Source organism: Carcharodon carcharias, chromosome 29 (genome assembly GCF_017639515.1).
Source record: "Carcharodon carcharias isolate sCarCar2 chromosome 29, sCarCar2.pri, whole genome shotgun sequence".
In the NCBI taxonomy this organism is placed as follows: Eukaryota; Metazoa; Chordata; class Chondrichthyes; order Lamniformes; family Lamnidae; genus Carcharodon; species Carcharodon carcharias.
Window position 1 is genome coordinate 4,072,271 of NC_054495.1, and position 72,089 is coordinate 4,144,359.

General features: G+C 46.4%; 1 protein-coding gene and 2 long non-coding RNA genes across 3 annotated transcripts in view; 1 reads left to right on the forward strand and 2 right to left on the reverse strand.

Moving 5' to 3' along the window:
* Window positions 1-4,562, reverse strand: part of LOC121271115 (interferon-induced protein 44-like) — a 15,143-nt gene extending 10,581 nt beyond the window's left edge. The window contains exons 1-4 of the mRNA XM_041176881.1: window positions 4,450-4,562; window positions 4,279-4,369; window positions 3,967-4,168; window positions 3,379-3,516 (exon numbers count right to left, since the gene is read on the reverse strand). Of these exons, the coding sequence (XP_041032815.1) occupies window positions 3,379-3,516; window positions 3,967-4,168; window positions 4,279-4,369; window positions 4,450-4,459 (441 nt within the window). The 5' untranslated portion in view covers window positions 4,460-4,562. The remainder of the gene's footprint in view (window positions 1-3,378; window positions 3,517-3,966; window positions 4,169-4,278; window positions 4,370-4,449) is intronic.
* A 24,173-nt stretch (window positions 4,563-28,735) lies between these two features.
* LOC121271121 lies at window positions 28,736-47,293 on the reverse strand. The gene is made up of 3 exons (XR_005941673.1): window positions 47,143-47,293; window positions 39,606-39,843; window positions 28,736-29,026 (listed from the first exon to the last, which is right to left on the reverse strand). It is a non-coding gene; the product is annotated as an uncharacterized LOC121271121 (long non-coding RNA).
* Window positions 47,294-70,282: 22,989 nt separating this feature from the next.
* Window positions 70,283-72,089, forward strand: part of LOC121271119 — a 12,983-nt gene continuing 11,176 nt past the window's right edge. The window contains exons 1-2 of the long non-coding RNA XR_005941670.1: window positions 70,283-70,363; window positions 70,449-70,494. This is a non-coding gene — a long non-coding RNA (uncharacterized LOC121271119). The remainder of the gene's footprint in view (window positions 70,364-70,448; window positions 70,495-72,089) is intronic.

Below are 72,089 nucleotides of genomic sequence, written 5' to 3' on the forward strand. Positions count from 1 at the left end.
TTCACAGCCCATCTTTTCTAGGGTGGAACTGGTGGCCAATCCAGGAGAACTTGTGGACCCAGCGGTGCTGTAGCGTCTGGTGGCCAATATCTCAGTTTCCATGGCAGCACAAACAGAATTCATCCATCATCTCAGTATTGCACTGGAAGCTCAGACTGAAGTGATGAGATCTTTACTTCTTGCCAGGTAAACCCAGCCTGCTGCCGTCATGGCTGTAGATCCCAGTGCTCAAAGGGGGTTGCAAGGTCTCACAGCAATCCGACAAACTGTGCTCCAGCTGATCACTGCTACTGATGTGGCATCATCCCTTGAGAGTGGCAGTAGCTCCGTGGTACACAGGCCTGCTGTCCTCTCAAAAGATGGCAGCATTCATCCTCCCACCACTGCCATGCTACCACTGTCCTTGCTGCTGCCTGTCACCCATCAAGTCTAGACTGTTGCCGCCTATGTCGAGATGGTGCAGTCCTAAGCCAAGCCCTCAAGGCCCAGAGTTGTTCAAGGACATCCTGCAAGACCATCTGCAAACTACCACATTGAAAGTCAGCCACCTTCCACCAGACATACTGCAGCTACTAGTTAGCACTGCACAGGGACACTAGACCAGGCAAAGGCACCTGCATAGTGAGGTTTAACTGCTGGCCCGTGATAGTTCATGGTTATCTGAAAGTATAAATGCACAAGATAGATATTAAGAGAAAACATAAGGATAACTAGTTGAGCACTGTATGTATCAATGGAAGTGTTGTTGAATAAAGTTGGTATGGAATGGGTTTTTCGTGGTGTCTTTTATTTCAGGATTTTAGTCACAAGGACCCTCTGATGATCCATAGCAGATGGATGGAAAGATGGGAATTATGAAGTAATGGTGATGTAGGGATGCTTCTTGGAGAACTGGAGTCTGATTAGCCACTCAAGGTTAGCCATTCCAGAGCGATGGTAACCCAGATCCCTCCTCCCTTACTCCTCCTCTTCCTCCTCCTGAGGTGCTAGTCAAAAGTCTGGTGGCATAGACTGCTCCCTCATAAAAATCAAGTTGTGTCATGTACAGCAAATCATCACAAATTTAGTGACACACTCTGGTGACTATTGTCGGGCTCCACACAAGCAGTCCAGGGAGTGGAACATTTGTTCAGAGCGTTGATGAGCTTTTGCCCACAATGTTCCTGGTGACAACATGGCTGTCATTGTAAACATGTTGTCCATCTATGTTTGGGTGGTGGAGGGAAGTCATGAGGCCTGTGTCGAGTGAGTAACCCTCATCACCAAGTGCTGCCACCTTCTGGCTGATCATGGTGCTTTGACGATAGAGGAAATGGCTGACTAATGCAGGATAAAAGCTTCATGGCTGCTGCCAGGAGAGCAGCAATTCACCAATATAATGCTCTGTGCATGGTCACACAGCAGCTCAAATTAAGGGACCAGTACTCTTTGCCACTTCAGTACATCAACTCATTGAAATGCAAAAGCTGCAGAGCCATGAGTGTGTACTTGATGGCTCCCTGCACCAATGGGAGCCCTGCTACCCTGGAAAGGTCACATGCTTGCTCCTCCTGCTACAAGACACTGAAATCTCTTCTCCCGGTGTCCTGAGCCTCTGTGCCCTACTTCACATGGCGATGCACTGCAAAGGGTGAGATATTGGTGATGGCACTGGCTCCAGCCTGGAAGGATCATGAGGTGTGGAAATTGAGGGCAATGGTGACCTTCCTGGGCACTGGCAGAGCCATCCACTGGAACCAGGTTCAGGTAGAGGAGGTGACATAGTGCATTGATCACCTGATCAGTGAATTGTAACCACCTCAGACACTGCACCAGGTTAAAGTGAAGGTAAGAGAAATGTTCCCTGGATACCTTGGGTGGATGAGACATTCGATTGAGAGCTCCCCTTCCTCCTCACTCTGCACAATCTTCCCCTCTCTGCTACCTGTGCTCCTTGTCCCTGTTGTGCTGGAGCCTAAGCGAGACTATCTGTAACCCCCATGTGTGATACGAGGCATTCTGCTCACAGGCCATCAAACAGCACTGAACTCCATGGAAATCTCCAGTACCGTTCTCTTCTGAGAGCGGCTCTAACAATACTGAACACACTAACTCTACAGCAGCAAAAGCAAGTCAAAAAAAATCACCTGTAAGTCCCATACTGATTCCTTTAAATAGCACTGGTTGGGGCCGGGGCCGGGCAGGTGGAGGGGGGCGGTGGCGGAGAAGGTTGGCGGGTGGGGGGGGGGAGGGTGTGTGTGGTGGGTAGATGGTGGTTGGTGGGTGAGTCCCTTGTGAAGTTGGGTGCGTGTTCATTTGAAAGTGTTCAACACAAAACATTAACAGGAACTGTGAGGCCCCAAATGGCAGGGCAGGTCAGCATTAGGTGCTGACTGATGTCACAACCTCCCCACCCTACATACTTCTGGTATGATACACTCACACTAGTGCCTTTCCAAGCTTGGTGTGCCACGCCGTAAGTGACCAGAGGTGGATCATCTGCCATTTTCTGCAAACCCATTGTGCTGAACCAGTGGCATTAGAAAGCCCAATTTTGTAGCCTTGGACTTTTTTCTCTGTTTCTTTATTACTCTATGTGCAATTCTTGGACTTTTCACTGTTTCTTTATTACTCTGCACCCTGTAAGTTGCTCTTGGATTTTTCACTTTGTTTCTTGATGACTTTGTTATTTTGTGTTACACTTGATGTTTCTCTATGATTCCCATTTACTCTGTTCTCATGGGTTTTTCTCAGTGTTTTGATTAATCTGTTTCTGTGTTACTACTGGATTTTTTTCATCTTTCTATTGCTCTGTGTTGGTCATCAACATTTCACCCTATACCTGTATGCTACTGCTGCAGCCATTTCTATATGTTCTTAGTCGCTCCACTCTCATGTGTTACTCTTGAACATTCTTCTATTTCTCAGTTACTCTGTCCCTGTGTTTCTTTTGGCTTTTTCTCAGTTACTGTGCCGCTGGGTATAATTAGGACTTTTCTCTGTGTTTCCTTGTTACTCTGCTCTTGAGTGTTATTCCTGTGTTTTTATTTATGCTACTCCGTACCTGTGGACTCTGTCCATCTTCTGCCCCTGTGGTTTACTTTACATCTCCCTGAGAGGACAGACAGAGTCATTGGTGTCTCATCTGAAAGACAGCCTCCCAACAAGGCAGCAATCCCTCAGTACTGCGCTGGGAACATCAGCCTAGATTATGTGCTCGAGTCCGTAGAGTAGGGACTCTAAGAGGTGAGAGTACTACCCCTTGACTCACGGCTGAAGTATAGGAAAATAAATTTCATGCAAATATTGTTCCTTTTACACTCCGAGTGGTTTTGTGAGTTTAATGAGAACCTGAAAAATGATGCACCTTAAATGTGTAAAATAGTTGAGGAAACTCACATTGGTTTTTTCTGGCACCCTTCCTTCCAGGATCATCTTTAAAATTTTCTTTGCCTTAACTGCATCATTCACTGTGTTCCAACCGGCTGTGTCCCAAAGCTGTAGTGACTTAGCAAAATATAGCCTGTAGGATCTGAGCTGTTCAGGGGTTAAAAAACATAAGTAGATTTAGGGATATGGTAGTTTAGTGGTTATGTTACGGGATTAATAATTCAGAACACAGCAGTTCAAATCCCACCATGGCCAATTAAGCTTAAATGCAAACTGGAAATAATAAGATGACATTATGTGAAACTGTCATTAAAACACAACCGATTCACAAATGCCCTTTAGAGAAAGGAAGCACTTGTCCTCACTCTGAGTCTATGTGATTCTGGTCCCACACTGATGTTGTTAATCTTTAACTGCCTTCTGAAATGGTCTAGCACGCCACTTAACCGTATCACGCCTGCTGCCAATGAATCAAGAAGGTCAACCCCCACCTTATCGAGGCAACTATAGGAAGAGATGGTCAATTAATAGCAGCCTTGTCAGTGATGTTAATAGCGATACACTTGATTGTGGAAAAAAAACCGAACGAGAGATTACCTGGGCTGTGAGAGAGCTGGGATTCAGTCCAGTTGGGACACTGGTTATCGTTTCACATTCTGGATCCAGAGCTGAGAGGATTGTATTAATGGTGGCTGATTTACCAGCCCCCACCAAGCCGAAGAGTAAGATGTTTATACCGTCCCCACACCCGTTGGGAGGTTTGTAGTCCCGCAACTTCCTCCGAAGAAATACCAGGGACCTTGCAGAGAGAAAAGAGTAAGATCTCAAGGTGAAATTGTTTTCAAAAAGATAATAATTTACGTGAGGTTGTGACCGGCCTGGAAATGTTTCGTGATCAAAGCAACTTACCTTGCATCGATAGTGAGACGATGAACGTCACCCTCCTCCGAGTAAGCGGGGTTAACCGAGGAAGCGGAGCCAGAGGAGAAAGGAGAAAATACTGAAATGAGAATTGAATGTATTAAATACCTTTAAATATGAAAATGAAGTCACAATAACAGTGTAAAGTCGCTAACTTACAGCCTCCCATCTCTAAATTCACAGCGCAATTCTAAACTGCGACTGTGTCCGGGTATGACATTTCAAGCCGATTTCTTAGTTTCACTTTCTGTTTTCCAGTGTTAGGATTGGTCACTGCACAAACGCTTTGAACAGAGAAGCAACTGCTAAAACATGTCGTTCTCTTTTATAACAAATCCTTCCTCCCCTGCTCAAAGGGTGGGATTTTTCACTGGAGTTGGGCACAGAGTGGGCAGAGGTGGGAATGGGCTCTTCAACTCCCCACTCTGCCCTACCACTCCCAGGATCCCTACCTTAAAGGTGATTCCATAGCAATTATATTTATTAGGAAATCTTTGGAATAGGTCATTCAATATGCTTTTTCATTTTCACTAGGGCAATTATTGAATCTTAGAACACAGAATGAGACCATTCAGCCCATCATGTCTGTGCCGGCTCTTTGAATGAGTGGACTAATTTAGACACACACATTCCCTTATAACCTGGCAAATTAGTTCTCTTCAAGTACATGTCCATTTGCCTTTTGAAAGTACCAATGAATTCTGGTTCCACCATTATTTAAGGAAGTGTGTTCCAGACCCTAACCACCCACCTCCCACAACCATGTTAAGAATGGCTCCTCATTTCCCAGATAGTTTGTTTCCTGATTATTGTAAATTTATGATCTCTGGTTAAGGATCCAGTTGTCAGGGAACAATGGATGGAATCTTCCCTTCCCGACATCAGTGAGATTCGTGGCAGACGAGGGTGGAAAATATGGTGGGGAATGAAAACTTGGTTTCCCGACATCAGGAAACCAGGTCGGGATCGCCCTCCCCTGACGTTCATGGCCAGCTGATGGTGGGTCGAGTCTCCCACTGAAGCTCGGCAGGAATCCACTTTGCATCTCATGCATGCTCATTAAAACCCAACAGACCTGAATTGTGCACCTCCACCACATCTTCCACCCCACCAGTGGGAAACTGCGCCATTCAATAACCCAACTGGACCCTCGTGGCGAAGGAGAATGTTAAAGCACTTACCTCAGTCTCCATGCTGTCTGTACCACTAGAGCTGGCTGCGGGTTTGGTGTGCACAGAAGACACAAGAGGGGAGGTCCAGAGGAGACAAAGTGGGGAGGTGATGGGTGCAAGGGGTATGGACCTGCCTGACACAGGCTCATGTGGTTAGTCTTTCCATTGTGACAAGGTCTATTCCCAGAACCTTGAGGATTGTGGACACCAGCTGATTATTTTGTGAGTGGGATGCTTCTCGCATATGGCAGCCATCACTCCTGTCAAAGAGCAATGTCTCCATGAGCAGCCATGCATTAGGGGGAGGAAGACCCATCCTTGGTCCAGCCCTGGAAGGGGTGCAGTGTACACAACCATTAAAACTAGCAGCAAGAATGAATCCACCAGACTTCCAATTGGTGCAAAATAACATAATTGAAAGTGTAAAAACTCCTTACAATCATTGAACAGCCATGCTGCCTGTGCTCATTCAATACTTTTTAATTTTCCTTACTCGACCGCTACGTCTAAGTGCAGCCCTGACATCCACAGCAGAGGTGGAGGCAGCCTGCTGACTACTGTGCCCTGTTGTCTGTGATGACCTTGGTGGGCGTCCTCTGGAGGGCCAAGGTGAGGAGAGCTCCAGCCTGATTTGGGTCTCCTGCTCAGGGACAGGGGCACCTTCCTCAGCCTGAGCAGCTGGAGCTGATGGGGTCACAGGAGGGGGGGGGGGGGGGGCGGTTGGGAATGGCTGGACAACGTTGGAGATCTGTAGGTGGATGCCCCTGGGCTGTCTGCGTGATGCTCCACCTCCCTTTGGGTGCCCAAGGGCCCCACCCTGACTCCTTGAGGAGAAGGGGCACCTGGAGAGAGATCGAGGTGCCCTGCCCCCCCTCTCATGTAGCCACTGCGAAAGATCACCTATGTCTACAGGGACAGAGTGCAGGTCCGAGCGCATCTTTGGCAGAAATTGGGCATTCTGCTGGACCAGGTTCTCCATGGCATCTGCCGTCTTCCCCATAGAGACTTTGATGTGCTCACAGGTCAGAGCCACTACATCAGAGAGCATGTAGATGGACTCCTCCTTCTCTTGTGCCACTCTATTGAGGGCGTCTAGCAGCTCTTCCTGATGTTTCCCCTGCATCTCGCTGATACTCCAGCTTCCTCTCCATGGCCCCTTCCAGAGGCTCATCATCTGTCTCAGACTTAGCAGGGGCCTTTTCCCCAGCAGTCCTCCGAGTGCCTGAGGCCTTGGCTGTCACTGCCCCCTCCTGCTATGGACATGTGTCTCTAAGGTGATCACCAGAGTTTGAGCCTGAGCCTAAACTGGATATATGACCCACCGAGATGTGTGTCTCTGGGCTGGTGGGGGTGCAGGCGAATGGTATGATGATTGTAGAGGTGAGAAGTCATTCTCATTCTCGTCCAAGATCTCCTGCAGGCTGCAGCAGACTTCAGGTGTGGGGTCTGGCATCACCCTCTTCCACTGGCAGCTAGAATGGAGGAGAGAGTGAATACCTAAGCTGCTTCAAACTCGGTACTCATCAATCACTTTGATTTTCTGAGGTTGTCTGGATTATGCATGCTTCCCCACAAGATGATTGGGAGACACCGACCTTGCTAATGGCACAGGCACAGTCATGGTCCTTCCCTGCCAGCTCAGCAGCCTACTGTTCAAGTTGTGTGAGGGGCCCTGAGCTCAGGAATCCCCCCTCCTGTCTTCTCTCTCTTCCCCTGTTGTGGGCTGTCTTCTCCTGCATATAGATGGATTGTGAGCACGTACGATGAAAAAGCAGGTTTCAGGCTGCTAATTCTGTAGCTAATAACTGACCTCGTGACTCCCTGAAACCCAACCACCAGGTGCACGGCACATGTGAGGAATGAAATGGAATTGTCCCCTCTTGCCTGGATATGTGTGGCTCCAAGAACACTCAGGAAGCTGGAAACTATCCGGGACAAATCAGGCCACTTGACTGGCACGCCATCCAGCAGCCTCAACATTCAGTCCCTGCACCACCTGTACACAGTGACAGCAGTGTGTACCATGTACAAGAGGCACTGCAGCAAATCACCAAGGCTCCTTGAACAGCACCCTCCAACCCTATGAGCTCTACCAGCTAGAGGACAAGGGCAGCAGATACGTGAGTATAGCAGCACCTGCAATTTGCCATGCATGGCACCCTGCAGCTGTACCTTCACTGTGTCTGGGTGAACCTTGCAGTTCCCTCACGACTAACACATCACATGGACTGCAGGGGTTCAGTCAGGCAACAGCCCACCACCTTCTCAAAGGCATTTAGGGATGGGCAAGAGAAATGCTGGCTGTGCCAGTGATGCCCAGATCCCATGGGACAATAAGTGGTGGGTTGGGTTGGAAGGGTAGAAGGTTCACTTACTCTAGCAGCACAGATTAAATCGTTGACCTCTAGCACTGCTGGGTTATACTCTGTGAGCGCTGATCACCCTGGTGACCTCCTCCCAGGCCACAGCGCTCAGCTCGAATGACCTCCTGTGGCTATCCCCAGGGAAGAGGAGTGCCTGACCCACATTGTGTCCAAGAGATGGTCCAGGGATGCGTCGCTGGAGTGGACTTACTGCCTTCTCCTGCTCACCCTTTCCTTCTGGCCATTAATGAAGTCCTGTCCAGGTGCCTTTTAAATATGATAGCAGGGGGCCCGACTTCCTGCCCATCCCGCCGAATGTTTAACTAATGAGGCGGGCAGTGTGCAACTGTGTGAAGAAGTCACTGAACCTCTTCTGATCCTCTCAAAGTCATGATGAGAACATGAGGAGGTTACAGATGGATATAGATAGGTTGAGTGAGTGGGCAAAGGTCTGGCAAATGGAGTTTAATGTGGGAAAATGTGAAGTTGTTCACTTTGGCAGGAAGAACAAAAAAGCATTACTTAAATGGAGAAGGCAGCAGAATTCTGAGGTGCAGAGGGTTCTACGTGTTCTAGTACATGAGTCACAAATAGCTAGTATGCAGGTACAGCAAGTAATTAAGGCTAGTGGAATGTTATCCTTTATTACGAGAGGGATTGAACATAAAAGTAAGGATGTTATGTTTCAGTTACACAGGGCATTGGTGAGACCGCATTTCGAATACTGTGAGCAGTTTTGGTCTCCTAATTAAGGAAGAATGTAAATACATTGGACACGGTTCAAAGGAGGTTTGCTAGACTGATACCTGCAATGAGTGGGTTGTCTTCTGAGGAAAGGTTGGACTAGACTGGGCTTGTTTCAACTGGAGTTTAGAAGAGTAAAATAGTGCCCCCTAGTTCGGGACTCAACCACAAAGGGAAACATCCTTTTGACATCCACCTTGTTAAGGCCATTCAGGATCTTGTATACTTCAATCAAATCACCCCTCAAAATTAGAGATCGTCCTTTTAGGACAGAGATGAGGAGAATTTTTTTCTCTCAGACGGTTATGTAACTTTGGAACTCTCTGCTTCAGGAGGTGGTGGAGGCGGGGTTATGGAATATTTTTAAGGTGGATATAGACAGAATCTTGTTAGGCAAGGAAACCAAAGGTTATCAGGGTTAGATGGGAATGTGGAAATCAAAACACTAGAAGATCAGCCAAGATCTCAATGAAAGGTGCAGCATGATCGAGGGGCCGAATGGTCTCCTGTTCCTATTTCTTATGTTCTTATGTTCCGCGGCAAGAATTACTCTCACTTTCGCATCCTGCCATGGAACTAATGGCAGGAAGGGAAGATTCTGCCCAATGTCACCCTCCCTGCTCTATCAAAACCCCTCATTATACCCCAGCTTCTCCAGTTTCTCTGTGTGACTAAAGTCTCCCACCTCTGATAATGTCCTGCTCAACCTCTTCTGACCCTCTCAAAGGCCCTGACATTACTTCCAACGTTCTATCTTCCACTGTTTCTTCTCCAGTTATGATTCAACTATTTATATTCATCTCAAAATTCCCTGGCATAAATTCATTTGCTGGACCTTCTGTTTGTCCCTTTGGGAAAATTGGGTTGATTTTGAGTCCTGGACAGAACAATTTTGTCATGTTTCTCCCACAAGCCCAATCCAACAGTTTAACCTTTGCTCCTTCTTTATCAGCTGATGTCCTTAAGACTTCCCACTTCTTCAGATCATGAATGGAATTCCCCTGTGTATCTTTGCATGTGTGCAGGGTCCTGGACATGGACTGAATCCTTAGCAAGTCTTTCTGTCCCATAGAATACTGTCCTGAGAAATATAGGAACCTCTTCCAGCAAGAGTTTGATGGGGTACAAAAAGAAAGCTCATTTGATGCTTCACTCAGATGTCTCCCTCACCACTTTGGTTGTTTATATTTTATTGAATCTACTCAGGACATTTCTTCTCTTATGTTTCTTTCATTACATAGGATTACATAGGAAATGTAATACTGAAACAGGCCATTCAGCCCAACCACTCCATTGATGGTGTTTATGCTTCACTTGAGCCTCCTTCCATCTTTCCTCATTGAAATCTACCATTATAACCTTCTATTCATTTCTCCCTCTTCAGCTTTTATTGCTCTCCCTTAAATACATCAGCACTATTCCCTTCAACCACTCTCTTGGTAGTCAGTGTTGTAATATGCCTTTAAGTGATAGCAACATGGCAGCACTAGAAGGGAAGTGTGCCATGCAATCCAGTTTTGCCTGTGAGCAGAAGACAGCACAGCTTAGATGTCTTCAAGCTTCCTACCCATGTATATCTGTTCTCTTGTGCCTATTCTTGAGAAATGAACCCACAATGTGTTTCCCCAATCCCGTATGAGTGATTGGTGCCTTTGTGTTATTATAAGAACACAACATGGTGTTCAGCAGTGGTGAAACAGCCTGGAAACAAGATTCAGCACAGGTACAACATGGTGAACAGACTTAGATTGTGCTATCTGGCATGAGACATCCCCGATGTTTTGGTCAGATTGCTACGAAGTCCCAGCGCCAGAGAGTGTTGCAAACGCAATTTGGTGACTGCAAAGAAAAGCTTGTAAGACACAGAGAGATAGTGCTCAATTAAAGAGCTGGTAAGCAGATGGATCTCTCTTGGTGTGATTGCAGCACACTGCCTGTCTGTTCAGTGAATGGGAAAGCATGTGGAGAGGACCAGCACCAGGTTAGCTCAGCAGGGAAAGACGAGTGACCAGGGTGTGGGGCGGAGCGAGAGTGACTGAGGGAGAGACTAACAGAAAAAAACACATTAAAAATCGGGCTGGAGAACGTTGTGAATATAATGGTCAGAGCTTCGGAAAAGCGTGAAAAAGCGGCTACAGCGACACTCATCCCAAGTATTATGGGAGAATGAAGATCAAAGGGATATTATTAGAACGTCCACAAAATTCAAGTGTGAATTGGGATGCACTGAACTACCATCCGAATTCAAAACAGTGCACAGAGCTACGGTTTCTTGATTCAGGTGTGTCTGGACCAGGCAAGCAAGCCATAAAAACTCACCTAACAATTGGGAATGGAGGTCTACACAGGCTGAACACATCAGGATTAACAGCAGAAGAGCTATAGGATCCCCAAAGGATATGGACTTCATCGGTTCAGATTCAAGTTAAACTTTCGTATTCATTGATTGGAGTTCATGTCATTTTGACAACAGCCTACAGAATCTATAGAGCATTTCATCAGCACATGCAGAGGAAAGGGTATGTACTGTGATTTTTCAAACACAGAAGTAACAGATGGAATTGTTGAGTTGGTGATCGCATGTACTCCCATGGAAACGTTCCAGAAAGATCTGCTAGACAAACCCAAAGTCTATAGCATTGAAGATCTGCTCAAGGATGAACATCAGTATAAAGTGATCCTCACAGGTCAACGAAACTTACAGGTCCTAATTACAACCCCAGTTGTTGATGCACTCTCTAGAACACCCAAACCTAGCAAGACATGTGGAAGGTGTGGCCTTCTGCATGCACCAAGGAATTCTGCAAGGCATGGGACAGAAAGGGCCGTTGGCAGAAGCAGTACGCCAGAGCAAAGGCTGATGTAGCTACTAAGAGACATGCACTGATCCAAACAGACCTTCAAGCAATGAGAATGACCACCCAGTATCCCGTCAGATACATATGTATGAGGTGATTGACAAACTAGAAAATGAGGATGCTGTGCATGATGAGAGGAAGAGTGGTGAACACATGTTTCAGGCCGTCAATCTCATGGTAAACATAGATGCTATCAGACCGTCTGAAATGTTTGACAAGATTCAAATTATCTGCCCTGAGAAAGTTGGTAACTAATTGTTATTGGCCAAGATTGACACAGGGGCAAGTGCCAAGATGCTACCTATGCGGATTATAAAAGACATGTATCCACAGCCATGGAAGATTATGGTGAAACCTACTGCTGTGCAACTTTCAGCGTACAGTATTTAAATAATTCCATGTACAGGATCCATAGTCCTGGAGTGCAAACATAATCAATCCTCCTAGGTATCATAGACATTGTACATCACGGAGACTAAAGAGCCAGCAATTGCAGGTCTGCCAGCATGCTGTGACCTTGCATTCGTTACAATTCATGGAATCAGTCAGACGTCATATGGCAGATCAACTTAATAAACTACTTATTTTGCCTCAGTTCATGACCTAAGATCAAATTGTCCTGAATGTTTTGACAAAATTGGCAGTTTCAAGGGAGCTGCAACATTACACTTGCAGGAGAATGCAAGTCTGTCGATTGATCGGATACATTTTCTACTACTCAAATGCCAGCAGCAAGAAGAAGAAAAGGCGAAAGATTCGACACTACAGAAACATGGAAAACCATCACTGAAGGATGGCCTGAATCGATTCAGCATGTCCATGAAGACATGAGATCATTTTGGCCTTACTGGGATGAGCTAGGCATTTCCTGCAGAGTCATTTTTAAAGACAGACAGGTCATCATACTGGAATCCTTGCAACCTGATATTATTCATCAACATCATCACTCAACCATGGACATAGATTGGGGGAGAAGATTCCCAAGAGAAACAGTCTATTGGCTGGGTATGAACAATGACACTGAAGTCATCATCAAGAAGTACAAAGCATGTCACAAGCACATGTCAAGTCAGTACAAAGAACCATTGATTCCAAATGAAGTTCCTATCCATCCATCGTCCAAAATCACATTTAACCTCTTTCATGTTCATGGCATTGACTTCAATAGCCTCATCGACCACTTTACCAAGTACCCCATTATTCAATAATTGTACAATATTTCAAATATAGTTATGGCACACACTTAGTGGTATTTTCAGTTTATTTGGTAGGCCTCGAGAGATCATTATGGATAATGGTCCACAATTTATTGGCAAGCTATTTCAGGATATGTGTGAGAAGTGGAATATCGATCACACTACTTCTTCTCATTCATTTCAATCTAACAGTCCAGCTGAACAAATGATTTATAGAGTGAGAGCCCTCATTCTGAAATGTAAACAGACAAAGCAAGATCTACACATCGCAATGTTACATCTGAGAGCGTTACCTTTAAGTGCAACTATTTAATCACTGGCAGGGCTCAAGTTTGGCAGACCAGTGCATACCAATTTATCTACTCTTACCCATTCCACTCTCTTAATGGAAGAGACAATGACTAACATGCTTGATAAAAATGGTACAGAATTGCCAAGTTTAGTGTGGGGACAGTAAGTTTTTCAACCAGGATCCCACAGACGATGGGTGCCAACCAGCCAAGGTGACAAAGATTTGTTCAGAACCAAGGTCCTATGAAGTCATTACTGTCAGTAAGGTTTAGTCATGAAAAATAGTTCATCTTCAAGGAGTAGAAACCTTTTGGAAGAATTTGTGTTTTTTCAAAGACACTGGGTGGAATAGTCCCTGAATTGCACTGGGTGCGTTAGTGGGTGTGAAAAATGTCATTTTATCCCCCGGCCGCAATAGGGGTTTTCAGCACCAGGTCATCCCCTTCCTGATGGGTGGGTGGTGGAGGGGGAGTGAGGGAGGAGAAAAGGGAGTGGGGGGTGGGTGGGTGGGGGCAGGGGCAGAGAAAAGGGAGAGGGGTGGGTGGGGGCAGGGACAGAGAAAAGGGAGGGGGGTGGTTGGGGGCGGGGCAGAGAAAAGGGAGGGGGTGGTTGGGGGCGGGGACAGAGAAAAGGGAGGGGTGTGGTTGAGGGTGGGGACAGAGAAAAGGGAGGGGTGTGGTTGGGGGTGGGGACAGAGAAAAGGGAGGGGGTGGTTGAGGGTGGGGACAGAGAAAAGGGAGGGGGTGGTTGGGGGCAGAGAAAAGGGAGGGGTGTGGTTGGGGGCGGGGACAGAGAAAAGGGAGGGGTGTGGTTTGGGGTGGGGACAGAGAAAAGGGAGGGGTGTGGGTGGGGGCAGAGAAAAGGGAGGGGTGTGGTTGGGGGTGGGGACAGAGAAAAGGGAGGGGTGTGGGTGGGGACAGAGAAAAGGGAGGGGTGTGGTTGGGGGCGGGGACAGAGAAAAGGGAGGGGTGTGGGTGGGTGGCTGGGGGCGGGGGCAGAGAAAAGGGAGGGGTGTGGTTGGGGGTGGGGACAGAGAAAAGGGAGGGGTGTGGTTGAGGGTGGGGACAGAGAAAAGGGAGGGGTGTGGTTGGGGGTGGGGACAGAGAAAAGGGAGGGGTGTGGGTGGGGAACAGAGAAAAGGGAGGGGTGTGGTTGGGGGTGGGGACAGAGAAAAGGGAGGGGTGTGGTTGGGGGTGGGGACAGAGAAAAGGGAGGGGTGTGGTTGGGTGTGGGGACAGAGAAAAGGGAGGGGTGTGGTTGGGGGCAGAGAAAAGGGAGGGGTGTGGTTGAGGGTGGGGACAGAGAAAAGGGAGGGGTGTGGTTGGGGGTGGGGACAGAGAAAAGGGAGGGGTGTGGTTGGGGGTAGGGGCAGAGAAAAGGGAGGGGTGTGGTTGGGGGCGGGGACAGAGAAAAGGGAGGGGTGTGGGTGGGGGCAGAGAAAAGGGAGGGGTGTGGGTGGGTGGGTGGGGGCGGGAACAGAGAAAAGGGAGGGGTGTGGTTGGGGGCGGGGACAGAGAAAAGGGAGGGGTGTGGTTGGGGGTGGGGCAGAGAAAAGGGAGGGGTGTGGGTGGGGGCAGAGAAAAGGGAGGGGTGTGGCTGGGGGTAGGGGCAGAGAAAAGGGAGCGGGGCGGGTGTAGTGGAGGGGAGAAAAGTGGGTTGGGGGGAGAAAAGGGGGGTGGGGAAGAAAAGCGGGTAGGGGAGGGGGGAAGAAAAGAGGTGGGGGAGAGAGAAAAAGAGGGTGTGGAATTTAAAGGGGGGTAGGGGTGAGTGGAATAAAAAGCGGGTGCGGTGGGGGTGGGATGGAGAGAGATAAAGGTGGGGTGGGATGGAGAGAGAAAGAGGAGGTGGGGGTGGGGTGGAGAAAGAAAAAGGGAGTGGGGGAGGGAAGAAATAGGGGATGGGGGAGGGAGAAAAAGAGGGTGGGCGTGGAAGAGAGAAAAAGGGGATGGTGGTGGGGTGGAGAGAGTAAAAGGGGGTGGGGGGAAGGTTAAGGGGGTGGGGGGAGAAAAAGGGGGTGGGGTGGAGAGAGACAGACTGAGCCAAGAGACTGGCAGCCACCAGTGTTGATCAACAATACAGACCTAGTACTGACTACAGAAGCAAAAGGTATGGTGGGGGGCGGGGGGCAGTGGGGGGGGGGGGGGGGGGGGGGGGGGGGGGGGGGGGCGTCTGCAGATCATAGCACGAGGAGGAACTTCAGCCATCAAGCCCATTCCAATCAAGCTCAATCCCACCTACCCCATCCCACATCCTTCTAAGAGCTGTTGAATGTTATATACAAAATCCCTTTTCAATTAGGTTATACTCTCTACCTCAGTTGCCACATCTGGTAAAGTATAAACAAGACACTCACCAATTAACATTTTTGGGAATTCAGAAGAAACCTCTTCACCCAAACAATGATTAGAATGTGCATCACATCACCACAGAAAGAGGTTGAGGTGAATAGTATAGATGTATTTCAGGGCAAGTTAGAGAAACACATTGAGAAAAGGATAGAAGGATAGGATCATGGGGTGAGAAAATGGAGGTGGCTCGTGTGGAGCATAAACACCAGCATTGATTTGTTGTGCCGTATGGGCTGTTTCTGCTCTACATTCTGTGTAATTCATTGTTCCAGAAGTGGAGAGAAATGTTCTCATTTGTGTCCTCATTTTGAATCTTCAGATTCTGCCCTCTTGCTTCAATCTGCCAACCAGAAGGACCAGCCTGTCACTTCCTACCCTCTCAGGACTGTTCATCATCTTCAAAACCTCCTTTAGATCAATCATGTTCCAGTGAAATAAACCCCAATTCTTTCAAATATAAAGGCAAAATATACTGTGGATGCTGGAAATCGGAAACAAAAACAAAAAATGCTGGAAAAACTCAGCAGGTCTGACAGCATCTGTGGAGAAAAAGACAGAGTTAACGTTTTGGGTTCACATGACCTCTTCAGAGCTGAAGAATGGGAGCGGAAGGAGCAGACTCTTATCTAACACTGAAGAAGAGTCATATGCACTCGAAACGTTAACTCTGTCTTTCTGTCCACAGATGCTGTCAGACCTGCTGAGTTTTTCCAGCATTTTTTGTTTTTGTTTCAGATTTCCAGCATCCGCAGTCTTTTGCCTTTATGTCCCACAGTCATCCCAGTGAAACTTCACTGTCCACTTCCCACAGTCGTCCCAGTGAAATTTCACTGTCCCCTTCGCTCAGTCATTCCAATGAAACTTCACTGTCCCCTTCCCACAGTCATCCCAGTGAAACTTCACTGTCCCCTTCCCACAGTCATCCCAGTGAAAATTCACTGTCCCCTTCCCACAGTTATCCCAGTGAAACTTCACTGTCCCCTTCCCACAGTCATCCCAGTGAAACTTCACTGTCCCCTTCCCACAGTCATCTCAGTGAAACTTCACTGTTCCCTTCCCACAGTCAGAGATTGAGTGACTGAAGACTGGCAGAAACAGATGGTCTTCATGAACGACCGGTCCCACACCAACATTACTGCCCTCTGGAGTGACCTTGTGAACAACATCAGCCCCAATGCCAGGTTCAGACAGCCAGCCCAATGCCACGTCCCAGAGCCCTAGAAACCCTGCAAATTAGTCCTCTTCAAATCCATGGCCAGCTGCCTTTTCATAGTTCCTATGGAAGCTGATTCCAGCAGCCTTGCATATTCCAGATTTTAACAACTCACTAAGTGAACTAATTTCTTCTCATTTTCCTTCTTGTTCTTTTACCAATTATTTTAAACTTATGGCCCCTAGTTACTGACCAACTGACCCAGAACAAACTGTTTCTCCCAGTTAGCTCTATCAAAATCCTTCATGATTTTGCATACCTCTGCTAAATCTTCACCTAATCTTCTCTGCTCTAAGGAGAACAATCCTAGCTTCTCCAGTCTCTGCAAATAACTAAATGAATAATCTGAGATACCCGAATGATAGAGCAACCTCCTAGACACAATCGTAAACAGTAACAGATAGAGATCATTAAACTGCAACAAAACAATATGCATTGGAAGGATTTCACGTAGATGCAAAATAACAGTGGAATCAAAAGAGATAAACAAGTAGAATGATTTTCTTATCTGGGTATACTCATAACATCTGGGAAAAGTGATCAAGACATCAGGAAGTGCATGACACTTGCAAAACAACCATCACAAAAATTTTGGACCTCTTTATAAACAAAACATCTCGTTGGAAAGCAGAATGCTGAAGTGCTACATCTTGTCAACATTAAACTATATGGATGTGAAAGTTGGAATCTCAGCAAGACATTCCTTGTTTGCTCTGCCCAGAGGCATTTCTTGGCTCAGTACCTGTTGGTGCTTCTTCCTCAGCCTTTGTTCTTGGCAGTTCTGGCACTGGTAGTTTGCTAGGGAGGAGCCAGGTCCCAAGTCTACCTCAGCTGGAATGGGAATCAAATCTGTGCTGTAGGCCTTATTCTGAACCACACACTAGCCATCAAGCCAACTGTGATAATCATACTCCCTCTAAGCAAGACAGAGGAAGATTCTGAGACATATGATGAGGATTAGCTGATGAGATATTTTGAGGAAGGCAGACACACATGAAGTCCGAAGTCACACGTAGGCCAGACCAGGTAAGGACAGCAGGTAATGATATTAGTGAACCAGGTGGTTTTTACATCAAGGGCAATGGTTTCATGGTCACTATTACAGAGATTAAAACTTTAGAATAAATAATAAATACCTAAAATGGATACCTGTGTAATTAAGAAACATTAAACTTTTAGTTGTAAGTGGTACTAGAATTTAATGAACACAGTTAATTGTAGCATACATAGGAATTATTCTAAGTTAATAAAGTAATTAAATTAAATTAACTAAATAACATAAGTATCATTGGCAGGACAGATGTTATGTTGCAGCTGTGGATTTTGGAAGCTTTTGGATGCCAAGACAATCCAGCACAAACACATCTGCAGAAAATGTAAGCATCTAGAGGAATTCCAGATCAGGATTATTGATCTGGAAGCCGAACTGCAGATACTGCACAACATAAGGGAAGGGGAGAAATACCTGGACACTTTGTTCCAGAAGGTGGTTACACCCCTTAAAATAGGGACATCTGTTTTGGACAGCAATGAAGGACATGTGGATGTGACCATGAGTGAGACAGGTAAAGAGAACGAGCAGACAGGAGTGGAGGAGCAACAACTGTCAAACAAGTTGAGGTTCTTGCAAACTTGTGTAGACAAAAGCAAGGTCTGCAATGTGGATGAGCAGACTGGTCATGGCACCATTGTACAGGAAGCTGTTCAGCAGGGGGTATTAATAGCAATGTAGTAATAGTAGGGGACAGTATAGTGAGGAAGATTGACACTGTTCCCTGCAACAAAGAGCAAGAGTCTAGAAGGCTGTGTTGCCTGCCCGGTGCCAGGGTTCGGGACATCTGCTCAGGGCTAGAGAGGAACTTGCAGTGGGAGGGGAGAGGATCCAGTCGGCATGGTCCATGTTGGTACCAATGACAGGCTGGACGAGGGAGGAGGTTCCGCATAGTTGGTATGAGGAGCTAGGCCCCAGATTAAGCAGAATCTCAAAGGTAATAACTTCTACATTGTTACCTGAACCACATGCAAATTGGCAAGTGGCAAATTTAGAGATGAGTGTATGGTTTAAACATTGATGTGGGAGAAGTGGGTTACGGGTTGTGAAGCATTGGTGCCAGAACTGGGGAAAGTGGTGGCAGCACCATTGGGACGGTCTACACCTGAACCGTGCTGGGACGGTCTACACCTGAACCGTGCTGGGACGGTCTACACCTGAACCGTGCTGGGACGGTCTACACCTGACCCGTGCTGGGACAGTCTACACCTGAACCGTGCTGGGACAGTCTACATCTGAACCGTGCTGGGACGGTCTACACCTGAACCCCTCCTGAGCCTTTATGGTGCCACAAAGTACACCCCGATTATCCCTTTGAAACTCCAGCAGCCTTGAAAACTGTTCAGCCTTCTCTGATGTTCAATGCTCCTTGATTTACAAGAAGCCTGATACCAACTCATCGAGCATGCCGACTACAATGCATTCACGAATTCACTTGCATTTTAAAGCTCTGTTTGCCGCAACAACTGGCCAATATATACAAGTCATTAATAAATGAATCGATGGATTTACCTGGCCTCTGGTTCCTTTGGTTGATTCTTGCCCATTCGATTAACATATTTTTCTTGATGATATAATAATTATTAAAGGCTTTCCGAATCTCTGCGTAGGCAATTGAGATCTCCTCGACTCGTTGTCTTTCCAGGACATCGTCAGCTATGTCCCCAACCGCACGCCAAATGGTACTGACCTAGTGTTTTTGGGCCTTGTCTTGCAAGCCTGAAGCTGTTTGATACCTTTCAAACTGGCGCTTCCAGAACTGCCACCATTGTCCTTCCTACAGACTCCCAATGTGTTTGAAGGGCTGTGGAAGGCATAGTGGCTGATCAATTATTGCAGAGAGCTGTTCATGTACTGTCCCCTACCAAGATACATATTGGGTACAGACTGTACCCAACTAGCCTGTGCTTGCAAAACTCAAAACAGTTTCCAACATTAGAAATGACTCTGCGATTGGACAGCATTTGCTAAATCCTCAGTGTGATGAGAATTATGCTAACGACCAATTAAAGATTGTCAGTTGGGCTGGCAATGTGGTGTGTTTGCATGTACTGGAACATATATTAATACAAAGGGCCCTGTTCTTTGCAGATAGAAGGAACGTGTACCCACATTGCACCTGTTTCAGCTAAACAGAATAAAGGACAGCCATTCACTGACTCATTCCTCAGGGCAATGCCTTGACCGGTGTCAAGCTGCCTGGTTTAAATTTCAAACAACGCTTGACAGTTACCTGTTAGTCACCATCACTGGTGCATTCTCCATGGAAACACCTCTACCAATCAGCACTCTCTTCACATGCAGTATAAATTGTTGTTTTCCCTTATACTGGTATTCTTGTGAAGTGTCCTGGTGAGTGCAAGACAAAAAGCTTAGACATGACTCATTTTTCAGCAATACTCAAGTTACGTCTTATTTTTGTTCTTCTACTTTGCAAAGCTGAGCTGTTCCTAGGTCTTCACCTATGGATTACCAATCTGGTCAGTTGTCTTAAACTGCAGTCTCCAGCAGTGCAGCGATTGTTTGGCTTGTTGTCCTTTACTTTGTGTTGTTTTATAGCTGGATGTGATGCCCCTTACTCTACAACTTGAACATAGTATGTATTAAGTTTTTCTTAAAACTATTTATCTACAGCTTTTTACAACCAATGCCTCATGGCAAGTACATTTATTCTCTTTACAGAGACTGTTCTGTGCCTCACTCTCGGTCATCTGGCCCTGATGTCATGCTTACATCATCATTAATGTCATTGTCTAATTAACATAACCATTAACCCCTTTACACTACAGTATATAATTGACAAATTAATTTCAACATAGATAAGTGGGAGGTCTTATATTTTGGTAATAAAAATAAAGAGGTCATTTATTACTTGGAAAATAAGAATCTAAATAGGATAGGGGAGTAAAGGGATCAGGGAGTATAAATAAACACAGCATTAAAAATAGTGAGTCAAGCTAGTAAGAGCATGAAAAAGCAAACCAAACATTGGCTTTATTTCTAGAAGGACAGAATTGAAAAGTAGAGAAGGTATAAACTTGTATTGAACCTTGGTTAATCCACACTTGGTGCACAGTTTTGGTTACCATATTATAAAATTTATAGAGTCATAGGAGCAGGGAGAGGGAATGAGGGGGAAGAAGCCGGGAGAAGGGTTGGAATGAGTGGAGTTGATTAAAGGGGGAAGGATCAGGAAGATGGAGAAGGGGTGAGGAATGCATCAGTGGAAAAGGGAACAAAGAGTGAGGAGGAGGAGAAGGGTAGGAAGAAAGGGGAGAGGGATGAAAGGATGGCAGGGGTGGGTGCAGAAGGAGGAAGGGAAAGGGGCGGCAAGGAGGAAGAAGGTTGAGGAGTAGAAAGGGGGAGGGGAGCATGGTGGATAGGGGAAAGGAGTGAGTGGGGAGGGGGGAGTGAGTGGGGAGGGGGGAATGAGTGAGGAGGGGGGAATGATTGGGACAAGGAGGGGAAACAATTGGTGGGGGAAGAAAGGGAGTGGGGGAGGTCAGTGGTTGGATGTGGGCATTTAGACGGGGTAAGAAACTAAATTACTTTCCTGTTGCTGCAGGTGTAATTGACAATTTTCTATCAGTCTCGGAGAATCATATTTCTGCTAATATTGAACAAAATACCCCTTGTGTGTAATGATGACTGATACAGCATAAGTTCTCTTTTATACCAGTGGAATGTTATGGACAAGGAAAAACACACAAAGATATTCTGATGGACGGAGGTTCCGAGATTTCATGTGTTCTGTTTGTTTATCAAGTTTCTCGTGAAATTGAAGATCTCTGTAACACTGTACAATGGATTCAAAGTAATGTTTGATTATTCTGTCTCAATGTGCCTCTCTTCTTGTAATTTCTCTCTATATTTCCTTTGTATTGTGTAGCAAACATATTCCGGGCTGACACTCCCAATGCAGTACTGAGGGAGTGCTGCGCTGTTGCAATGCTGTTTCTTGGGGTTGAGATGTTAAACTGAATGCCAGTGCAAAAACAAAGTGATCTGGGGAAGCATATTAACAAACTTTTGAAGGTGTCATGTTGATTTGATTGGGGGTGGGAGATGTTAAGAAAACGTAGGATACTTGGTGGGTCAGTAACCTGTGTTCATAGATTTAAAATAATTGGCATAAGAATTAGAGGGAAACAAGGATAGAAACAATACAAAAAACTGCGGATGCTGGAAATCCAAAACAAAAACAGAATTACCTGGAAAAACTCAGCAGGTCTGGCAGCATCGGCGGAGAAGAAAAGAGTTGACGTTTTGAGTCCTCATGACCCTTCAACAGAACTAGGTGAATCCCAGGAAGGGTTGAAATATAAGCTGGTTTAAGGTGGGGGGGGGGGGGCAGGGTTGGGTGCGGGGAGAGAAGTGGAGGTGGGTGGTGTGGTTGTAGGCAAAAGCAGTGATAGAAACAGATCATCAAAAGATGTCACAGACGGCAGAACAAAAGAACACATAGGTGTCGAAGTTGGTGCTACTATCTAAACGAATGTGCTAATTAAGAATGTATGGTAGGGCACTCAAGGTATAGCTCTAGTGGGGGTGGGGGGAGCATAAAAGATTTTAAAATATTTAAAAATAATGGAAATAGGAGGGAAAAAGAAAAATCTATATAATTTATTGGAAAAAAAACAAAAGGAAGGGGGAAGAAACAGAAGGGGGGTGGGGATGGAGGAGGGAGGTCAAGACCTAAAGTTGTTGAATTCAATATTCAGTCCGGAAGGCTGTAAAGTGCCTAGTCGGAAGATGAGGTGTTGTTCCTCCAGTTTGCATTGGGCTTCGCTGGAACAATGCAGCAAGCCAAGGACAGACATGTGGGCAAGAGAACAGGGTGGAGTGTTGAAATGGCAAGCGACAGGGAGGTTTGGGTCATTCTTGCGGACAGACCGCAGGTGTTCTGCAAAGCGGTCGCCCAGTTTACGTTTGGTCTCTCCAATATAGAGGAGACCGCATTGGGAGCAACGAATGCAGTAGACTAAGTTGGGGGAAATGCAAGTGAAATGTTCCTTCACTTGAAAGGAGTGTTTGGGCCCTTGGACGGTGAGGAGAGAGGAAGTGAAGGGGCAGGTGTTACATCTTTTGCGTGGGCATGGGGTGGTGCCATAGGTGGGGGTTGGGGTGTAGGGGGTGATGGAGGAGTGGACCAGGGTGTCCCGGAGGGAACGATCCCTACGGAATACCGACAGTGGGGGTGAAGGGAAGAATAATTGTGTAGTAAAAACACAAATGGGAAAGCTACTAAAATAAATCTGTTAATTCCACAATAGTGAATCGGGGAATACAAAAGGGAAGACATATGTGCTGTGATCCTGCTAGAAAAGGTTTTGAATAAACACGATAAGCCGTTAGAAGTGGATCACCAAGGCGTGTTTGATGGCAGAACTGTGGTTGTGCGAATTCTCTGGAGAGAGCAGTCGTTTCCTTTCAGAAATACCTGTGACAAAGTTCAGAAGGGGCCCAGTTACCAGGAAGCAATGGAGAAATTCATTCAGGGCATCAATGAGAGGCAACGCAATTAAAGGTAACTATCATGAAATGCAAGGTGTGCAGCTCCAGGGGTGCACAAGAATCGGTGATGCAGTGTTTACATTTCTGCTGGAGCTGAAAGTCCTAAGTCTATACAGACTTGTAGAATGGTACTTCCACAAGGTTTATTTTTCTCCTGAATTCCCTATTGGATTCATGGGGCATAAATAAAAGACAATTACTTGGTTCTAGTCTCGTCTTGGACTCCAAAGGTTAAACAAAGAGGAGAAATTACACAAACTAGGAGTGCATTCCTTGAAATTTATAAGTCAAAGGGGTGAAATGATTCTAATTTTCAAAATATTAAGAGAAAAAGATTTCTGATGGTTGGAAAGTCCAAGTCTAAGGGATCTCTTCAGGAGGGAATTGGTTTACGCCCAAACACGACACACACAGGGTGGTAGAAGTTTGGAGCTCTTTTATAAATTGCAATTGATGCTACATTAGTTCATTTTAAGTTTGTGATTGATAGATTTTTGTTATCCAAAAGTATTCAGACATATGGACAAATGCAGGTACATAGGTCAGAGACCAGTCATGATCTCATTGAACGGCAGAGCAGGACCGAGGCACTGAAATGACCTGTTTCTATGTCAGGATACGATGAGAAGGAAAAGAGAGGCTTTTAGCAGGTACAAGGGGAGCAAATCAGTGGAGGCATTAGTGGAGGACAGAAAGTGCAGGGTGGAGCTTAAGAAAGAAATTAGGAGGGGAAAGAGGGTATATGAGAAAGCCTTGGCTGGTAAAAGTAGGGAAAATCCCAAGATATTCTATAAGTATATCAATGGGAAGAGGATAACCAGGGAAAGAGTAGGGCCCATTAGGAACCAAAGGGGTAATCTATGGGTGGAGCCAGAGGACATAGAGTGTTGAATTAATACTTCACATCCGCCTTCAACCAAGAGAATGAGGGTGAAGGTATGGAACTCGGGGAGAGAGACTTGAGCAAATTGATATAGGGAGTGACATCGTATTGGAGATGTTGGCAGGCTTAAAAGTGGACAAATCTCCAGGTCCTGATGATGTGTTCCAGACTGCTGAGGGAGGCAAAGGAGGAGATCGCAGGGGCTCTGACCCAAATTTCTAATTCCTCTCTGGCCACGGGGAGGTGCCAGAGAACTGGAGAACAGCTAATGTGGTTCCGCTATTTAAAAAGGGTTGTAGAGATAAGCCAGGAAACTACAGGCCAGTCAGTCTCACGTCAGTGGCAGGGAAACTATTGGAGAAAATTTTGAAGGAGAGAATCTATCTCCACTTGAAGAGGGAAGGTTTGATCAGGGATAGTCAGCATGGCTTTGTCAGAGGGAGGTGATGCCTAACAAATTTGATTGAATTTTTTGAGGAGGTGACCAGGCATGTAGATGAGGATGGTGCAGTTTATCTCATTTATGTGGATTTCAGCAAAGCCCTTGACAAGGTCCCACATGGGAGATTTATAAGGAAGGCAAATGCACATGGGATACCGGTTAATTTGATAAGATGGATTCAAAATTGGTTCAGTTGCAGGAGACAGAGGGTGGTGACAGAAGGTTGCATTAGTGACTGGAAGCCAGTGTCCAGTGGCGTACCACAGGGATCTGTGCTGGGTCCCCTATTATTTGTCATTTATATAAACAACATAAATGACTATGTGGGGGGTAGGATTAGTAAGTTTGCAGATGATACAAAGATTGGCTGGGTGGTTAATAGTGAGGTTGAGTGTCTTGGGCTGCAGGATGATATAGACGGGATGGTCAAATGGACAGATAAATGGCAGATGGAATTTAACCCTGGAAAGTGTGAGGTGATACACTTTGGAAGGAGTAATTTGACAAGGAAGTATTCAATGAACGGCAGGACACTAGGAAGTTCTGAGGAACAAAGGGACCTTGGCGTGTGTGTCAATAGATCTCTCAAGGCGGAGGGGCAAGTTAGTGGGGTGGTGAAAAAGGCATATGGGACACTTGCCTTTATCAATGGAGACATAAATTACAAAAGTAGGGAGATCATGTTGGAGTTGTATGGAACCTTGATGAGGCCACAGTTGGAATATTGTGTGCAGTCCTGGTCGCCACATTAAAGGAAGGATGTGATTGCACTGGAGGGAGTGCAGAGGAGATTCACCAGGATGTTGCCTGGGATGAAACATTTAAGTTATGAAGAGAGGTTGGATAGACTTGGGTTGTTTTTGTTGGAGTAGAGAAGACTGAGGGGTTACCTGATCGAAGTGTACAAGATTATGAGGGGCATGGACAGGGTGGATAGGGAGCAGCTGTTCCCCTTAGTTGAAGGGTTAGTGACGTGGGGATACAAGTTCAAGGTGAGGGACAGGAGTTTTAGGGGGGATGTGAGGAAAAGCTTTTTTACCCAGAGGGTGGTGACGGTCTGGAATGTGCTGCCTGGGAGGGTGGTGGAGGCGGGTTGCCTCACATCCTTTAAAAAGTAGCTGGATGAGCACTTAGCATTGAATGTTATGACGCGCCATGGGCCAAGTGCTGATAAATGGGATTAGGTAGGTAGGTCTGGTGTTTCTCACATGTCAGTGCAGACTCGATGGGCCGAAGAGCCTCTTCTGCACTCTGTGATTTTGTGAATTACCAATTTCTGTCTATCCTGTGAATTCCTTTCATATTCTTAAATATCTGAGGTCACACCTCAGACTTTCCTCTAGAAATAAAAAATCCCAGACTGTTCAGTCTTTCCTGAGGTATAACCTCTGCTTTGTTATCCTTGTAAATCTTATTGCACCCTCTGTAATGCTGCTATCATTTTTATAAAATGGAGATCAGACAGGTCGCAGTGTATGGAATCTTGGTTAGATCACATGTATGAGGTTAAGATGTACTAACTGTACTCCGACCAGTGAGCTGTTAGCGCGGGCAATCTGGGAGCGGGGTGGGGGAGTGGAACTTTTTGACAAGAGATTGAATCAAATGTTCAAACACTTGTAAATGTCTCTGTAATAAAGTTTTACTGTTTCTTCACGAAACCTGTCTGCTCTGTTGAGTTATCACATTTGGCGATGAGAATGAGATCAGCTTCGTCTCTGCACCTCACTCTGTTACTGTGAGTAAATCAATTTGAAGAAAGAAAACTACTCACCAGTCATGCCACTGGTTGCCAGAATCTTGATGCGAATGAGGATGATTAGAGCCAGTACGTTGAGTGCCTCGGATTTTATTTCGCAGCAAACGAGATAACTGCAGAAGAAAAGCAGAAAGCGATCCTCTCCAGTGTACATGGCAGTAAAATGTTAAACCTGATCCGTAACCTGATGGCCCCGAGCACGCTCAGTTCCAAGTCATATAGTGAATTAGTGAAAACACACTTCCAGCTGAAGCCATCCATTTTAATGCAGCGTTTTAAATTTGATTCAAAAATTCGGCCCCTGGAAGAGTCCATTGCAACCTATATAGCGAACTTCAAGCAGTTCACAATACAGCAACTTCAGGGACACATTAAATGATGTGCTGTGGGACCAATTGGTTTGTGGACTCGAGGATAACGGCATTCAGTGCAGCTTGCTTGCCGAAGTCGACAATGACTTTAAGCATGCCCTAGAAATCTCCCTCACCATGGAAACTGCTGTGAAAAGCTCGCAGGCTTTGCAGCACATGGGTGATGATGCTTTACTTCATGTTGGACGGGAACCCACCACTGAGATGGCACAAATGCCAGACCTTTAGAATTAAAACATGATTTAATGTCCACTGTGAGAACCATTAAGAAGCCTACCAGAAACGCTTCACCAGCTAGTTCATGCCAAAATTGCTATAGATGTAAGGGTGACCACGAAGCAGATACTTGTAAGTTCAGAGAAGCAGAACGTCATTACTGTTAAAAGAAGGGACACGTGATTAGGTAATGCCAGACCAAGTTGCAGCAGCCTGCAAAACAGCAAACAAACATGATCAAATTAGCCAGTAGAGCAGAGGCTGAAGCTGCTACTACTGATGTTTACTCCTTGTATAATGTAACTGCTGTGAACACTGAGCCTATCACGGTGATAAGTTAATGAGAAGTGTTATGATCCCAGCTGAGGTTACCCCTGGACAAGCCTGATCCCAGAGTGGAGCCCAGCTTGGTAGATCCTCACTTTTATTTGTTTGTTTAGATAGGTGGAGAGTGGCTGCTAAACAGAGTCACAGGAGTCAACTAATGAACTTTTAACAAAAGAATAAGATATTTATTAAACAAGAAAAGATGAACTGTATTACAATACTCTTTCAGCCGCAACTATACCTTTACAGATATATATAGATTTGTAAGGATAGCACAAGTTACAAAAGCTATCTTATACTCTAATGTCCATAGCAAGTAAACAGTCCATGTACAAATAGGCACCATGTGGTCAGGCACAACACACTCTGAAACCAAGTGACAGATGCCACCTCAACCAGATGCTATGGATCTCTCCTCAACTCTCCCCAGACACTTGACACACCTTGAGCCAACCAGTCTCACTGAATTCCATCCTTCACCTGATCATCTTCAATCTCCACTCTCCAAGAATTCACCTTGGAATCTTCTCCCAAACTGATGCTTTCCCTCAGACATCTCTCGAATGGGTTCACCTCCAGGGTATTGAACTCTCCTTCTGATGTTCCTCTTCCCTAGGTCACCACATGCATTCAAGCTGTCTTCCACGCATTCCCTCTCACCAACTCAGCCACCAACAGTACCACCACTTCACATGCCCAAAGCAAAGATTTACAGACCTTCAGCTGTCTCTTTGGACCTTCTTGCCTCTTGCAAGCTGTTCTCACTTTAAATCTGCTTTCTGTAGCTTGAAACTTTATACTTGAAGCTTGGAGCGTTTCTCTGCCCCTCACTCTTAACTTCACTTAACAGGACCTTTACCAGGTTCCTGTCCTACCTTTGACTAGAAGGGATTTCTTGGAACTTACCCCTGTTTCCGCCTCACCCCTTTGGCCTTGGGACCTTTTGGTTCTTGTGGGAAATCCGCAGCTTCCTCTCTCAATGTCTAGTCTCTATGGGGTCCTGGCTTCAAAAACTGAACTTAAAACTGTTCTTTCTTTAGTTTTTTGGTGTGTGTCTGTGGGAGAGAGTTGCCTGTCTGGACCTCTGGTGCTAGGCAACAGCGCAATGCGTCTGCCTTGTTTGTTTACCTGATCTGCAACAGTCATAAAAGCCTCATTAGAAATGCAAGCACCTTTCTAAAGTGAAACTTAAACACAATTTGACCTTTTTTAGCATACAGGTACAGAAATACAAATCAAACTTAAACTTTAAAGCTAAAACTCATTCCTAACACCTACAAATACAAACATAACTTACTTAAACTATCTCTCTTTCCTAAAAGAAACCACTGAGAATGGAAGTAGATACTGGTGCCTCAACTACGGTGCTAGGAGAACACACTTTCAGGTACCTTAATGAAGGAAGACAGCCAATAAACCTGGAGTGGACAACCGCTAAATTAACATACATGGAGAATCTATTCAAATAAAGGACATCGTCACTGTCCAGGTCTCCTACGAGCAACAGACAGTCCAAATGAAGGCTGAGAGGAGACTTGATAGAGGTATTCAAAATCCTGAGGGGTATGGACAGGGTAAATAGTGAGAAACTGTTCCCATTCAAGAGAGCATGAAGAACTAGAGGACACAGATTCAAAATAATTGGCAAAAGGAGTAAAAGTGATGTGAGGAAAGATATTTTCACCCAGAGGGCATTTGGAGTCTGAAACTAACTTCCTGAGAGGGTAGTGGAGGTTGGTTCAATTGAGATATTTAAAAGGGAATTGGATTGCTATCTGAAAAGAAAGAACATACAAGGTTACGGGGATAAGGCAGGCGAGTGGGACGAGGCAGAATGCTGTTTCAGAGAGCCAGTGCAGACTTGATGGGCCGGATTGCCTCTTTCTACACTATAACGATTCCCTCAGCTCACCAAACTCTCACACTCCATTGAGGTCACACTCCAGTGCAAGGTCACAGTGAGAAATACTCAACAGGTTAGACAGCATCTGCAGAGAGAAAAACAGGGTTAATGTTTCAGGTCCGTGACCTTTCATCACCTGGAGAATTGTGCACAGTTTTGGTCTCCTTACTTAAGCAGGAATATACTTGCATTTGAAGCAGTTCAGAGAAGATTCACCAGGTAGATTCCACATTCTTATCAGTGATGGACATGTCCCAACTCATGTGACAGTGTCACATGAGGAGACATGTCAGGGAAATTTTATTTTTCTGCATTTACCATTTTGAAATTTGGCCACACGTGTGAAAGAGCACACTCTCGACTGAAGGAACAAGCCCCCGGCCTGCACAAGGAGCACATAGCGCTTAATTGGTCCGCCCACATAAAATGGCGGCGTGCCCCCAATTGGGGGCGCTGATCAGAGGCGTGTCCACTCCTGAGCTTCCCCCGCAATGGGGGGGAAAATTCTGCCCATTGAGTTATACAGCAAAGAAACAGGCCCTTTGGCCCATCATATCCAGCCATCAAGAACCTATCTGTTCTAATCCTATTTTCCAGCACTTGGCCCATAGCCCTGTGCACTATGGCGTTTCAAGTGCTCACCTAAATATTTCTTAAATGTTGTGAGGGTTCCTGCCTCTACCATCTCCTCAGGCAGTGTGTTCCAGATTCCTACCACCCTCTGGGTGAAAAAGTTTTCTTCAAATCCCCTCTAAACCTCCTGCCCCTTACCTTAAATCTATGCCCCCTGGTTATTGACACCTCTGCTAAGAGGGAACGTTGCTTTTATAACCCTGTTAATTTTCTGCACCTCTATCAGGTGCCCAATCAGCCTTCTCTGCTCTAAAGAAAACAACCTGAGCCGATCCAGACTCTCTTCATAGCTGAAACACCCCAGCCCAGGCAACATCCTGGTGAATCTCCTCTGCATCCTATCCAGTGCCATCACATCCTTCCTATAGTGTGGTAACCAGCACTACACATAGCACTCCAGCTGTGGCCTGTCTAGTGTTTTACACAGCTCCAACATAGCCTCCCTGCTCTTATATTCTATGCCTCGGCTAATAAAGGCAAGTATCCCATATGCTTTCTTAACCCCTTATCTACCTGTGCTGCTGCCTTCAGGGATCTATGAACATGTACACCAAGGTTCCTCTGATCCTCTGTACTTCCTAGGGTCCTACCATTCATTGTGTATTCCCTTGCCTTGTTAGTCCTAAAATGCATCATCTCACTTCTCAGGATTAAATTCCATTTGCCACTGCTCTGCCTATCTTACCAGCCTATCTATATTGTCCTGTAATCTAAGGTTTTCCTCCTCACTATTTATGACACCTCTAATTTTCATGTCATCTGCGAACTTACTGATCATACCTACTATATTCACATCTAAAATTTAATGTACACTACAAACAGCAAGGGTCCCAGCACCGATCCCTATGGTGCACCACTTGTCACAGGCTTCCAATCGCAAAAATAACCTTCGACCATTACTCACTGCCTCCTGCCACTAAGCCAATTTTGGACCCAATTTGTCAAATTGCCCTGGATCCCATGGGCTCTTACCTTCTTGACCATTCTCCTATGTGGGACCTTGTCCAAAGCCTCACCGACTACATCAACTACAGTCCCTCACTTACACAACTAGTCACCTCCTTAAAAATTTCAATTCAATTTGTTAGACAGGATCTCCCCTACAAAGCCATACTAACTATCCCTGATTAATCCCTACCTCTCCAAGTGGAGATTAATGCTGTCCCTCAGAATTTTTCCAATAGTCTCCCGACCACTGATGTTAGACTCACTGGCCTGTAATTAACTGGTTTATCCCTACTACCCTTCTTGAATAATGGTACCACATTCGCTGTACTCCAATCCTCTGGCAGCTCTCCTGTGGCCAGAGAGGATTTGAACCCCTGGAATCTGCTCCCTTGCCTCACATAGTAGCCTGGAATACATCTCATCTGGCCCTGGGGATTTAACCACTTTTAAACCTGCTAATACCTCCTCCCTTTTAATACTAATTTGTTCAAGTATATCACAGTCCCCCCTCCATGATTTGTACACCTACATCGTCCTTCTCCATAGTGAACACAGATGAAAAGTAATCATTCAAAACCTGACTTACGTTCTCCGGCTCCATGCACAAATTGCCACTTTGGTCCCTAATGGGCCCTATTCTTACCCTGGTTATCCTCTTGCCGTTAATATATTTATAAAATGCCTTGGGATTTTCCTTTATCTTACCTGCCAGTGTGTTTTCATGCCCCCTCTTCGCTCTCCTAATCACATTTTTAAGTACCCCCTTAAACGTTCGATACTCTTCTAGGGCTTCCGCTGTTTTCAGTCCCCTGTATCTACCATAAGCTTCCTTTTTTCCCCTTATCCAATCCTCTATACCCCTTGACATCCAGGGCTCCCTTGACTTGTTGGTCCTAGCCTTCACCTTTACGGGAACATGTTGGCCCTGAACTCTCACTACTTCCTTTTCAAATGACTCCCACTGGTCTGACGTAGACTTTCCTACAAATAGTTGTTCCCAGATCCTGACTTATCGTATTGAAATCGGCCTTCCCCAATTCGGGACCTTTATTTCTGGTCCATCTTTGTCCTTTTCCATAACTACTTTAAATCTTAGAGTTATGGTCACTATCCCTGAAATGCTCTCCCACTGAAACTTCTAACACTTGTCTGGCTTCATTCCCCAAGATTAGGTCCAGTACTGCCCCTTCTCTTGTAGGACTTTCTACATGCTAGATTAAAGAGCCTTGCCAGATGCACTTTAAGAATTCTGCCCCCTCTAAGCCTTTCACACTAAGACTGTCCCAGTTAATATTAGGAAAGTTGAAACCCCCTGCTATTATACCCCTATTATTTTTATACTTCTCTGAGATTTACATACATATCTGCTCCTCCATCTCCCCCTGACTGTTTGGAGGACTATGGTACACTCCCAGCAAAGTGATTGCCCCTTTTTAAGTTCTACCCATATGGCCTAATTTGAGGAACCTTCTAGGATACCATCCCTCCTTACTGCAGAAATTGACTCCTTGATCAATAGGGCAATTCCACCTCCTCTTTTACATCCCCCACCCCCTGTCACACTTGAAGATTCTATACCCTGGAATATTGAGCTGCCAGTCCTGCCCTTCCCTCAACTATGTCTCTGTGATAGCAACAATATCATATTCCCATGTGTTAATCAATGCCCTTGATTCATCTGACTTACTTGTAAGACTCCTTGCATTAAAATAGATGCAATCCAGCCTTGCATTATTTCCCTTGCGCCTTAACAGGTCTATATTTGCTCTTCCTTCCAGACTGACTTAGTTTCTCTTCTATATTTGGCTGTGCAGCATCCCCTACCATACTTCCACTCTGTATCCCACGCCCCTGCCAAATTAGTTTAAGGCCCCCCCCCCCCCCCCCCCCCCCCCCCCGTCCCCAAACAGCACTAGCAAACCTCCATACAAGGATGTTGGTCCTGTTCTGGTTCGACTGGTACAGGCTCCAACTTTGCCAGAAACCGACCCAGTGATCCAGGAATTAAAGCCCTCCCTCCTGCAACATCTCTTCAGCCATGCATTCATTCTCTCCTTCCTCCTATTCCTATATTCACTAGCACATGGCACAAGGAAGTAATCCAGAGATTACAACCTTTGAGCTCCTGCTCTTTAATCTGCTACCTAGCTCCCTAAATTCTTTGTCCTGGACAATTCTTGAGTGTTGTTGGAGCTGCACCCATCCCGGCAAGTGGAGAGTATTCCCTCACACTCCTGACTTGTGTCTTGTAGATGGTGGACAGGCTTTATGGAGTCAGGAGGTGAGTTATTCGCCGCAGGGTTCCTAGCCTCTGACCTGCTCTTGTATCCACAGTATTTGTATGGCTGGTCTAGTTCAATTTCCCCCAGGATGTTAGTAATGGGGGATTCAGAGATGCTGATGCCATTGAATGTCAAGGAGAGATGTTTAGATTCTCTCTTGTTGGAAATGGTCATTGCCTGGCACTTGTGTGGTGCTAATGTTACTTGCCACTTAGCAGCCCAAAGCTGAATGTTGTTCAGGTCTTGCTACATTTGGACATGGACTGCTTCAGACTGGTGTCCACCAGCTCCCACATACTACAGTTGCAACACACCCTGCCCTGTCCTTACTGTGTTCTATTTAATGAATTATTTTCTTATTATTATGTCCTTTACACCAAATACTTGCCGGCCAATCAGTTTACTAGTTTCCTGTGATGTCACAGTTGGTTTTTTTTGCTCAGTTTCTTCAGCAGCTGAGATGTTGCTCCCGACTGCCTCTGTTCAGCTTCCAGGTAGGAAAGGCCACACTCTGATTTCAGGCTCTCTACATGCTGTTCCCGACTGCCTCTGTTCAGCTTCCAGGTAGGAAAGGCCACACTCTGATTTCAGGCTCTATACATGCTGTTCCCGACTGCCTCTGTTCAGCTCCCAGGTAGGAAAGGCCACACTCTGATTTCAGGCTCTATACATGCTGTTCCCGACTGCCTCTGTTCAGCTCCCAGGACTAGCAAATCACTCAGTTCAAGGGCAATTATGGATGGGCAGCAAATGTTGGCCTTGCCAGTGATGCAAACATCCCATAAAATAATATAATTTAAAAAAATTAGAGATGAATACATGGCTCAAAAGCTTGTTGGCTTCCTACAACATGAGAAGAATTCCAGCATGGTATGTTCAAAATTTTATCCTGATTGCTATTTTTTAAAAATGGACTTTATGCTGAACTCAAAAGTAATGGCTGCTACAAGTCACATGACCACAGGATTAGCTTTGTCTGGGAGCACCCCGCAGGAGTTACAAGAACAAAACAATTATTTTCTCAGATTCTGGAATTTCATTGTACACCTCATTGTACAGACCCATACGGAACTGCTAATAGACTCATAGGCCTGGGACTGACTAGGCTGATTTCAAAACCGAATCAAAGGAACGTCATTTGCATCTGATAAGCTCACCTTGCTAACAAAGTCAGTGGGTCTGCCTAGACAATAGCTTCCCAACACCAGACCCTCAATATGGATGGTAATCCTTTCAGCAACATATGACTGGGACATTATCAGTCCTGAAATCAGAGCCAGTTCCAGACACAGATAAACAACTGCCCCCCAACCCCAGAACTGACCCAGTCTCTGCAAACCTATTTAATTTTGCAGTCAGCACTAACTGAAAATCCTGGTCTTCAGCCAGCTACGCTCGAACTCCTCCATGAAAGGATTCCTCATTGGACTTAACTTGATACTCTGGAAAATACTTGAACTAATATTCATTTCTGTGGCTCTTGTACTGCAAAAGTCCTTTTTTCCATCTCCCCATTGTGTCTGTGGAGTGGGACATTGCTGACACTCCTCCCCTGGGTTTTTGAACGTGAAATAAAAATGACTCCTCTGAAGTGGGGATGTTCGCTGATGATTACACAGTATTCAGTACATTAACAAATCCTCAAATATTGAAGGGGTCCATATCCAAATGAAGCAAAGCTTGGACAATATCTACGCTTGGACTCATAAGTGTCTTGTAATATTTGTGCCACACAAGTGCCAGACAATGATCATATCCAATAAGAGAGAATCTAACCATCTCCCTTTCACATTCAATGCATTACCATTGTCTAAATCCCCCACCATCAAAATCCTGGGGGTTACAATTGACCAGAAACTGAATTGGACCAGAAACATAAATACTGTGGCTAGAGGCTGGGAATTTCACAGCAAGAAACTCATCTCCTGTCTCCCCAAAGCCTGCTGGCCACGTACAAGGCACAAGAGTGCTAGTTTCCTCACCGTTTACCACGCTTCCAAGTTTTACTTCATATGCAAGTTTCAAAATTGTGCTGTGTAGCTCTAATTCCAAGTGTTTAAGGAATATCAAAAAACAGCAGTAGTCAGAGTACTGAACCTTAGGGAAGTGCCACAATAAATATCTTTCCAGTCTAAAACACAATTTCAGTTCAACATTTTGTATCAATATTGTTGTTCCCCATTAATCTTATAGACTTCAATTCTGCTAACAAGCCAAATATGTGACACTTTATCAAATGCTTTTAGAAGTCCACATGTAGAACTTCAACTGTACTGACCACATGCATTCTCTATCTTACCTCGTGAAACACTCAATCAAATATGATTTGCTCTAATTAAATCCACATAGGCTTTCCTATATTAGTCCATTCTTGTCCATGTGGATATTAATTTTCTTCCAGATTATTGTTCCTAAAATCTTTACACCATTAAAGTTGCTTTCTCCTCTTCGGGCTGTGGACAGAGTTTTAATCTAAAAGGGTGGGGGTGAGGGGGGAGGGTTTGGGTAAAGGGAGATTAGAAATCCAAAGCAAAGGTTGAGGTATTGAAACAGTATAGTGATGTGGGTAAAGACAAGCAGAGTGCGACAGGAAAGGACAAAGTTTAACAAAAATTGTACATCAGTGAATAAGGTCATTACAGGGAATAGAAGTAAAAAATGAAATTAAAGTTTATCTGATTGCATGAAGCATTTTCAATCAGATAGATGAATTAGTGGCACAAAAAGAGGTAAATAATTAGGTTAAATTGCCATTCCAGAGACATTCCAGAGATCAAGGGTGGGAAATATATATTCCAGGGTACACAATATTTCAGAAAGACAGGCAAAAAGGCAGAGGAGATGGAGTAGCCCTCATAGTAGAGGATGACATATGGACATTAGTGAGAAAGAACCCGGCCTTTGAAGATCATGAAGTACAATCAATGTGGGTAGAAATTAAAAGTAACAAGAAAAAACACTGGTTGGAGTAGTTTATAGGCCTCCTAACAGTAGTTATCCTGTTGGGCAGAGCATTTAACAAGAAATCAGAGTTTGTCACAAAGGAAATGTAATAATTGTGGGGAACCTTAATCTTATATAGGCTGGGACAATCAAGTAGGCAATAGTGGTCTAGAAGATGAGTTGTAGAATTTTTCCTGACCTTTCATTGGAGCAGTATGTAGTTGAAACGATTCGGGATAGTATTGTGTAATGAAGCAGGGATAATTAGTAATGCCATAACCATAAAGTTTGAAAGCGACATATTCCAATAGCAAATAAAAATCAAGCTTAAAGCAAATTACATAGATATGAGGGGAGAACTGGCTAAGGTTAATTGTGTGAATAGACTAAAAGATACGGGGGTAAATGAACCACGGGAAACATATAAAGAAACAATTCAAAACCTTCAACAAAAATACATTGGGCAGAATTTTAGGGCCCCGTTTGGGGGAACGGGGCCATAAAATGCAGCGAGACATTATAAACCCCATTGAGTTCAGTGGGAACGTAAATTCCCGCTGCTGTAAAATTCTGCCCATTGTATTGACGAACGGAAACCCAATAAGGACGACCCTTTCGTGGCTCACTCAGGGTGTGAAGGATATGGTTAGATGAAAAGATGATGTTTACAATGTTGCAAAAATCAGTAGCAAGCCTGGGGATTGGGGTTGTTTTAGAAATCAGCAAAGGGCTACCAAAACGTTTATAAAAAGGGAAAATATAGAATATGAGAGTAAAATAGCCAGGAATATAAAAACAGATTATAAGAGCTTTTAAAGTACATAAAAGGGAAGAAAGTAGCTAAAGTACACATTGGTCACTCAGAAGCAGAGACAAGATAAATTATCATGGGGAACAAGGAAATGGCGGAGGCATTCAACAAATATCTTGTGTCTGTCTTCACAGTAGAAGACACAAGTTCCATACCAGAAATAGATGATAACCTAGGTGCTAAAAGAGGGTGAGGAAATCGGGAAAATTAATATCAGTAGAGAGAAACTTAAGGAACTAAAATCCAACAAATCCCCAGGACCTGATGGTATTCACCCATGGGTTCTAAAACAGATAGCTGCAGAGCTAGTGGATGTGTGAGCTATGATTTTCCAAAATTCCTCAGATTCAGGAATGGTCCCACTAGTTTGGAAGTTGGCAAATGTTACAACACTTTCAGGAAAGGAGGAAGAGAGAAAGTAGTGAACTACAGGTCAGTTAGACTAACATCAGTTGTTGGTAAAATGCTGCAATCTTTTATCAAGGAAGTCTTAGAAGAATATAAGATTCTGAGGGGTCTTGACAGGGGAATGTGGAAAGGATGGTTCCTCTGTGGGAGAATCTAGAGCTCGGGGTTACTGTTTAAAAATAAGGTGTCACCCACTTATGACAGAAATGAGGAGAATTTTTTTTCTCTCAGAGGTTCATGAGTCTTTGGAACTCTCTTCCTCGAAAGGCAGTGGGAGCAGAGTCTTTGAATATTTTTAAGGCAGAGGTAGATAGATTCTTGATAAGCTAGGGGATGAAAAGGTTACTGGGGGTAGGTGGAAATGTGGAGTTGAGGTTAAAATCAGATCAGCCATGATCACATTGAATGGTAGAGCAGGCTCAATAAACCATGTGGTCTACTCCTGTCCATATTTCTTATTTTCTTTTATGAACAAATGTGTAACATTTGCCATCCTCCAGTCCTCTAGCAACACTAAGGAGAGGAAGATCGTGACCAACACCTTTAATATTTCCATGTGTGCTTTCCTCCGCATCCTTGGGTGGATTGCATGGTATGTTCACATTTAATTTCTCATTGTGTATCCCAGTAATATGAAATCTAAAGCCAAGAGATAATGTTAAACCAATAGCAAATGTTGCAACTTCCATTTTAGTACAGTGTACAATAATGGGCTCTACATTATAGGAACGAGGTTGAGGCTTTAGAGTCTGTTCAGATCCATCTACATGAATGAAGAAATCCAAAGACATAAAAGATGAGGGAAGGTAGAAACAAACTGTTTCCAGTAGTTATGGAGTCAAGAAGCAGGAAGCATTGATAAGATTAAATGTAAAGACTATACAGCCACATAGTAGTACTTCTTCAGTGTAGTCACTGTTTGTAATGTAGGAAATGTGGCAGTCAATTTGTGCACAACAGTTTTCGATAAAACGCAATGAGCTAAATCACCCAATAATTCTGTTTAAGTGGTGCTGGTTGGGGACAGATATTGGTCACTATGTGGTGGCATAGTGGTATTGTCATTGGACTAGTATTCCAGAGACCCAGGGTAATGCTCTGGGGACTAGGGTTCGAATCCCACCACAGCAGATGGTGAGATTTGAATTCAATAAAAATTTGGAATTAAAAGTCTGATGATGACCATTTCTGATCGTCATAAAATCCCACCTAATACCCTTTAGGAAAGGAAATCTGTTGTCCATACCTGTGGTGGGCTCTTCAATGACCTCTGAACAAGGGCAATTAGTGATGCAATAAATGCCCAGCAACACCCACATCCCATGAATGAATAAAACACTGGGAAAACTCCTCTGCTCTTCGAAATACAGGCCATGAGATCTTTTAAGTTTACCTAGATCATCAGAAATACAGATGCTCAATCTATTGTCTTAAGAGCTAAGACCAAATGTCTATGCTGCAGAACTGGGTCCTGTTGGTTAGCAATCCATGGACAACAGGATAGAAATCACGCTTGTGGAATTAAGAGACTCATTTTAGCCGCTTTCCCTTAAATGTGTTTTTATTGAAATAATTCCAACATCACAACAGATGAATATTAAAAAGAATCACTCAGTCCAAAGGTGCCTATGGCAATTCTTTGGAATACATGATGCTTCAAAAGGTGGCAAAGGTGAAAATAGAATGCAAAGTATCTTAAGTGCGATAATTCTGTTAAGCAACAGGCTAGATTAGTAATGCTCTTCGTTCCCGATGGGCATCTTACTTGGAAGTAGATTGCAATTCAATAGTTCTTGCCTTAATAGAGTACAAGCATTTCCTCAGAACTAGAGCAGTTGTGTTGAATTGTGTTGAATTTTTCTCAGAGAATTGAGAGTCTTTGGAGCTATTAATTCATATGTTCGTATGCATGCATGCAGCCCTGTGTAAAAGCAGAGGAAGCTGCAAATGTGGGCTAACTTGAAGCACTGTAGGAGAAACGAAATGGTATGAAATTCCTAGTTGAGAAGTGAGTAGGAGAATAAAACTCAGGCTTGGTATGGCCATCACATTATTAAAAGTAGTGATTCAGGTTAATAAGGCCATTAAAAGGCAAACAAAGCTCTGGATTCATTTCTAGAGGGATGGAATTGAAAAGCAGAGAAATTATTTTAATATTGTATAGAACCTTGGTTAGACCACACTTGTATTGAGAACAGTCTGATCTCTATATTATGAATAGAATACAGAGGCATTGGAGAAGTTGCAATAATACTTTATTGGAATGATATTAGAACTGAGACATTATATCTGCAGGAATCTGCTTGGGATGGTTTCCTTTAGGAAGAAAACTAAGACAGGGCCCAATTAGGGTCTTTAAGATTACGAAAGGTTTTGATGCAGTCGACAGAGATGTTTCCATTAATGGATGAAACCAGAAACACAGACCATAAATATGATGAATGCCTATTGGATTTAATTAGTGTTTAATAAGCAAAATAAATCTTATGGCATCTGGCTGACTTAGCAGTTCCTTTTACAATTCTGTACATTCATATGATTTTCAGCTCCATCAGAAATGTTACACATCACATAAAACGCTGTATCAATGGTTCCTGTGCACACCTGTAGTCACTTGCCTTAGATTTCATGATACTTACCTTCAATTGTGTTCTCTCACCCTGATGCTCCGATTAACTTTCTCCATTGCGTTCTGGTATCTGGGTCCCTTCTGAACTTTGGCACCGGACCACTGCTCTCCCCAGAGAATTCGCACAACCACAGTTTCTTCATCGAACACACCTTGGTGATCTACTTCTATTGGCTTATCTTGTTTATTCCAAACCTTTTCCAGCAGGATCATGGTGCATATGTCTTCCCTTTGTATTCCCCGATTCACTATTGTGGAATTAACAGATTTATTTTAGTTGCTTTCCCATTTATGTCTTTAATAGCAATTATTTCTGTGTCAAAACAAAATATTAAAAAGTCATAGAATGATACAGTGCAGGAGGTTATTTGAACTATTGTGCCTATGCTGGCAATTAACTCCACTTCGCTACCTGCTCATTCCCCACAGCCATGAAAACTTAGCCCTACGCTGGCGGGCAGTGACTTCAGGGCAACTCACTGAGCCATGAAATTCTCATGGAATCCAAAGCACAAGGAGGCCATTCCACCTGTCGTGCCTGTACCGGCTCTTTGAAAGAGCATTCTGATTTAAACTTACACCACAGCTTTTTCTCCCAAAACCGTGTAAATTAGTCTTCTTCAAATACAAGCCTTTCAAACATTCCTACAGGAGTCCATTCCACCAGCCTTTCATATTCCAGATCTTAACAACCCACTGTGTGGAGAAATTTCTTCTTAGTTTCTTTCTTGTTCCTTTATCAATTATCTTAAATCTATGGCCCCTAGTTACTGGCCCACTGACCCAGAAGAAACTTTCTCCCAGCTTGCTGTATCCAAAATCATGAAGTAATTTGAACACCTCTACTAAATCTTTGCATTACATTCTCTGCTCTAAGGAGAACAATCCTGTCTTCTCCAAATAATTACATGAATAATCTGACATATGCAAATGACACAGTATTAATGACACATGGAGGAAAGTCTACAAAGACTCTTAGACACAATCATAACCAACAGTTACAGATATGGATCATCATTAAACAGCAGCAAAACAGTATGTATGGAAATATCAAAGAAAAGGATTACACTTAGATGCAAAATAATAGTGAAATTGAAAGAAATAAAACTAGTAGGATCATTTTTTCATCTGGGTAGCCCAATAAAATTTGATGGGAAAAGTGATCAACACATCAGGAAGTGATTAACACTAGCGAAACAACTGTCACAAAAATGTCAGACCTCTTTAGAAATAACATCTCTATGGAAAGCAGAATGCGATTATTAAAATGCTACATATGTTCAGTACTATTATATGGGTCTGAAGGTCGTAATGTAAACAAGCCAATGGAAGATAAAAGGTTTCTGAGGCATACGATGAAGATTAGTTGGATAACACACACAATTCATGAAGAAGTTTTGAGGAAAGCAGACATACAAGAAGAACTTTTGATGACGACCAAGAGACAACTATAATTCCTTGGGCATGTACTTGGGGGAAAAAAAACTAGGACATTTGATAGTGACTGGTAAAACTGAGCTAGTAGAACAAGAGGGAGACAAAGGAAGAGATACATCAACAGTTTAAGAAGCAGAGAAGACACAAGATTTGAGAACTACACCAAGATGTTGACTGCTCTCAAGTGAAAGTTAGAGAGCCGTGATCACCGACATTGTATAACATGGCACCTGAAGAACTGAAGTTTATTATCCTTGATATCATCCGAGTGAACCATCTGCATCCTCTCCAAGGTCCTGCAATCTTTCCTGAAGTGCCGTACCCAGATTGGGACACAATACTCCAGCTGGGGCTTAACCAGAGATTTGTAAATGTATTCCAAGCCCTTTAATGCAATGCCAAGTATCCCAAACAGTTCAACTGTTTATCCACTTGCTCTGCCACCTTCATGAATTTATGAATATGCACCCCACTGACCTTCTGCTCTTGTACCCCCTCAATATTATACCATTAAGATTAGGCTGCCTCTCCATGCTGTTTCTCCTACAGTGCATCAGGTTTGCCCATGTAATCTCTAAGTTTGATGAAGCAAAGGTGGACGCCTTCTTTTTATCTTTTGAATGGGTAATGCAGCAGTTAAGTGGCCAGCCCAACACTGATCCCTGCTGCTGACAGAAACGTTCACAGGGAAAGTGCCACAGGATATGAGGCAGCAAAAAGGGCTATTTTAAGTGTGTGCCAGTTAGTGCCTGAGGCCTACCGTACCCTCAAGAAACAGTGTAGCAAACCAGACGTATCTGGAATTTGAAAGGCTTAAGCAGCTCGCTTCTGACCAGTGTGTATGGGCACTTAAAACTGAGGCCATCTACGAAACCTTTGTGAAATAATTCTCCTCGAGGAGTTCAAAAACTCCACACCTTTCCGAATAAGAGCACAGAGGAATAGACAGTAACAGGGTCCAGGCAGGCAGAAACTCTGGCCTATAATTATGAACTGATCCACAAACCCTTATCCCAAAGGAAACCCTTCCCTAGTCACCCCCAACCAACTGAGAAGGATAGAAGGTGGGTGACTGATACGGAACTGAGCAACTGTGGGAGAGAAGGGACAGCTGGAAACACAGGGGGCCCTCTTCAGCCCACAAAGGATGGCACTGAAAAGAAGAATGAGGCCAAGAAGCCTGTGTGTTTCAACCGCCACAAGGCAATATAGCTGTGCTGATTGCTGGATGTTATGGGATATGTTTGGGCACACAAATCCCATGCAAAAAATGGGAATCAGACAGGGAGCATAGCAGACCAGGTTATGGCTCTGACTGTGGCAGCAAAACCCTGTATATACATTACCGTGAATGCAGGTGAGTTTAAAGATTATCCCCGAGAGCTGCAAAGATTTTGTATCAAAAGGAAGAGTGGCCCCAATTCCCCAGAACAAGGCAATTAAGCCTATATTGAATCCGAGGGATACAAGAGCCAGCCAAACTCCACTGCTGGGAAAAGCATGACCTTTCCACCAGTGGGTACAGTAAGTGCCAAGGTGTGGGTAAAGGGGATTGATGAAGAGTACGTGCCCCTTCCCTTATATTGGGTGCATCTGGAGTGCAACCTTGTGTCAGGACCAGCGATCATGAGAGTGTCCACAGTTTGCCTGTGGACAGGATCGACCTGCTCCTCTGCAATGACCTGGCAGGATCAAAAGTAATAGCATCCCCAGTAGTCTCAGAGAAGATGCTGGAGGACAGGGAGGCAGACAGTTGCAGACCTGACAGAGATAACCTGGTCTCTGGCCAGACAAACTCCGTCCGAGGAGACTGAAATGGCACTGCAGATAGATGACCCTACTGTCTGGTCATGAGAGATCTCTTTCAGGAGTCTAGAGGGTCTTAAGTAGGTAATAAGTAGATTGCTCAACAAGCTAATCCATTGTTAAAAAAGTCAGCTCAGACTGCCCAAACTGAAGCTGAGGCCCCACTTCACAGGCCTGCAAGCAAGGAGTGGACAGTGATCCACCAAGTAGTGGTGCCGCTGAGGTCCAATGGGGAAATATTAAGGCTAGCAATGAAATTCCGACGGCTGGGCATGTCAGTATATGAAAAACACAAGGCGCCATCAGCCAGCACTTTTACTGCCCACACTGTCACAAGGATGTAGCAAGGTTTTGCAGAACTTGCCAGGTGTGGAGAAACCCCAAACCACAATAAAACTGCACCTATGATTCTCATGCCAGCTTTTGGGGAGCCATTCAGCGAGGTGAACTGTGTGGGAATCCTGCCCAAAATAAAAGGGGACTACTAGTATATTCTTACTATCATGAAAGCGGTTATCCCCTTCCCAGAGGCCATTCCTCTGAGAAGCATATCTGCCAATATAGTGGTGGAATTAACACAATTCTTTACCCAATATGGAATGCCCTCCTAGATCCAGTCGTATCAGGGCTCAATTTCATGCCCCGAATACTCCAAGAGGTTCTGAGTAACCTGGTTGTGACCCAGCTAAAGACCTCAGCTTATCACCTGCAGTCACAGGGAATGCTCGAATGGTACCACTAGACCCTAAAAACAGTGATCAGGGCAGATGACTGGGATAAAGGGCTAAGTTTTCTTCTGTTTGCAACCAGAGACTCCATTATTAGTCCACCGGTTTTACTCCATTTGAATTGGTTTATGGACACTGAGTGAAAGGGCCTCTGAAACTAATCAAGCAGTCATTTTTTTTTAAGAAAAGAGGAGGAAATCTCCATGTTACTGTGTTCCACAAGCGATGCACAAGAGCCTGTGAAGTGGCTCGAGAACATCTAAATATCTGCTAAACAGCTATGAATAATCAGGCAGACAAACAAGCCAGTATCTGAACCTTTCAGCCAGGAGACTACATGCTCATGCTCCTACCAATATTAGGTCATCATCTAAAAGCCCAGCTCAGAGTAGCAAAGAAGCTTGAGGAGGTAAACCACCTAACTGGCACCCTAATCCACAGGAAAAAAGTAAAGCCTGTGTCATGTCAATATGATAAAACAATATCACAGCCGAGAAGGGGACAAGCAGGTAACAGTCTGTCCCATAGCCACAGACTTCAAGGACAAGGGGAACAGTGAGGATGAATTGGAGGAAGATGTGGGTGAGGCCCACATTGAACCACCCAGTATCCGGCTAACAAACACAGAAATTCTAGTGAAATTGGGCTCCATATTTACCCACCTAAGTGCAAAACAACAAGGAGACTCGACAGGGGTGCTCACTGCATCTAATAATATCTGTAAAGACAAGCCAGGCTGCACCACCATAGCTCTACATGGGCCTGAATTTTCAGGTCAGCGAGCGTGGGCAGGGCCGCTCGACAACACGTAAAATGACTCGTGATGACATCAGGCAGGGGTCCCGACATCACTGTGCATCATTCAGATCTTCAGTTTGGCGGGCACGCAACAGTGTCGGCTGTGCGCCCGTCAAACAGTCAAAGGCTTATAAAGGTCATTTAAATATCAATTAAATTAATTAACAAAGCTGCCCGTCCAACCTTAAGGTTGGTGGACAGGCAAAGAGCCCAGGCAGCCTTCACATTTATCATGAAACCTCATCCACGGGCGGGATGAGGTTTCATGAAGTGTTTTTAAATTGAATGAAAGTTTTTATTGAAGTCCATTGACATGTGGCAGCTCAAAATCAAACTAATCTCCCTGAAGCAGCTCTGTGCCTCGGAGATTTCTGCACTCTTTCACGCAAGAGCAGGCCCCGGCTCAGCTTTTTCCCCCGCCCGCACAGGGGAGCACTCAGCGCTTCCGGGTGCGCGTCATGCTGGGTGGGCCGTAACTGGCCCGCCGACGTTAGGATGGTGGTGCCCAGCCAATCGCGGGTGGTGATCGGCTACGCACCTGCTCCCATCCCAACCCCGCCCCCCCCGGATGGGGAGAAAATCCTCCCCACAATGTGGATGTGAGACAGGCCCCCCTTCCCATTATGCAACATTCCTATCATTTAGGTCCAGAAACGCTGGTCCAGTTTAGAGAGGAAATTAACTAAATTCTGGCTCACCAACTAATTGAGCCCAGCAGCAGTAGCTGGAGCTCCCCAGTTGTGCTTGAGCCCAAGCTGGACAGCTCCACAAGGCTTTGCATTGCATTCACCTTGTGGTAGTTAGTGACCAGAGCCAACCCATTCCTGATAACCTGCCTGGAAGACCACATAGATAGCGTAGGTAACGCACCTACATTATAAAGATAGATTTACTCAAAGGATACTGGCAGGTTACCTTGACCGCCCGCGTGAAGGAAATTTCTGCCTTCATAACTCCAGATGGGTTATACCAGTGTCGAGTGATGCCTTTTGGACTCAGAAATTCCCCAGCCACCGTCCAAAGGTGGAAGATCCAGGTAATGTTGAGTTTATCCAATTGCGTAGTGTACCTAGATGACCTCCTGCTGTACAGTGACAGCAGGGAAACTCACTTAGAGCAACTGGAAGCCCTCTTCCAGAAATTACAGTCAGCTGATCTTTTGGTCAATCTCACAAAGAGTGAGTTCACCAAGGCTCAGGTGACCTATCTAGGACACGTGGTGGGTCAAGGATAAGTACTGCCCTGAGCTGGAAAGATACAAGCAATGGCACAGTTCCCATTGCTACAAGAAAATAGGAAATCATGAGATTCTTAGGGATGTGTGGACTCTACCGCAAGCTTGTCCCAAACTTCAGCACAGGAGCTGCCCCGCTGACAAGCTTACTATAGAAAAAAGGAAAATTAGTATGGACCAAGAAATGCCAGACAGCTTTCGAAAAGCTGAAAACCAATTTATAAACGAACCACTGCCAGTAGCTCCAGACTTTAACCAAGCATTTAAAGTAGCCATCAATGCGAGTGACATCAAGGCTGTCCACCTCCAGGAGGATAAATCTGGTATATAAATCTGGATCAATCAGGTATTTCTCCAAAAAACTGAACAAACATCAAAAACAGTATTCTAAAGGTAGAAAAGGAAACCCAGGTTTATTACTGCCTCTCAAACATTTTGAGATATACATCCAAAATGGAATTAGGCACCACAGTCTATAGCAACCATAACCCCTTAACCTTTGTGGAAAAAATCAGAACGCAAGGTTATTCCGTTCGAATTTGTTTCTCCAACCATATCATCTAAAATCATCCATATTGCAGGGAAATGGAATTTTATTGCAGATGCATACACCCAGTCCAGAACTTAGAGACACAGTTAGAACTGATGGGATAATCCAGACCAAGGCTAAGAGAGTGAACAGGAGTGAATGTGCTTTTTGCTGGTTTACATTTTTAAAAAATATATACCTTGTAATGAAATGAGAATGAATCAGTTCATTCTTCATGGTATGGAGATGTCATGAAGCTATACCTCTGCATTTTTGAAATATGGTATTCAAAAAGTTTCAACTGGCTGAAAATTCTGCAATTTGAAATTGAGACATAAACTACATTAGAATGCGAGGCTCCTCCCAAGGTGAAGGTGAGGAAAAGCAAACAAAACAAAGAGAGAGAGAGAGATTGAGATTTGGTATTTTACAGACATGGAAATTCAGCACTAAGGAAGATATTAAAAACGTGCAGAACTGGATTTTCTCACTTTCCAACCGATAGTTCTGAATACGGGCGGGTGGTGGGGGATGGGACCACTACAGGCTGAATGAGTTATACCTGAACAGAGCGGGGACCAATATCATTATGGGGCAGTTTGCTAGTACAATCAGAGGATAGAATAGGAGCCAAAAGGTAACATTAAAGAGGTGTAACAAGGCACATGAACTGGGAGAGACAGATAGTACGAAAGTGAGTAAGATGGGGTAATAATGAGAGGAAATACAAGGAGGACCAAAGTGTATATATATATGCATCCATGGAGTGTAGCAATTAAGGTTGGTGAGCTGCTGATGTAGATAACCACATGGAAATATGATGCTGTGATGGTAATGGAGACCTGGCTCAAAAAAGGGCATGAGTTGGGAACTAAACATCTCAGATCGAACAGTGCAGCACTCCCTCAGTACTGTAGTGAGAGTATCAGCCTGGAATATGCTGGCTACCTATTGCAGAGAAAATATAGAGTGAAAAACTACAAGAGAGGCAAATTTGCAATGAAAAAAATATTACTTTGAACTCATTGTAGAGCGTTGCGGAGATCCTCAATATCACAAGAAATTTTGTAAACGAACAGAATACATGGAATCCCAGGATCTTCTCCACATATAGTAATGTCCATTTGTTTCAGAATATCTTCGTGTATTTTTCCTTGTCCATAACATTCCACTAGTATAAAACAGAACTTGTGCTGAATCAGTCAACATTACACACAAGGGGTATTTTATTCAATACCAACAGCAATATGATTCTCGGGGACAGAATTACATTGACAGCAACAATAAAGTTCTAGCAACAGAACAGCAATAGGCCATTTACTCCCTCAGGCCCGTGAGTTAGTTTCTTCCCCATCGATACAGCAGCCGCAACTAAACTCCACACCTTCCCGCTCCCCTCAAATTCCTTCCTCCTCCTCACCTCTTTGCCTAGTTTCCCAACTTTCTTCCTCCTTCCCAATCCACCAGAATTCTTCCTGACAATACCAACTCTCCTTCCAACCATTCCTCTTTCATTCATACATATCTCCCCTCTCTCCCCAACTCACATACCACCACCCCCCACCCCATACCCCCAAAGTCCCCCACACCATAGACAAAAGACCTCACCACATACTGCCAACACACCTACCTGCAACCCCATACCCCCAACACCCCCATTGCTTACCCCCAACAAATCCCACCCCAGAACCCAAATAACCCACACACAATCCATACCACCCAAAACCTCCAGCACCACCATACCCACAACAACCCAGCGTCAGCCGCATAACCACAACACCCCCATACACTCCACTCTTAATAGCCCAAAGCCCACGTCCCTACATACCCATCCCGAACCAACCCAACCCGCCTCACTCCCACCCCTGCATCCCTTGCACCCCCGTTTCTCTCTTTCCCTATCCCCCTTTCTGTGTAGGGGGAACTTAAAAAGGAAATTAGGAGAGCAAAAAGGGAGCATGAAAAACATTGGCAGGTAAAATAAAGGAAATTCCAAAGTTATTTTACAAGTACACCAAGAGTAAGAGGATAACTAGGGAAAGAGTAGGGCCCATTAAGGACAATAGTGGTGTTGTGTGTGGGGAGCGGGAAGACATAGTAGAGCTCTAAGTGAATACCTTGTGTCGGTGTTCACAAGTGAGAGGGACGACATGGGTATGGAAATCAGGCAGAAGGACTGTGATATTACTAAAGAAATTAGCATAGAAAGGGAGGAAGTTCTAAGTGGTCTGGCAGGCTTAAAAGTAGATAAATCTCCAGGCCTGGATGAAATGTATCCCAGGCTGTTGAGTGAGGCAAGGGAGGAGATAGCAGGGGCACTGGCAATAATTTTCAATGCCTCTCTGGCTACAGGAGAGGTGCCAGAGGATTGGAGGAAAGCCAACGTAGTATCATTATTCAAGAAGGGAGGAAGAGGACTATCAGGGAACTACAGGCCAGTCAGCCTAACCTCAGTGGTGGGGAAACTATTGGAAGCAATTCTGAGGGACAGAATTAATCTACACTTGGAGAGGAAGGGATTAATCAAGGACAGTCAGCGTGGTTTTGTTAAAGGGAGGTGACGTCTGACCAATTTGATTGAATTTTTTGAAGAGGTGAACAAGTGTGTAGTTGAGGGCAATGCATTTGATGCAGTCTACTTGGACTTCAGTAAGGCTTTTGATAAGGTCCTGCATGGGAAACTGATAACGAAGGTAAGAGCCCTTGGGATCCAAGGCAATTTGGCAAATTGGATCCAGAATTGGCAGAGTGGCAGGAAGCAGAGGGTTTGAGTAGAGGGGTGCTTTTGTGACTGGATGCCTGTGTCCACTGGGATTCCACAGGAATTTGTGTTGGGTCCTTTGCTGTTTGTGGTACATATAAACGATTTAGACTTGTATGTAGGAGGGTTGATCAGTAAGTTTGCAGATGACACGAAAATTGGTTGCGTGTTAAACAGTGAGGAGGATAGCCTTAGATTACAGAAGGATATAAGCGGGCTGGTCAGATAGGCTGATCAGTGGCAAATGGAATTTAATCCGGATAAGTGTGAGGTGATGCACTTGGGTGGGACAAACAAAGCACGGGAATACACAATGAGTGTTTAGGACCCTAGGAAGTACTGAGGATCAGAGTGCATGTCCACCAGTCCCTTAAGGTAGCGGGACAGGTAGGTAAGGTGGTTAAGAAGGCATATGGGATACTTGCCTTTAATAACCGAGGTATAGAATTTAAGAGCAGGGAGGTTATGCTGGGACTGTAAAGAACACTGGTTAGGCCACAGCTAGAGTATTGTGTGCAGTTCTGGAATCCGCATTATAGGAAGGATGTGATTGCACTAGAGGCAGTGCAGAGGAGGTTTACTAGGATGTTATCTGGGCTGGAGAGTTTTAGTTATAAGGTGAGAATGTGTAGACTACTGGGGTTATTTTCCCTGGAGCAGAGGAGATTGAGGGGGAATATGATTGAGGTGTATAAAATTATGAGGGGCATCGATAGGGTAGACAGGAAGGAACTTTTCCCCTTGGAGGGGAGATCAATAACCAGCAGGCATTGATTTAAGGTAAGGGGCAGGAGGTTTAGAGGAGATATGAGGAAAAATTGTTTCACCCAGAGGGTGGTGGGAATCTGGAACTTTCTGCCTGAAAGGGTGGTAGAGGCAGCAACCCTCATAACATTTAAGAAGGATTTGGATGTGCACTTGCAATGCCTTGGCATAAAAGGCTATAGGCCTAGTGCTGGAAAATGGGATTAGAATAGCTAGGCACTAGATTGACCTGCACAGACTCGATGGGCCGAAGGGGCTTTATCTTTGCAGTAGACCACTATGAATGCAACTCGCACCCCCCAATCTTTCTCTCTGCCCTCATCTCTGTTTCTGACCCGATTTCTCTCTCTCTCTCCCTCTGTCCCCGTCCTCTCTATCTCATTCCCCCTCCCGTCTTCCTCTCTACCCCTGTCTGTGTCTCTCTCTCTCTTCCACCCCCCCTTCTCTTTCTTCCACCACCCCCCCCAACCAGTCTCTCTCTCTTCCACCCCAATCTCTCTCTCTCTCTCTTCCAACCCCCTGTCTCTCTCTTCCACCCCCGTCTGTATCTCTCTCCCTCCCCCCCGTCTCTCTCTCTCTCTTACACGCCCCCCATCTCTCTCTCTTACACCCCCGTCTTTCTGTCTCTCTCTTACACCCCACCGTCTCTCTCTCTCTCTTACACCCCACCGTCTCTCTCTCTCTCTCTCTCTCTTATACCCTCCCCATGTCTCTCTCTTACACTCCCCCGTCTCTCTCTCTCTTACACCCCACCATCTCTCTCTTCCAACCCACCGTCTCTCTCTCTCTTCCACCCCACCGTCTCTCTCTCTCTCTTACACCCCACCGTCTCTCTCTTCCACCCCACCGTCTCTCTCTTCCACCCCACCGTCTCTCTCTCTCTCTTCTACCCCACCGTCTCTCTCTCTCTCTTCCACCCCACCGTCTCTCTCTCTCTCTCTTACACCCCACCGTCTCTCTCTTCCACCCCACCGTCTCTCTCTCTCTCTTCTACCCCACCGTTTCTCTCTCTCTTCCACCCGTCTCTCTCTCTCTTCCACCCCACCGTCTCTCTCTCTCTCTTCTACCCCACCGTTTCTCTCTCTCTTCCACCCGTCTCTCTCTCTCTTACACCCCACTGTCTCTCTCTCTTCCACCCGTCTCTCTCTCCCTCTCTCTTCCACCCCGTCTCTCTCTCTCTCTTACACCCCACCGTCTCTCTCTCTCTCTTCCACCCCCGTCTCTCTCTCTCTCTTCCAGCCCGTCTCTCTCTCTCTTCCACCTCTCTCTCTCTCTCTTCCACCCCCTTCTCTCTCTCTCTCTCTCTCTTCCAGCCTGTCTCTCTCTCTCTCTTCCACCCCGTCTCTCTCTCTCCCTCTCTCTCTTCCACCCCCGTCTCTCTCTCTGTCTCTTACACCCTACTGTCTCTCTCTCTGTCTCTTCCACCCACCGTCGCGCTCTTTCTTACACCTCACCGTCGCTCTCTCTCTCTTACACCCCACCGTCTCTCTCTCCCTTCCACTCCCCCATCTCTCTCCCTCCCCCTCTCACTTTCTCTCCTCCCTCTCTCACCCCTCCACCCTCCTCCCTCTCCCCCTCCTCCGTCCACCCTATCCCGCTCCCCTCTCCCCTCCTCCCTCCACCCCTGCCCCCTTCCCCATCCCCCCAACCCTTCCCCCTCCCCCTACCCCCACCCCTCCCCCCTTAACCAACACCCCTCCCTCCCCACCCCCCTTCCCCCCCACCCATCACCCCACCCACCCCCCCACCTCCCCTCCCCACCCCCTTCCTCTCCTCCCCACCCCCTCCCTCCCCTCCCCACATCCCCCCCTCCCTCTCTTCACCCCTCCCCCTTCCCTACCCCCTCCCCATCCCCCTCCCCCAACACCCTCTCTTCCTCCCCCCCTCCCTCCCCACCCGCTCACTCACTCTCCCCCCACCCTCTCCCCCCACCCCCCTCCCTTCCTCCCTCTCCCCCCACCCCCCTCCCTTCCCCACCCCTCCAACCCCTCCACTCCCCTCCTCCCTCTCCCCCACCCCCCTCCCCCCCTCCCTTCCCCACCCCTCCCACCCACCCCTCCAACTCCTCCACTCCCCACCACCCCTCCCCTCTTTCCCCACCATCCCTCCCCCTCTTCCCCACCACCCCTCCCCCTCTTCCCCACCACCCCTCCCCCTTCCCCACCACCCCTGCCCCCCTTCCCCCCAACCCCTGCCCCCCTTCCTCCCCACCGCTGCTCCCCTTCCCCCCCACCACTGCTCCCCTTCCCCCCCACCTCCCCTCCCCCCTCGTGGACTCGATCAGAGACCGGATCAGGGAAAGGATCCTGAATCGGTTCAGGAACTGGAACAGACACCGGATCAGGGTCCGGGTTCCTGTCGAAACGCAGGTTCAGACGAAAATTGCGACCCAACAAAAGACGCTCACATCCCCCATGTCACACTGGGACTGGGGGGACAGAAGGACCCATCTATGGGCCACACCAGGTCTCCGGAGGGACAGAGAGACCCGTCACTGGGTCACACCGGGACTGTGGGGAACAGAGAGACCCATCACTGGGTCACACCGGGACTATGGATGGACAGAGAGACCCATCACTGGGTCACACCGGGACTATGGATGGACAGAGAGACCCATCACTGGGTCACACTGGGACTGGGAGGACAGAGAGACCCGTCACTGGGTCACACCGGGATTGAGCACGGACATAGAGACGCTTCACTGGGTCACACTGGGACTGGGGGGAGACAGAGAGACCCGTCACTGGGTCACACTGGTAATGGGGGTACAGAGACACGCATCACTGGGTCACACCGGGACTATGGACGGACAGAGAGACCCATCACTGCGTCACATTGGGACTATGGACGGACAGAGAGACCCATCACTGGGTCACACCGGGACTATGGACGGACAGAGAGACCCGTCACTGGGTCACACTGGAACTGGGGGGACAGAGAGACCTGTCACCTGGTCGCACTGGGACAGGGGGGGACAGAGAGACCCGTCACTGGGTCTCACTGGGATTAGGGGGTCAGAGAGACCCGTCACTGGGTCACACCGAGACTGGGGGGGACAGAGAGACCCGTCACTGGGTCACATTGGGACTATGGACGGACAGAGAGACCCATCACTGGGTCACACCGGGACTATGGACGGACAGAGAGACCCGTCACTGGCTCACACTGGAACTGGAGGGACAGAGAGACCCGTCACCTGGTCGCACTGGGACGGGGGGGGACAGAGAGACCCGTCACTGGGTCTCACTGGGACTAGGGGGGACAGAGAGACCCGTCACTAGGTCACACCAGGACTGGGGGGACAAAGAGACCTGTCAGTGGGTCGCAGCAGCACTGATAACGGACAGAGAGACCCATCACTGGGTCACATTGGGACTATGGACGGACAGAGAGACCCATCACTGGGTCACACCGGGACTATGGACGGACAGAGAGACCCATCACTGGGTCACACTGGGACTATGGACGGACAGAGAGACCCGTCACTGGGTCACACCAGGACTGGGGGGACAGAGATACTCGTCACTGAGTCACACCGGGAGTGGGGGGAACAGAGAGACCCGTCACTACGTCATACTGGGACTCGGGGGGAAAGAGTGACCAGTCAATGGGTCACACTGTGACGAGGGGGAGACAGACAGACCCGTCACTGGGTCACACCGGGACTGGCAGGGACGGAGAGACCTGTCACTGTGTCACACTGGGACAGAGAGGAGGACAGAGAGACCTGTCTATGGGCCACACCAGGACTGGGTGGGGGTCAGAGAGACCCGTCACTGGATCACACCGGGACTGGGGGGGATAGAAAGACCCATCACTGGGTCACATTGGGACTGGGGGCGGACAGAGAGACCCATCGCTGGGTCACTCTGGGACTATGGACGGTCAGAGACACCCATCCCTGGGTCACACTGGGACTCGGGCTGACAAACAGACCCATTACTGGGTGACACCGGGACTCGCGGGAGACAGAGAGACCCATCACACCAGGACTGGGGGGAGAAAAAGAGACCCGTCACTGGGTCACACCGGGACTGGGACAGACAGAGAGACCCGTCACTGGGTCACACCGTGACTGGGGGGACAGAGTGACCCGTCACTGGGTCACACTGGGAGTCGGGTTGACAGACAGGCCCATCATTGGGTGACACCGGGACTCGCAGGAGACAGAGAGACCCGTCACACCAGGACGGGGACGGACAGAGAGACCCGTCACACCGGGACTAGGGTGAGACAGAGAGACCCGTCACACCGGGACTGGGACGGACAGAGAGACCCGTCACACCGGGACTGGGGTGAGACAGAGAGACCCGTCACACCGGGACTGGGACGGACAGAGAGACCTGTCATTGGGTCACAGCAGCACTGATAACGGACAGGGAGACCCATCACTGGGTCACACTGGGACAAGGGGGTGACAGACAGACCCGTTATGGGGTCACACCAGGTCTGGGGGGGGACAGAGAGACCCGTCACTGGGTCACACCGGACTGGGGAGACAGAGAGACCCATCACTGGGTCACACCGGACTGGGGAGACAGAGAGACCCGTCACTGGGTCACACCGGGATTGGGCACGGACAGACAGACCCCGTCACTGGGTCACACTGGGACTTGGGGGAGACAGTGAGACCCATCACTGGGTCACACCGGGACTGGGGGGACAGAGAGACCCCGTCACTGGGTCACACCGGGACTGGGGGGACAGAGAGACCCCATCACTGGGTCACACCGGGATTGGGCACGGACAGAGAGACCCCGTCACTGGGTCACACCGGGACTTGGGGGAGACAGTGAGACCCGTCACTGGGTCACACTGGCGTGTGAGCACCACTTCATCAGAGAGCAAGCTGACACATTCCTCCGATTCGCATGTCACTCTGTTGAGGGCTTCCAACAGCTTTGTACGTTGTTGCCCCACTTTCTGCTGACTTTCCACAATGAGTTGGAAGGCCGAATCCAGAGGCCTGTCAGCTGACTCAGACCTCACAGATGCCTCTTTCTCAGCTGTCCTGCGAGTGCCATGGCGCTTGGCTGAACCTGCTTTGGACACGTGTCCATGCAGTGACCACCAGGTTGTGAACCCCAGCCTGCTCTAGATCTATGTCCCATCAAGGTGTGTGTCTCTGCTTTGATGGAGGGTGTGGGTAAGCACTGTGATGGGTCTTCCAGGCTGCTTATTTCCAGCTCTTCAATGGAGGAGGTGTCCTGTTGATTGGAAGTGAGGACCTGGATGGTGCTGATAGACTGGCCACCTGAGGATGTTGGTCGCATGACAGAGCTCCCTGTGAACCAAAGTAGAGATAATTAGTGCATGACAGCAGAGTCAAAAGCAGGAGAGCGAGCACTCACAGTTGTGTTGACAGAGGGATTATGTCTGCAAGACCCTCAAAGGGTGGTTCCCACCTGATGGAGATACAAGGGTGTGTGTGAAAGTTAGTGGTGTTGTCCCTTGAGGTATGAGATCCCTGTGGGTAAGTGATGGGTTTGTGAGTGTGTGAGTTGAGAGTGATGAGGTGATTGACTTACCCTGGTGGAATGGATGAGATCATGCATCCTCTTCCTGCACTGGAAAGCTGACCTCCTCTGTGCTCCGGTGGAACTGACAGCTGCTGCCACCACTTCTCAGGCCGGATTGTTGACTCTGTTGGATCTCCTGCTGTCAGGCAGTTGCCCCAGAGAGGTCTCACTAAATTTGCAGGCTGCCATCTTCTTTGCTTTCGGGGCCACCTGTCATCTGGAGCAGTCCTGGTCTGAAGACAGGAACTAGGTATGTGCTCTGGTGGACTTTAAACATGGCGTCCGGTGTGAGGAGAGGCTGAGGTGCTGGTGTGGTGGGCAAATCCAAGCCCACCTACAGCAATCAGGTGTGTTTCCTGTGAATGCATTGTTAATGCAGCGGATGTGCCGGGAAGGGGACGACCTTTTCACATTTTTCACACCCACTAACGCACTCAGTGCAATTCAGAGACAATTCCACCCGTTGTCTTTTAAAAAACACAAATTCGTCCAGAAGGTTTGTACTCCTTGAAGATGAATTATTTTTCATGATTAAAGCTTACTGACAGTAATGACTTCATAGGACCTTGGTTCTGAATAAATCTTTGTCAGCTTGGCTGATTGGCACCCATCGTCTCTGGGATCCTGGTTGAAAAACTTATTGTCTCCACACTAAACTTGGCAATTCTGTACCATTTTTATCAAGCATGTTAGTCATCATCTCTTGTAGGTTTAAAAGTTGCTCTCCAGTTTCTGAGAGAGTGGAATGGGTAAGAGTCCATAAATTGGTATGCACCGGTCTGCCAAACATGAGCCCTGCCAGTGATTGAATAGTTGCACTTAAAGGTAACCCTCTCAGATGTAACATTGCGATGTGTAGATCTTGCTTTGTCTGTCTACATTTGAGAATGAGGGATCTCACCGTGTAAATAATTTATTCAGCTAGGCAGTTAGATCAAACTGAATGAGAAGAAGTAGTGTGATCAATATTCCACTTCTCACACATGTCCTGAAATGGCTTGCCAATAAATTGTGGACCATTATCCACAATGATCTCTCCAGGTCTACCAAATAAACTGAATATAGCACTGAGAGCGTGAATGATGGTTATGTTTGAAATATTGTATAATTGTTAAATAATGAGGTACTTTGTAAAGTGGTCGATGAGGATAATGAAAGAGGTTAATTGTGATTTTGGATTATGGATGGATAGGAACTTCATCTGGAATCAATGGTTCTTTGTGCTGGCTTGACATGTGCTTGTGACATGCTTTGCACATCTTGATGATGACTTCAATGTCATTATTCATACCCAGCCAATAGACTGTTTCTCTTGGGAATCTTCTCCCCCAATCTATGTCCATGTGTGAGTGATGAAGTTGTTGAAGAATATCAGGTTGCAAGGATTCCAGTATGATGACCTGTCTGTCTTTAAAAATGACTCCGCAGGAAATGCCTAGCTCATCCCAGTAAGGCCAAAATGGTCTCATGTCTTCACGGACATGCTGAATTGAATCAGGCCATCCTTCAGTGATGGTTTTCCATGTTTCTGTAGTGTCGAATCTTTCGCCTTTTCTTCTTGTTGCTGCTGGCATTTGAGTAGCAGAAAATGTATCCAATCAATCAACAGACTTGCATTCTCCTGCAAGTGTAATGTTGCAGCTCCCTTGAAACTACCAATTTTGTCAAAACATTCTGGGCATTTTGATCTTAGGTCATGAACTGAGGCAAAAGAAGTAGTTTATTAAGTTGATCTGCCATATGACGTCTGACTGATTCCATGAATTGTAACAAATGCAAGGTCACAGCATGCTGGCAGAGCTGCAAATGCTGGCTCTTTAGTCTCCATGATGTAGAATATCTGTGATATCTAGGAGGATTGATTATACTTGCCCTCCAGGACTATGGATCCTGTACATGGAATTATTGAAATATTGTACGCTGAAAGTTGCACAGCAGTAGGTTTCACCATGGTCTTCCATGGCTGTGGATACATGTCTTTTATAATCTGCATAGGTAGCAACTTGGCACTTGCCCCTGTGTCAATCTTGGCCAATAATAAGTAGTTACCAACTTTCTCAGGGCAGATAATTTGAATCTTGTCAAACATTTCAGACGGTCTGATAGCATCTATGTTTACCACGAGAGTGAAGGTCTGAAACATGTTCACCGTTCATCCTCTCATCATGCGTATCATTGTCATTTTCTGGTTTGTCAATCACCTCATACATATGTATCTGATGGGATACTGGGTGGTCATTCTTATTGCTTGAAGGTCTGTTTGGATCAGCGCACGGCTCTTTGTAGCTGCATCAGCCTTTGCTCCAGTGCACTGCCTCTGCCAACGGCTCTTTCTGTCCCATGCCTTGCAGAATTGATGGAAAGCTGGGCATTTCCTTATGCATGCAGAAAGCCACACCTTCCACGTGTCTTGCTAGGTTTGGATGCTCTAGTGAATACATCAACAACTGGCGTTGTACTTACGACCTGTAAGCTTCGAGGACCTGTGAGGATCGTTTTGAACTTCTGTCCATTCTTGAGCAGATCTTCAGTGCTATACATTTTGAGCTTGTCTCGCAGATCTTTCTGGAACGCTTCCATGGGAGTGGATGTGATGACCAACTCAACAATTCCGTCTGTTACTTCTGTGTTTGAAAAATCACATTACATACCCTTTTCTCTGCATGTGCTGACGAAATGGTCTATGGATTCTGTAGCCTGTTGTCAAAGTGACGTGAACTCCAGTCAATGAATACGAAAGTTTAACTTGAATCTGAACCAGTCTTCTAAGAAATCCATATCTTTTGGGGATCCTATAGCTCTTCTGCTGTTAATCCTGATGTGTTCAGCCTGTGTAGACCTCCATTCCCAATTGTTAGGTGAGTTTTTATGGCTTGCTTGCCTGGTCCAGACACACCTGAATCAAGAATCCGTAGCTCTGTGCACTGTTTTGAATTCAGATGGTAGTTCAGTGCATCCCAATTCACACTTGAGTTTTGTGGACATTCTAATAATATCCCTTTGATCTTCATTCTCCCATAATACTTGGGATGAGTGTCGCTGTAGCCGCTTTTTCACGCTTTTCCGAAGCTCTGACCATTATATTCACAACATTCTCCAGCCCGATTTTTAATGTGTTTTTTTCTGTTAGTCTCTCCCTCACTCACTCTCGCTCTGGCCCACACCCTGGTCACTCGTCTCTCCCTGCTGAGCTAACTTGGTGCTGGTCCTCTTCACATGCTTTCCCATTCACTGAACAGACAGGCAGTGTGCTGCAATCACACTAAGAGAGATCCGTCTGCTTACCAGCTCTTTAATTGAGCACTATCTCTCTGTGTCTTACAAGCTTTTCTACACAGTCACCACACTGCGTTTACAACACGCTACAGCGCTGGGACTTCGTAGCAATCTGACCAAAACATCGGGGTTGTCTCATGCCAGATAGCACAATCTAAGTCTGTTCACCATGTTGTACCTGTGCTGAATCTTGTTTCCAGGCTGTTTCACCACTGCTGAACACCATGTTGTGCTCTTATAATAACATAAAGGCACCAATCACTCATAAGGGATTGGGGAAGCACATTGTGGGTTCATTTATCAAGAATAGGCACAAGAGAACAGATATACATGGGTAGAAAGCCATGGGTAGTAGACATCTAAGCTGTGCTGTGATCTGCTCACAGGCAAAACTGGATTGCATGGCACACTTCCCTTCTAGTGCTGCCATGCTGCTATCACTTAAAGGCATATTACAACACTGACTACCAAGAGAGTGGTTGAAGGGAATAGTGCTGATGTATTCAAGGGAGAGTAATACAAGCTGAAGAGGGAGAAATGAATAGAAGGATATAATGGTAGATTTCAATGAGGAAAGATGGAAGGGGGCTCAAGTGAAGCATAAAAACCACCAATGGAATCATTGAGCTGAATGGCCTGTTTCAGTATTACATTTCCTATGTAATCCAATGTAATGAGAGAAACACAAGAGAAGAAATGTCCTGAGTAGTATCAATAAAATATAAACAACCAAAGTGGTGAGGGAGACATCTGAGTGAAGCATCAAATGAGCTTTCTTTTTGTACCCCATCAAATTCTTGCTGGAAGAGGTTCCTATATTTTTCAGGACAGTATTCTATGGGACAGAAAGACTTGCTAAGAATTCAGTCCATGTCCAGGACCCTGCACACATGGAAAGATACACAGGGGAATTCCATTCATGATCTGAAGAAGTGGGAAGTCTTAAGGACATCAGCTGATAAAGAAGGAGCAAAGGTTAAACTGTTGGATTGGTCTTGTGGGAGAAACATGACAAAATTGTTCTGTCCAGGACTCAAAATCAACCCAATTTTCCCAAAGGGACAAACAGAAGGTCCAGAAAATGAATTTATGCCAGGGCATTTTGAGATGAATATAAGTAGTTGAATCATAACTGGAGAAGAAACAGTGGAAGATAGAACGTTGGAAGTAATGTCAGAGCCTTTGAGAGGGTCACAAGAGGTTGAGCAGGACGTTATCAGAGGTGGGAGACTTTAGTTACACAGAGAAACTGGAGAAGCTGGGGTATAATGAGGGGTTTTGATAGAGCAGGGAGGGTGACATTGGGCAGAATCTTCCCTTCCTGCCATAGGTTCCGTGGCAAGATGCAAAAGTGAGAGTAATTCCTGCTGCAGAGCATAATAACATAAGAAATAGGAACAGGAGTAGACCATTCGGCCCCTCGATCCTGCTCCACCTTTCATTGAGATCTTGGCTGATCTTCTTGTGTTTTGATTTCCACATTCCCATCTAACCCTGATAACCCTTGATTCCCTTGCCTAACAAAAATCTATCTACATTCACCTTAAAAATATTCCACGACACCGCCTCCACCACCTACTGAGGCAGAGAGTTCCAAAGTCGCACAACCATCTGAGAGAAAAAAATTCTCCTCATCTCTGTCCTAAAAGGACGATCTCTAATTTTAAAACAGTGCCCCCTAGTTCTGGACTCACCCACAAGAGGAAACATCCATTTGATGTCCACCTTGTCAAGACTGTTCAGGATCTTGTATACTTCAATCAAATCACCCCTCACTCTTCTAAATTCCAGTGGAAGAAAGGCCAGTCTAGTCCAACCTTTCCTCATAAGACAACCCACTCATTCCAGGTATCAGTCCAGGAAAACTCCTTGAACCACCTCCAATGCATTTACATCCTTCCTTAATTAGGAGACCAAAACTGCTCACAGTATTCGAGATGCGGTCTCACCAATGCCCTGCATAGCTGAAGCATAACATCCTTACTTTTATGTTCAATCCCTCTCGTAATAAAGGATAGCATTCCACTAGCCTTCTTAATTACTTGCTGTACCTGCATACTAACTTTTTGTGACTCATGTACTAGAACACCTCGATCCTTCTGCCCCTCAGAATTATGCAGCCCTTCTCCATTTAAGTAATACTTTGTTCTTCCTGCCAAAGTGAATAACTTCACATTTTCCCACATTAAACTCCATTTGCCAGACTTTTGCCCACTCACTCATCCTATCTATATTCATCAGCAACCTCCTCCTGTCCTCATCACGACTTTGAGAGAGAGGGTCAGTAGAGGTTCAAACGACTTTTTCACGCAATTGTGCAATGCCTGCCTCATTAGTTAAATATGCACACGTTCGGCGGGACAGGCAGGAAGTCAGGACCCCTGCTGTCATTTCCGGGTGTCCTATTTCAAAAGGCACCTGGACAGGACTTCATTAACGGCAAGAAGGAAAGGATGAGCAGGAGAAGGCAGCAAGCCATGGCTCCCTGCTCCAGCGACGCATCCCTGGACACAGTGTGGGACAGGCACTCCTCTTCCCTAGGGATAGCCGCAGCAGGTCATTCGAGCTGACCACTGTGGCCTGGGAAGAGGTCACCAGGGTGGTCAGCAGACACAGAGTAGAGGAGGACCACACTGCAGTGCTGGAAAAGGGTCAATGATTTAATCTGTGCTGCGAGGGTAAGTGAAACTTCTGTCCTTCCAACCCAACCCACCGCTTATTGTCCCATGGGACCTGGGCGTCACTGGCAAGGCCAGCATTTCTCTTGCCCATCCATAAATGCCTTTGAGAAGGTGGTGGGCTGTTACCTGACTGAACCCCTGCAGTCCATGTGCTGTGTTATTCGTGAGGGAACTGCAAGGTTCAAGCAGACTTAGTGAAGGTACAGCTGCGGGGTGCCATGCATGGCAAATTACAGGCGCTGCTGTTCTCATGTATCTGCTGCCCTTGTCCTCTAGCTGGTAGAGCTCATAGGGTTGGAGGGTGCTGTTCAAGGAGCCTTGGTGACTTGCTGCAGTGCCTCTTGTACATGGTACACACTGCTGTCACTGTGTACAGGTGGTGCAGGGACTGAACGTTGAGGGTGCTGGATGTGGTGCCAGTAAAGTGGCCTGCTTTGTCCTGGATGGTTTCCAGCTTCCTGAGTGTTCTTGGAGCCACACATATCCAGGCAAAAAGGGACAATTCCATCTCATTCCTCACTTGTGCCATGCACATGGTGGTCAGGTTTTGGGGAGTCACGAGGTCAGTTATCAGCTACAGAATTACCAGCCTGCAACGTGCTCTTTCAACGTACGTGCTCACAATCCATCTATATGCAGGAGAAGACAGCCCACAACAGGGGAAGAGAGAGAAGACAGGAGGGGGGATGCCTGAGCTCAGGGCCCCTCACACAACTTGAACAGTAGGCTGCTGAGCTGGCAGGGAAGGACCATGACTGTGCCTGTGCTGTTAGCAAGGTCAGTGTCCCCCAACCATCTCGTGGGGAAGCATCCAGACAACCTCAGAAAATCAAAGCGATTGATGAGTACCAAGTTTGAAGCAGCTAAGCAGTCACTCTCTCTCTCCTCCATTCTAGGTGCCAGAGGAAGACGGTGAGGCCAGACCTGGCACCTGAAGTCCGTCCCAGCCTGCAGGAGATCTAGGAAGAGAATGAGAATGACTTCTCACCTGTACAACTGTCATAGCATTCGCCTGCACCCCCACCAGCCCAGAGACACACATCTCGGTGGGTCATATATCCAGTTTAGGCTCAGGCTCACACTCAGGTGGTCACCTTAGAGACACATGTCCATAGCAGGAGGGGGCAGTGACAGCCAAGGCCTCTGGCACTCGGAGGACTGCTGGGGAAAAGGCCCCTGCTGAGACAGATAATGAGCCTCTGGAAGAAGCCATGGAGAGGATACTGGAGTATCAGCGAGATGCAGGGGAAACATCAGGAAGAGCTGCCAGAGACCCTCAACGGAGTTGCACAAGAGATGGAGGAGTCCATCTACATGCTCTCTGATGTAGTGGCTCTGACCTGTGAGCACATCAAAGTCTCTATGGGGAAGATGGCAGATGCCATGGAGAACCTGGTCCAGCAGAATGCCCAATTTCTGCCAAAGATGCGCTCGGACCTGCACTCTGTCCCTGTAGCCATAGGTGATCTTTCGCAGTGGCTACATGAGAGGGGGGGCAGGGCACCTCGATCTCTCTCCAGGTGCCCCTTCTCCTCAAGGAGTCAGGGTGGGGCCCTTGGGCACCCAAAGGGAGGTGGAGCATCATGCAGACAGCCCAGGGGCATCCACCTACAGATCTCCAAGGGTGTCCAGCCATTCCCAATCGCCTCTTCCTGTGACCCCATCAGCTCCAGCTCCTCAGGTCGAGGAAGATGCCCCTGTCCCTGAGCAGGAGAACCAAATCAGGCCTGAGCTCTCCTCACCTTGGCCCTCCAGAGCACGCCCACGAAGGTCATCACAGACAACAGGGCACTGTAGTCAGCAGGCTGCCTCCACCTCTGCTGTGGATGTCAGGGCTGCACCTAGACGTTGCGGTAGAGTAAGGAAAATTAAAATGTATTGAAAGAGCACAGGTGGCATGGGTGTTCAATGATTGTAAGTAGTTTTTACACTTTGAAAAGTGTTATTTTGCACCAATTGGAAGTCTCCTGGATTCATTCTTGCTGCTAGTTTTAATGGTTGTGCACACTGCACCCCTTCCAGGGCTGGACCAATGATGGGTCTTCCTCCCCTTAATGCATGGCTGCTTATGGAGACATTGCTCTTTGACAAGAGTGATGACTGCCATATGCGAGAAGCTTCCCACTCACAAAATAATCAGCTGGTGTCCACAATCCTCAAGGTTCTGGGAATAGACCTAGTCACAACGGAAAGACTAACCACATGAGCCTGTGTCAGGCAGGTACATACCCCCGGGAGGATGGAGGTTTGCAGGCATCAATTGGCTGCCATTTACCTGTGTGCCCCTTGTAGGCAACCCCTCCCTCCATTTGCCCTTTCTTCCTTAACTCTTCCTGGAGCAAATGGTCAGTGACGCAGAGCGAACAGCAACTTTACACCTTGCTGGGATGCCATTGTCATGAGAACCCTCTGGGCCAGACATGATGTTATGTGGCCTTCACCAAATAGCGAGGAGTAACAAATGAGAAAGCTCTCAAACAGACTCCACATGATTATTCGGGCTTCCCTTTAGTTGTCCAGTCGTGCTGAACATGAACTGCACTCGCCTAAGGAGACCCTCCTTCCCAGTGATGTTTTGCACTTGGACATTGAGGGCGTTGCCTTTGTCTCGAGCTGGTTCTGTCTCAGAATGGTGCATCTCCACAACCTTTTAGCCATCCACCTGTTATTCACCAGCTTCCCCCCCCCCCCCCCCCCCCCCGCCACCCCCCCATCACCAACGTCACTTTCCCCTTCGTTACCCTTGGTTCCCCTTAACTTTCCCCTTGGTTACCCTTGGGTAACCCTTGAGCCTCCACCCATCACCCTGGACTCTAACACTGTTAATCTGCATGTGTATTACCTCCACACTGAGCTGACCCCAGTCACCATTCCTCTTCCCACCCTGATCTTCCTCACTCCCATGATCCATGTTACTATCCTTGTCCCACTCAATAATGAGATCTATACTCACTATATCTGGACCTTCCCACCCTACACCGTACCACTTCCCCCTCTCACAATCACTGTCCCCTCATATCACCAGCACCCCCAGTTCTCCCCCATGATCCCAACGTCGACTCTACTGACCCTTCCCTCTGAAACATACTCTGGTCCCATCACATCTCCCTCCCTCCCCTTCCCCTTCCTGCCCTCTTTCCCCCTCCACACCATCCGGACCACCCCCTTGTTCTCTTCTAGAGCCCCCTGCTTGCGCTCATCCGGACCACCCCTTCTTCTGATCCAGACTACCCCCCTTGTTTGCATCTGGACCTCCCCCGTCTTCTCCTCTGGACCCCAACCTTCTTGTCTTGCATCCATCACCTCCCCACTTTATCTCCACTGGACCTTGTGTCTTCTGCGCACACCAAACCCGCAGCCAGCTCCAGTGGTGCAGACAGCATGGAGACTGAGGTAAGTGCTTTAACATTCTCCCTCGCCACGAGGGTCCAGTTGGGTTATTGAATGGCGCAGTTTCCCACTGGCGGGATGGAAGATGTGGTGGGGGTGCACAATTCAGGTCTGTTGGGTTTTAATGAGCATGCATGAGTTGCAAAGTGGGTTCCTGCCGAGCTTCAGTGGGAGACTCGACCCACCATCAGCCAGCCATGAACGTCAGGGGAGGGCGATCCCGACCTGGTTTCCTGATGTCGGGAAACCAATTTTCGCTCCCCACCATATTTTCCACTCTCGCCTGCCACGAATCTCACTGATGTCGGGAAGGGAAGACTCCATCCGTTGTTTCTTGACAACTGAATCCTTAACCAGAGATCATAGATTTGCAATAATCAGGAAACAAACTATCAGGGAAATGAGGAGCCATTCTTAACATGGTTCTGGGAGGTGGGTGGTTAGGGTCTGGAACACACTTCCTGAAATAATGGTGGAACCAGAATTCATTGGTACTTTCAAAAGGCAATCGGACATGTATTTGAAGAGAACTAATTTGCCAGGTTATAACGGAGTGTGTGTGTGTCTAAATTAGGCCACTCATTCAAAGAGCCAGTACAGACGTGATGGGCTGAATGGTCTCCTGTGTTGTAAGATTCTATAATTGCTCTGGTGAAAATGAAAAAGCATATTGAATGACCTATTCCAAAGATTTCCTTACAAATATAATTGCAAATGGATCACCTGTAAGGTAGGGATCCTGGGAGTGGTAGGGCAGAGTGGGGAGTTGAAGAGCCCATTCCCACCTCTGCCCATTCTGTGCCCAACGCCAATGAAAAATCCCACCCTTTGAGCAGGGGAGGAGGGATTTGTTATAAAAGAGAACGACATGTTTTAGCAGTTGCCTCTCTGTTCAAAGCATTTGTGTAGTGACCAATCCCAACACTCAGGAGGGAACTGAGGAGAAGGATTCTGCACTTAACAGGAGGAAGGGCATCCAACAGAGGGCACTGGTGAGAAGTGACTGAAGCATTCTGGGAGAAGTCATCACAGCTACCATGACTCAGGAGGGAACCGAGGAGAGGGACTCTTCCGCTCAACAGAACGAAGGGCATCCAACAGAGGGCGCTGGTGAGAAGTGACTGAAGCATTCTGGGAGAAGTCATCACAGCCACCGCGACTCAGGAGGGAATCGAGGAGGACCCACTGTCAAATAACGGAATAGCCCCAAACGTTACATTGCTGTAGTATTTCCATCCCTCCCTCCTCCTCAAACCTAAAAAAGAGAGGAAGAGGCAGTGCCCTCAGGAGAGCACCAGACCTGCGAGGGACACTCTTCTGAAAGTGGATTTTAAAGAAAAAGCAGCTGATTGGTGAGTAATCCTGGGAGCAGACTCCGATGGAGGAGCACCGGAACAGTGAGTATAAATCTAGCATACCTCGGTGATTTGCGGCCTTGTCTCCAGGGAGGAGCACCAGAGTTGTGAGTATAAATCTAGCTTACCACGGGGATTTGTGGCCTTCCCTCTGGGGAGCAGACTCAGAGGGAGGAGCACTGGAGCGGTGACCTCAGGGCATAGAGTAACTGAAGCCAAAACTGAAAAAGTGACATCACAGGAAAGCTGTGACCTGATTGGTTGGTAGGAAATCTGCACCAAATTTGAAAAAAAACACTGCAAAGCTAATTAATAAATTAATTATCTAAGTAGAGATGGCTGGGCAGGTGATGTGCTGTGTCTGTATGATGTGGGAGCTGGCAGATCCCATTGCGAGCCGCAGTGACCACATCTACAGCAACTGTTGGTTGCTGGAGGAATCAGAATTGATGAGCTGGAGTCCGAGCTCCGGACGCTGTGGCACATCTGGGAGGGGGACAGTTACCTGGATGCTTTGTATCAGGAGGCAGTCACACCTGGTAGATTAAGTACCTCAAGTCCAGTCAGTGGTCAAGGTCAGCAGGGTGTGACTGTAAGTGAGGCAGGTAGAGGGATCCTGTGTTCAGGAACAGAAGAGCCTCAGCTCTTGACCTTGTCCAACAGATACGAAGTACTTACTTCCTGTGTGGATGAGGAAGAGGGCTGTAGGGAGGATGAGCCAGCTGACCACGGCACCGTAGCACAGAAGGCTATTCAAGAGGGGGGAGCAAAAAGACAAGTGGTAGTTGTAGGGGATTCTATAATTAGGGGAATTCATAGCTTCCTTTATAAGCAGGATTGAGAGTGCCGCATGGTATGTTGCCTGCCCGGTGCCAAGGTGAGGGACGTCTCTGACCGGCTTGAAAGGATATTGGAGAGGGAGGGGGAGGATCCAGTTGTTGTGGTCCATGTCAGGACAAATAACACAGGTAAGACTAGGAAAGAGGGCCTGTTTGGGGATTATCAGGAACTAGGAACTAAATTAAAGAACAGGTCCTCAAGGGTTATAATCTCCGGATTACTACCCGCGCCACGTGCAAATTGGCATAGGGACGCGAGAATAAGGGAAGCAAACATGTGGCTAAAGGAGTGGTGCAGGAAAGAGGGGTTCCATTTCGTGGGGCACTGGCATCAGTATTGGAGCAGGAGGGATCTGTACCGTTGGGACGGTCTCCACCTGAACCGATCTGGGACCAATGTTCAAGCGAAAAGGGTAAATAGGGTGATCAACAGGACTTTAAACTAGAAAGTTGGGGGGGAGGGAAGGGTAAAACTCCAAGAAATATGATTAATAGGAAACAAAGTAGCAGGTTAGCGTGAGGGGGGGGGGTGGATTCAACTTCATTGAAAATTATGAAAAAACTGAAAAGAAAGGAGAGCCCAGGAGAGGCAATTAAAGTCTCCAGAACACAAAATAGGACAGAGTGTTTGGAAAGGGCTAGGAATCTAACTTCAAGCACATCAGATAAAGGGACGACTGTGAGAAAGGGGACGGGAAATACAGGACTGAAGGTGTTGTATCTGAATGCACACAGTATACGAAATAAGGTAAATGAGCTTGTGGCGCAGATTGAAATTGGCAGGTATGATGTGGTGGGCATTACGGAGACATGGCTGCAAGGTGATCAGGATATATCCTATCGAAAAGATAGGCAGGTTGGTAGTGCGGGTGGGGTTGCTTTGTTAGTAAGAAATGGAATTAAATCGATAGCAAGAAATGATGTAGGGTCAGATGATGTAGAACCTGTGTGGGTAGAGTTGAGGAACCGCAAAGGTAAAAAAACCATAATGGGAGTTATGTACAGGCCTCCGAACAGTAGTCAGGATGTGGGGCACAAGATACCCAGGAGATAGAAAAGGTGTATAAGAAAGGCAAGGTTACAGTGATCATGGGGGATTTCAATATGCAGGTAGACTGGGAAAATCGGGTTGGTAGTGGATCCCAAGAAAAGGAATTTGTGGAATGTCTATGAGATGGCTTTTTGGAGCAGCTTGTGGTGGAACCCACTAGGGAACAGGCAATTCTAGATTTAGTGATGTGTAATGAGGCAGATTTGATAAGGGAGCTTAAGGTGAAGGAACCCTTAGGAGGAAGTGACCATAATATGATAGAATTTACCCTGCAATTTGAGAGGAATCAGATGTAACGGTATTACAGTTGAATAAAAGCAACTACAGAGGCATGAGGGAGGAACTGGCCAGAATTGACTGGGAGATGAGCCTAGCAAGAAAGACAGTGGAACAGCAATGGCAGGAGTTTCTGGGAGTAATTTGGGAGACACAGCAAAAATTCATCCCTAGGAAGAAGAAGCATACTAAAGGGAGGACGAGGCAACCATGGCTGACAAGGGAAGTCAGGGACAGCATAAAAGCTAAAGAGAAAGCATACAATGCGGTGAAGAGCAGTGGGAAACCAAGGGATTGGGAAGCCGACAAAGACCAACAGAGGACAACTAAAAAAGAAATAAGGAGGGAGAAGATTAAATATGAGGGTAAACTAGCCAATAATATAAAAGAAGATTGCAAGAGTTTTTAGATATATAAAGGATAAGAGAGAGGCAAAAGTGGACATTGGGCCGCTGGAAAATGATGCTGGAGAGGTAGTAGTGGGGAACAAAGAAATGGCGGAGGAACTGAATAGGTACTTTGCGTCAGTCTTCATAGTGGAAGACACGAGTGACATCCCCAAAGTTCAAGAGAGTCGGGGGGCAGAGGTGAGTATGGTGGCCATTACCAAGGAGAAGTGCTAGGAAAACTGAAAGGTCTGAAGGTGGATAAATCACCTGGACCAGATGGATTACACCCCAGAGTTCTGAAGAAGATAGCTGAAGAGATAGTGGAGGCGTTGGTGGTAATTTTTCAGGAATCACTGGAGTCAGGGAGGGTCCCAGAGGACTGGAAAGTCGCTAATGTAACCCCCCTGTTTAAGAAGGGAGTGGGGCAAAAGACGAGAAATTACAGGCCAATTAGCCTGACCTCGGTCGTTGGTAAGATTTTAGAGTCCATTATTAACGATGAGATTTCAGAATACTTGGAAGTGCATGGTAAAGTTGGGCAAAGTCAGCATGGTTTCATCAAGGGGAGGTCATGCCTGACAAATCTGTTAGAATTCTTTGAGGAGGTAATGAGTAGGTTAGACAAAGGAGAGCCAATGGATGTTATCTACTTGGACTTCCAGAAGGCCTTTGACAACATGCCGCACAGGAGGCTGTTCAGTAAGATAAGAGCCCATGGTGTTAGAGGCAAGGTACTAGCATGGATAGAAGATTGGCTGTCTGGCAGGAGGCAGAGAGTGGGGATAAGGGGGTCCTTCTCAGGTTGGCAGTCAATGACCAGTGGAGTTCCGCAGGGGTCAGTGTTGGGACCACAACTTTTCACTTTATGCATTAATGATCTAGATGAAGGAACTGAGGGCATCCTGGCTAAGTTTGCAGATGATACAAAGGTGGAGGGACAGCTAGTATTGAGGAGGTGGGGAGGCTGCAAAAGGATTTGGACAGGTTAGGAGAATGGGCAAAGAAGTGGCAGATGGAATACAATGTGGCGAAGTGTGAGGTCATGCACTTTGGTAGGAAGAATAGAGGCATAGACTATTTTCTAAATGGGGAAAGAATTCAGAAGTCTGGAGTGCAAAGGGACTTTGGAAGTCCTAGTCCAGGATTCTCTTAAGGTTAACTTGCAGGTTGAGTCAGTAGTTAGAAAGGCAAATGCAATGTTGGCATTTACTTCGAGAGGACTAGAATATAAAAGCAGGGACGTACTGCCGAGGCTTTATAAGGCTCTGGTCAGGCCACATTTAGAATATTGTGAGCAATTTTGGGCCCCGTATCTCAGGAAGGATGTGCTGGCCCTGGAGAAGGTCCGGAGGAAGTTCACGAGAATGATCCCAGGAATGAAAGGCTTAACATATGAGGAACATTTGAGGACTCTGGGTCTGTACTCGATGGAGTTTAGAAGGATGAAGGGGAATCTGATTGAAACTTACAGAATACTGAAAGGCATGGATAGAGTGGACGTGGGGAAGATGTTTCCATTAGTAGGAGAGACTAGGACCCGAGGGCACAGCCGCAGAGTAAAGGGAAGACCTTTTAGAACAGAGATGAGGAGAAACTTCTTTAGCCAGAGAGTGGTGAATCTATGGAATTCATTGCCACAGAAGGCTGTGGAGGCCAGGTCATTGAGTGTATTTAAGACTGAGATAGATAGGTTCTTGATTGGTAAGTGGATCAAAGGTTATGGGGAGAAGGCGGGAGAATGGGGTTGAGAAACTTATCAGCCATGATTGAATGGCAGAGCAGACTCAATGGGCTGATTGGCCTAATTTCTGCTCCTATGTCTTATGGTCTTATAACATTGGAAAACAGAAAGTGAAACTAAGAAATAGACTTGAAATTTCAGAACCTGACACAGTCGCAGTTTAGAATTGCGGTGAATTCAGACATGGGAAGCTGTAAGTTAGCAACTTTATACTATACTGTGACTAATAATTCATTTTCATATTTAAAGATATTTAATATATTCAATTCTCATTTCAGCTTACTCGGCGAAGGATAACGTCCACCGTCTGACTATCGACGCAAAGTAAGTTGCTTTGATCACTGTGTCTATCCCAATTAATGTTGGGAAAGTTGAAATCACCTAATATAATTAACCTATTGTTGCTGTTTTTACACATCTCCGCAAATTGTGAACATATTTGCTCCTCAATTTCCCACTATCTGGGGGATCTATAATAAAGACCTAACAATGTGGCTGCCCCTTTTTTATTCCTAAGCTCTACCCACAAAGCTTCATGCGATGCCCCCTCCAAGATATCATCTCTCCTTACTGCAGTAACTGACTCTTTAACTAATAATGCAATGCCTCCTCCTCTTTTACCCCCTCCCCTGTCTCGCCGGAATGTTGAGTTGCCGATCCTGCCCCTCCCGCAACCACGTCAATTCCACATGTCAATCCTCACCCTTAACTCATCCATTTTTCCTGTAATACTCCTGGCATTAAAGTAGAGGCCATCCAGCCTTGCCTTCCTCCCTCTCCTTTGAAGTTTAATGCAACTGTACTCCCTCTGATTTGATTGTTTTACTGTATTATGATGTGTCCCTATTCTGCTAACATTCCGTGTCACCTCCCCCTGCCGAATTAGTTTAAACTCCTCCCAACAGCATTAGCAAACCCGCCCACAAGGATGTTAGTCTCGCTCTGGTTCAGATGGAGACCGTCCCACTTGTACAGGTCCCACCTTCCCCAGAAACGGTCCCAGAAATCTAAAACCCTCCCTCCTGCACCAATTCTTAAGCCACGTATTCATCTGCGGTATTCTTCTATTTCTGAGCTCGCTGGCACGTGGCACTGGAATTAATCCAGCGATTACAACCCGAGAGGTCTTGCTTTTTAGTCTACTGCCTAACTCCCTGAATTCTTGATGCAAGACCTCATCCCACTTTCTATCTATGTCATTGGTACCAACATATACCATGACCTCTGCCTTATCACCCTCCCTTTCGGGATGCCCTATAACCATTCAGTGACATCCTGGATCCTGGCACCAGGGAGGCAACATACCATCCTGGGGTCACGTTGATGGCCACAGTAGCACCTATCTGTTCCCCTGACTATAGAATCCCCTATTACTATTGCTCTTCCTCCTCTCCTGCACAGACAGGCTGCTTGTGGTGCCAGAAGCTTGGCTCTGTCCACAATCCTTCGAGGAACCAGCACCCTCATGAGCCTCCAAAATGGAATACCGATTTGCAAGCAGGATCCCAGGGGACTCCTGAACTACCTGCCTGTTTCTCTTGGACCGCCCACGCTTAGTTCAATTCCCACTGTGCACCAAATTGTCAATATCCACTCTGGCTGTGTCTCACTCAGGATGAGCTCTCTCCTGTTCGTGTGCAAGCACGTGAATGTTGGAGATTGCTGACACATGAACGATGGTGCTGTGTGTGGGTGTGGTGCATTGAGCAGCTTGCAGGGTTAGTGTGGTGGATCGGAGATGATATTTGATATAGCATTTGAAGGTGTATTACATGACCTTGACCGTTTGTGTAAGATCACTGAACTTAATTTGCAGCACTGCAGCCAGGTCCTCGGGATCATAGTCCTGAATTGACCTGTTATTCCCTTCACAGTGTGTGCTTTGAGGGTCTCCTGGCCCCTTACAGAAACATCATGCC